The 69,519-nt window shown below is 43.7% G+C and overlaps 5 protein-coding genes and 2 long non-coding RNA genes across 15 annotated transcripts in view; 2 read left to right on the top strand and 5 right to left on the bottom strand.

The window, feature by feature from the left end:
* Window positions 1-1,145: 1,145 nt before the first annotated feature.
* Window positions 1,146-3,249, bottom strand: helt (helt bHLH transcription factor). The gene is made up of 4 exons (XM_030352244.1): window positions 2,982-3,249; window positions 2,364-2,468; window positions 2,160-2,256; window positions 1,146-1,765 (listed from the first exon to the last, which is right to left on the bottom strand). The coding sequence occupies exons 1-4, from the start codon at window positions 3,006-3,008 to the stop codon at window positions 1,254-1,256; spliced, it is 741 nt and encodes a 246-aa protein (XP_030208104.1). The 5' UTR covers window positions 3,009-3,249; the 3' UTR covers window positions 1,146-1,253.
* A 5,577-nt stretch (window positions 3,250-8,826) lies between these two features.
* Window positions 8,827-20,856, bottom strand: LOC115540409 (macrophage mannose receptor 1). Of its 3 annotated transcripts, none has more exons than XM_030351656.1 (11): window positions 20,700-20,856; window positions 20,299-20,382; window positions 19,550-19,600; window positions 18,634-18,776; window positions 18,360-18,454; window positions 18,089-18,237; window positions 10,378-10,517; window positions 9,991-10,088; window positions 9,732-9,904; window positions 9,453-9,535; window positions 8,827-9,354 (listed from the first exon to the last, which is right to left on the bottom strand). In XM_030351656.1, the coding sequence occupies exons 1-10, from the start codon at window positions 20,788-20,790 to the stop codon at window positions 9,456-9,458; spliced, it is 1,104 nt and encodes a 367-aa protein (XP_030207516.1). In that variant the 5' UTR covers window positions 20,791-20,856; the 3' UTR covers window positions 8,827-9,354; window positions 9,453-9,455. The 3 variants fall into 3 exon arrangements, with proteins under 3 accessions (XP_030207516.1, XP_030207519.1, XP_030207518.1); XM_030351659.1 differs by having other exon boundaries at window positions 9,768-9,904; XM_030351658.1 differs by having other exon boundaries at window positions 18,089-18,231.
* A 2,580-nt stretch (window positions 20,857-23,436) lies between these two features.
* LOC115540410 (CD209 antigen-like protein C) lies at window positions 23,437-32,158 on the bottom strand. 3 transcript variants are annotated; one of them, XM_030351660.1, is made up of 10 exons: window positions 31,947-32,144; window positions 30,421-30,504; window positions 30,051-30,101; window positions 28,048-28,190; window positions 27,768-27,868; window positions 27,493-27,641; window positions 24,376-24,515; window positions 24,165-24,262; window positions 23,906-24,078; window positions 23,437-23,698 (listed from the first exon to the last, which is right to left on the bottom strand). In XM_030351660.1, the coding sequence occupies exons 1-10, from the start codon at window positions 32,035-32,037 to the stop codon at window positions 23,691-23,693; spliced, it is 1,038 nt and encodes a 345-aa protein (XP_030207520.1). In that variant the 5' UTR covers window positions 32,038-32,144; the 3' UTR covers window positions 23,437-23,690. The 3 variants fall into 3 exon arrangements, with proteins under 3 accessions (XP_030207520.1, XP_030207521.1, XP_030207522.1); XM_030351661.1 differs by lacking the exons at window positions 24,165-24,262; window positions 24,376-24,515 and having other exon boundaries at window positions 31,947-32,158; XM_030351662.1 differs by lacking the exons at window positions 23,437-23,698; window positions 24,165-24,262 and having other exon boundaries at window positions 23,913-24,078; window positions 31,947-32,158.
* An 11,841-nt stretch (window positions 32,159-43,999) lies between these two features.
* LOC115541049 (uncharacterized) lies at window positions 44,000-48,443 on the bottom strand. 5 transcript variants are annotated; one of them, XR_003976262.1, is made up of 7 exons: window positions 48,311-48,443; window positions 46,552-46,624; window positions 45,991-46,133; window positions 45,345-45,499; window positions 44,593-44,665; window positions 44,360-44,491; window positions 44,000-44,140 (listed from the first exon to the last, which is right to left on the bottom strand). It is a non-coding gene; the product is annotated as an uncharacterized LOC115541049 (long non-coding RNA). The 5 variants fall into 5 exon arrangements; XR_003976264.1 differs by having other exon boundaries at window positions 45,345-45,558; window positions 45,991-46,098; XR_003976263.1 differs by having other exon boundaries at window positions 45,991-46,098.
* LOC115541050 (uncharacterized) lies at window positions 44,404-44,848 on the top strand. Its single transcript, XR_003976265.1, has 3 exons — window positions 44,404-44,529; window positions 44,613-44,703; window positions 44,792-44,848. It is a non-coding gene; the product is annotated as an uncharacterized LOC115541050 (long non-coding RNA).
* Window positions 45,346-48,493, top strand: LOC115541048 (uncharacterized). The gene is made up of 4 exons (XM_030352781.1): window positions 45,346-45,588; window positions 45,997-46,159; window positions 46,387-46,506; window positions 48,357-48,493. Exons 1-4 carry the CDS (start codon window positions 45,352-45,354, stop codon window positions 48,458-48,460), a joined length of 624 nt encoding a protein of 207 aa, XP_030208641.1. The 5' UTR covers window positions 45,346-45,351; the 3' UTR covers window positions 48,461-48,493.
* Window positions 48,494-57,576: 9,083 nt separating this feature from the next.
* Window positions 57,577-69,519, bottom strand: part of LOC115540459 (complement C3) — a 32,896-nt gene continuing 20,953 nt past the window's right edge. Inside the window, exons 23-43 of the mRNA XM_030351758.1 lie at window positions 68,037-68,246; window positions 67,853-67,913; window positions 67,498-67,581; window positions 67,180-67,383; window positions 67,019-67,094; window positions 66,639-66,798; window positions 66,082-66,186; window positions 65,391-65,544; window positions 64,772-64,935; window positions 64,306-64,461; window positions 63,550-63,609; window positions 63,324-63,414; window positions 62,736-62,787; window positions 62,430-62,517; window positions 60,466-60,555; window positions 60,201-60,306; window positions 59,328-59,417; window positions 59,081-59,164; window positions 58,890-58,970; window positions 58,475-58,613; window positions 57,577-57,992 (exon numbers count right to left, since the gene is read on the bottom strand). Of these exons, the coding sequence (XP_030207618.1) occupies window positions 57,848-57,992; window positions 58,475-58,613; window positions 58,890-58,970; window positions 59,081-59,164; window positions 59,328-59,417; window positions 60,201-60,306; window positions 60,466-60,555; window positions 62,430-62,517; window positions 62,736-62,787; window positions 63,324-63,414; window positions 63,550-63,609; window positions 64,306-64,461; window positions 64,772-64,935; window positions 65,391-65,544; window positions 66,082-66,186; window positions 66,639-66,798; window positions 67,019-67,094; window positions 67,180-67,383; window positions 67,498-67,581; window positions 67,853-67,913; window positions 68,037-68,246 (2,400 nt within the window). The 3' untranslated portion in view covers window positions 57,577-57,847. The remainder of the gene's footprint in view (window positions 57,993-58,474; window positions 58,614-58,889; window positions 58,971-59,080; window positions 59,165-59,327; window positions 59,418-60,200; window positions 60,307-60,465; window positions 60,556-62,429; window positions 62,518-62,735; window positions 62,788-63,323; window positions 63,415-63,549; window positions 63,610-64,305; window positions 64,462-64,771; window positions 64,936-65,390; window positions 65,545-66,081; window positions 66,187-66,638; window positions 66,799-67,018; window positions 67,095-67,179; window positions 67,384-67,497; window positions 67,582-67,852; window positions 67,914-68,036; window positions 68,247-69,519) is intronic.

Genomic DNA, 69,519 nt, shown 5'->3' with positions numbered 1-69,519 from the left:
GAGAGAGAGACAGAGAGAGAGAGAGAGAAAGAGAGAGAGAGAGAGAGAGAGAGAGAGAGAGAGAGAGAGAGAGAGAGAGAGAGAGAGAGAGAGAGAGAGAGAGAGAGAGAGAGAGAGAGAGAGAGAGAGAGAGAGACATGCAGAGAGAGAGACAGAGAGAGAGAGAGAGAAAGAGAGAGAGAGAGAGAGAGAGAGAGAGAGAGAGAGAGAGAGAGAGAGAGAGAGAGAGAGAGAGAGAGAGAGAGAGAGAGAGAGAGAGAGAGAGAGAGAGAGAGAGAGGGAGAGAGAGAGAGAGAGAGAGAGAGAGGGGATTCTTAGTGTTTAGAGTTTTTTTTAACTTTGATTCATCATATTTGAGTCCGTGACTGACAGGTAAGATTAAACGTCGTCCCCCGCCGCTGGACCCACGGAGGGTTAAGAAGGAGCAGATCTTTACCAGGCGTCTCCCGTCCGGCTCAAATCTCTAGAATCCCCCAACTCCTCAAACATAGCTCGATCATCACTAGAGTTGGAGGAACGTTTGGAGTATTGCATAGTTATTATAGTAATAGTTTATCAATAGTTAATATAATAGTTGATCATGCCTATATATATATATATATATATATATATATATATATATATATATATATATATATATATATATATATATATATATATATATATATATATATATATATATATATATATATATGTATATACACTGTATATATAGATATATTCATGTATAGATATATATGATCAACTATTACATTTACTTTGTATAGATATTTACTACCATACTAACAGATGAAATCGGAGTTTGAATGGTGTTAAGCCGTCTGAGAGGAGATGGAGAGCTAAGGGCTTTTTAGAGCTAAAGCGGTAAAGCTCCGGAGGCCTTGAGTCTCAGTAGGTCTGCTCCTTCAGAGATGCACCTTGCACAAACATCATTGTTCTTTGCTTATTATTATATTCTATGTATATAGAGGACGTAAGATTCTTACTGTGCGTTTCAGAAGTTGAGGTTACATTTGAAGGCCCCTCTAACTATCAGGGAATTACAGAAAAGTCTTCAATATCAAGTTCAACATGACGTATAATATCACATATCACATTTCATGACACGTTGTTTAAGATCCAGTCGAGCAAAGTTTCACTAAGAAATATTTATTATATTCACATATTATTCACACTCATTTTTGTATAATGAAAAAATATATACATTTCTTTTTAAATAAAGACACAAAGACGGATAGGAGGCGAGCCGGTATCTACATGGCGTGCTGCGCGGAACCGTGCAGCGTAAACGCGCCGGCGTGCGTGTGGCTGAGGAAGTTGAAGTAGTGGTGATGATGGTCCAGTCCCGGGACCGGCTGCAGGAACCCGCCGTGCGGCTGCGCGGGCGCCGAGAGGGCCACGGGCGGGTAAGAGACGGTCGGACTGCGCGCCGAGGGTGCCCACGAGAAGTGTCCCGGAGGAGGACTCTGTTGGTAGAGCGAGTCTGTCTGCGGGCTGTGTCCCTGGTGCTCCGGGGACGAGTGCAGTGCGCCGAGGTACTCCACGGGACGCTCGGCGCACGTCGTCGTCGGTGAGCCGGCGGGACACGAGCCGAACAGGGGGTCGGTGACCGCACGGGACTTGGACTGCAGGAAGGCGAGGATGCGCGCGTACTTGATGTCTTTGGTCTCGGCGCGGTCCTCGGTGGTAAGGTAGTGCACGAGGTTCTTCATGCACTCGTGGTAGCCGTAGTGGAAGTAGTTGGCGAACTCTGCCAGCAGCTCGCCTGGGAGGGGACGGCACCAAAATAAGAGTCAGATGCACGTTTCATATCTGAAGGAAAACTCATGCTAATAATAATCAGCATCATAATAATCATAATCAAATGTAATAATAAGAAGAAGAAGAAGAAGAAGAAGAAGAAGAAGAAGAAGAAGAAGAAGAAGAAGAAGAAGAAGAAGAAGAAGAAGAACGCTAGAATAACAATAGGTATCCACAGACAGTTTGTGAATACTTAATAATATTACTAATAATAGGCTACGCAGGGCTACTGAAGGCCTTATTGGTGGATGTATTACAAACATCGACCAAAATAATGAAATAAAGAAAGGCTACTGTTTTTCTTTGTGGGATTAGGTTTATAAATTTGACAAAATACTAAATAATGTTATTTCGTATACCTTTTTCCCTCCCGCGGGGGAAGTCTGCGGAGTGGAGCGCACGGAGGTACTGGACTGTCATCTCCAGGATCTCCGCCTTCTCCAGCTTCCCGGAGCTCTGAGGTCAAAGAAATCACTCAGAAATTAGCTTTCAGAATCGTGGCCACGTTTATATAAACTGCTCAACATGAACGTATTGCGATGTTGTATGGCAGAAAACAGTACCTGCTTGGCGAGGGCCATCGGGACGGTTTTCCCGAGCTCGTTCAGGCAGCGGTTGATGCGGTCCCTCCGCCGCTTCTCGATCACCTTGTGAGAGATAGGGGTTCTCTGCGGATTCAAAAACAGGTCGTTAATACAATCCAGTGAAATTCAAAATACATATAACACCGGTGTACCTTAAACATAAGGAAATGGGAATAAACTAAGCCGTGCCAGAGACGGCGTCGGATATCTGGTGTAAGCTGTGGCGCAGACGTCCGGGGCGCAACGGTCAACCGCGATTTGTTTTACGCGCCAGTTGAGCACCAAGCTGCGATTTCTAACCGTGGTTACTGTATAATGTAGCATTCAAGATCATATTTACATTGTGCCTGGCAATCTAAAAAGCAAAATAATAGTTTCGGAGACGACTTGATTTCTACAAAAAGTCTGAGAGGCAAAACAAACTACTTATGGGGTTTTTGACGCGCGGTATAGTGCAGGCTTATCAACGGCCGTTTTTTGTGTCAAATATTTGTTTAAATATAAACGCAGCAAGTTTAAAAAGATCCCAAAATTTCACAAACACAGTATAATTGTTGACCAAACGGATGCTGGCTGTGCAGGGCGCACTGTGCGTACCTTTCGCTCTTTGAGTTTGGACGCCATGGAGGTAGGAGCGCAGGGTCCCGGGATCACAGGGAACGGAGACAGAGAAGTTTCTACCGAAGAAGAGGATGCAGACTGAGAGAGAAATACGAAGAAGCCGTTATATAGGCGTCATCCAGGCACTCAGGCATTCAGCAGGCAAATTATTCCGCGGGATTAGCGCCAAGCTTTTGGTAAATGTGTGCATTTAGGATCAGTCCAAGAAATAGTAAAAAAAGAAAGAAATTCGAATGCCATGGGCTAGCAGGGGGCAAACCTGCTTTGTTAATCCACGTGGCTGTTCAAAGGACACGTGATTACTTTTGGAATATTATTTGCATAGTAACAACCCAGGCGGGAAATAAGAAGTGATCCGACGGGGCGCGCTGTGCGCGCTGAAAACAAAGCCGGCGGGAAAAGAGCCCTCTTTCTTCCATCTCGCGTTTCTCACACGATCGCCTGTTTACAAATGCAACCCAGCTATCTTAACTCTCCTCCGAGCCCGGTCCGAGGTGTAAGGCCTGTCCAGTATCATTAGAGTAATTAAGTAAGCCTTTAATAGGCTGTTCCGCCATGTTCAGGGGAGATCTTTTGGAGACGGAGTCCCCCGTTTGTTCTCGGCGTTTCTCACACGACTTGGTGACACGTCCATCTTTTATGAGAGATGGCAAGCTTTTTGTTTACATTCTTTATTTGCTCAGAGTCCTCGGCAGGTGTGTGATTAGCCCTGGCACACGAGCGTCGTCTGCGTCATGCCGGGCGTCTCCAGCCGGCCCCGGCACACGAGGGTTACCCACCACTGGAGAGTCTTCGGAGGGGCTCAATTTGTATCCTATTATCCTATAGGAAAATGTCTATTCAGGCCCATGAATAGTTTCATTGGCCTAAATTTTAATAATGCTGTGAAAGAAAGGGAGAAATAAAGAAGAATGCAGCTGGTGTGCACGAGCATTATTCCGTCACCTGCGAGATGGGTAGCCCGGAGACCCCTATTCATTTGCCTAATTTCGGTCAACTTAACAAACTTTGGGAGAAATTATACTGCTATTGTTATGAAGGGTGAAGCTTTCTGATCGAATTAACAGCATGTTTTGATCCGGTAAATGTCATTAGAAAGAAAGAAACAATCGCGTTTTAAAGGGGCCTGGGTAATGCGCCAAGTGGAGACGCCAAAGCGCAAACTTCACAAAGGGCGCTGGTAAATGCCACAGGGGACTTTTGTACCCGCACATTGCTCAAGTTTTTCCCCCAACAAAGGGCATTATTTTATACTTGAATACGTTTCATGCAACAATCGGCTGTTTTCTTCAAACATATTTTCACAGCAAGGTTAACAACAGCGTTATTGTGTGCGCTCCGTCTCACCATTTGGAGCTGGTTCCATGCGCCAAAAGACTTCTCTTCGATTATTCTCCTCCTAAGAAGGTTTTAATCCTCAAAGTTTCGTCTTTATACAGGGCATGTATAGATTTATATATATAATATATATTAAAAAAAACATAAAAAGCAGTTGAAGTTGCGGAAAGAGAAGTTGATAAAATAGTGGCGGGTTTTGGACTCTTGCCAAGTGCAGGAGATAAGCGCGATCTTGCTGTTTTGGGGGAGACACAATGCAATTCATAAAATGGTTCGTTAAACACTTTTAATGCATTTCCCTTTGAAAGACGAACTTTGAAGTACAATCTCTTGTGGATTTGAAGAATAGGCCTACAGATCAGTTATTTGGTCAGACTTTAGTGCGTTGTTGAATGATGATGAAAGACACATGTTGCGTCAGGGTGAGCCTTCATGGGACAAAGAAAGAGGCCGACAAAACAAAATAACATGTGGTTCATAAACACCCCTGTTATTTTTAAACCTTTGAGTTTTGATATGCCTTTTTCGTGATACAATTCTGCAGTTACTCAAATAAAATCGTTCAGCCCAATTTATTTTTGCAGGCTATATTAAATAATATGTAGGCTATGTGTCCTGTGATGTCCAATATTCCACAATGGGAATATTGGAATATTCTCTGAAGCGTTCGGTTTTCTGAATTCAAATTCATGTATTTATTTATAGCTTTTTCTACTTTTTTCCTTGATTGTTCAATATATTATTATTATTATGCAAGTGTATTTTCAGGCTTTCCTGTATTTAGTTGCTGGGCCTCGGTGTTATATCTGCACTAAAATCTGCTCCCGTTATGGCGCATGATGCTCTCAACATGAACACTAGTTCATAGAATGTAAGAATGCTCGATCCGCAATGAAACACATTTACACTTTTACACGAGCAACAAAGCAAAGGCACTGATGCAAAAATAACAAATAAACAATATGTCAGCCACAAATCTTACTCTTGTTTTTACAATGTTGCCTACAACTTATTTCCAAATTTGTTATTTTTGCTGAGAGGTTTCCAAAATAAGTGTTTCATCTTCGAGGTTTGTACTTAAAAAAAATAAATATCTTAAATGTATTAAGAGTCGGCTATAATAAAGACAAATATCCACGAAAACAATAGTTCCTTAAATAGCAGTAACTTTATTTTACACATTTTTCGTAACATGCTTTATTCATTGTTATTTCAGTTTGTGTCAAATTATATAATGGATCAGCCTATCACAATCATTTACAAAAAAAATCAGATCAAAATCTCAGCAAAATATATATATCTTACATTCGCTATTGATTCAAGTTAACAGATTCATTCAACGTAGGCCTGTTTGCTTGATAAGCTATACCGTGTAGCCTGTTTGTTTTCCAGTGAAAACCAACCATGCCACAACAGTGGATTAAAAGGGAGCCGTGTGTTAATGCGTCATGTTTGGGACCCACACAACAAGCCCTATCTGTCACAGTGTCGACACCGCGAAGCCGCACTGTGAGGCGGCTGGTCTGTGACCCGTGGTGACCCAGGCAGCGCCCCCACACAATCCTTTAGCTTGGCGCGCCACCCTCCGCCCGGCAGCCACCAGTTCACACGCTCTCTATTCAATCAGAAAAAAAACTTCGGAAATTCACTACGCTCACGCGAAACAACAAATTAGTTTGAACAATGCTCAATCAAAACTCAAACAAAGAACAACACAAACAAATAATGTGTGTAGCCTCTGTTGTGTGCCACAAGTGGATTTTTGTAAGGGTTGTTTTGTGTTTCAGATGTAGGCCTATAATTCATGTTTTGATACCGTTTTTGGGGGGTGGGGGGGGGGGGGAATACTGATATATTGCATTATATTCCATACTCTTCTATTCTATATTTGATGCTATTTAAACCTGTTCAATAGCCTTTTGAATCTGTTGTAATATGTTATTATAGGGAGTGTCCTGATTAATACTAAGAAATAAAGTTTATAAGTACAACCAAAAAACGAACTAAAGTGGCATGCTATAGGAAAATCTTTTTGAGTTCCACAAGAACCTTCTACTCGGTTCATTAAAGAACCATGCATTATAATGTTTTAAGTATCACCAAGTAGCTTTCTTAGGATAACCTTTTGAGTCCACAAATAACTATCTACTCAATAGTTCTTCAAATAGTCCAGAAGGTGCATGTGTTATATCCCTCTCCATGACGAGCCCCCCTCTTCCCTGGTCCATCGCCCATCACCAAAGTAATCAACTCCTCTGTGGTCTGGCTCCAGCCTCCATGCTCCCTCCGTATCCATCCAACCATCAGCCTCAGTTCCCCGGTCCCTCCCCCTATACCCCCACCTGGTGAACGGCCCTCCGGCTGGTATGAGGGCCCACCCGGCTGGTACAGGGCCCCCCACCTGGTACAGGGCCCAGGCCTGGTGGAGGGCCAACAGACCCTCACTGTCAAGTGGCTCCTCAAGGTTTGTTGTTGTGGCAGGGTTAGGGTTAGACTGCCTGGACTGGGAAGGCCTGAGGAGAGGAACGACGTGTCCAGCAAACCACATATCCAAAGCACTTTGCAAAGTGGAAAATACACTCATTAAATCCCCCTTCTGAGAGCTTTATGCACTTGAATGCGTTTAATGTTTGGTAGAATATCTCCGTAACGAGACAGGAAGCAAGGCGTAACTCCAGCATCTGCAGTTCATGGTTACCAGCCCAGGCACTAAGTCACCCCTCAGAGAGGTTCGCTACAACATAGCAGGCCCGCTGGATTATAATTAGCATCAGAGAGAACACCGACACCACACTGTTACTGTTATCTCACCTACTACAGCCATGACCTCATGAATGTAGTGACCTCCTCTTATAGTTGAATGAAGCCAACAGTAAAGACTCAACTTCAATACCATGTTGGAGCGTGAGTTTTGACAACGTTGTACAGCTATGAGGTTTCCCGTGTCTGGGCACTGTCTCTAAAAATAAGAAAGAGAAGATATAACCTAGATCATCTAGCAGTTCTCATATGTTTTGTGTGTGTTTGATTACATGTCTCAACTGCTCAAAATAACCCCAATCAAAGCTCTACATCTATTGGTGGAACCTAAGAAAATGTGGTTGTGGTGGTAGTCAATTATCAAACAATCAGTACTGGTACTTAATTTCAGATAATAATAATAATAATAATAGCTTTCAGTAAACACATGCAGTATAGAGCTGGAGGGTCAGAGGCCTCGATGAGCCCCTGTGCCCTGACCCAGTGTGCTGACCTGTGTGGTTGGCTGCTATAGGTATGAGGCGAACACCCTGCTGTGAATAAAACACATCAGAGACATTTTCCTATCAACTTTTGGACAAACAGTTAGGCAAGGCAAGGCAAGGCAACTTTATTTATGTAGCACTTTTCATACACAAGGCAGACTCAAAGTGCTTCACATATAAACGTTGTCATACAATAAAATAAAATAATAGATAAGTAAAAGAAAACATATGCAAAGAAATGGGTCAAATAGAAAGTTAAAAAGGCATTTTAGTATTAAAATAGAAAATAAATGCAAAGTCAAAAAAGCTTTTTAGAAAGTGCAATGTATTTAAGATTTAGCAGAAAGCTATAGCAAACATAAAAGTCTTCAGTCTTGTTTTGTTTAGTTAGCAGGCTAATGTAATGCTCTACTTTTTTTGCCACACAAATATCATACCATTCTTAATTATAGATGATATACATAGTACAGGGACTTGTGTCAATAAATTACGTTGAGGCAAGAGTTGAAGTAAAGGAAGACAATTTAATTCTACTTGCAAATGTTTTCACCCGTAGTTCTGTTTCCTGCTTTGAGTTTATCAGTTGTCATTTTATTGTGAAACAGGAATTCATTTTTTACCGCCCTATATTTCCCTATTTCTTAGTTTCTGTTAGTGTTTAACTGTGTTAGAAATGATATGCTGCTTGTCTTGGTGAATAAATGTTATTCTCAATGGGACCAACCCGGTTGAACAAAGGTGAACAGAAAATGGACTAAAGTTGATGAATCGGGGACAGACTGTTTTGCTTTATGATCCCCAAACAGGCTTTTGTTGGGATTTAATTTTCATTTAATTTTAGTTTATTTAACCTCGGAAAACACATTGAGGGGAAAAAAAACATCCTTTACAATAGTGCCGAGGGTACATTGAAGGTTAACACATTGTCTAAAAAAATGTAAATAAAGTAAATAGTACAATAAAGTAAAGTAAAATACAATACAATATAGCAGCATCAATTTGGATGCACCAAAATGCACAAAGTTTCAAAAAGGTGCAGGTGGTTAAAATTCTAGTTTAAAATTCTTAGAAATATTACTTTTATGACACGTTTGACTGCAAAACACCGGATATTTGCAATGTCCTGCTTTGCCGAATGTGCGCAACGGCTGGAGTATTCACACAGCATTCTGCGTCTTTTTGGAGCTTCTTTCGTTCTTTTGTTCAAAGAAAAGGAACAGTGAATACTACACCACCAATAGTTAGCAATATTTTAATGACTTTTGCAAATAATCTGTTTACCCTCCTATCAATGAGTGCTTCACGGTTTTTTTATCTATTACACTCAATGTTTGATTGTGAAGTATTAGGCGAGAGGGAGAGCACGAGGTAGAAACAGAGTCTGTATGTAATGTCATCTACCCTACTGTATCGTTAATAGCATCTCACTACCTCAGGCACACATACGTTGTACACAGATACCTGCCAAGAAGTAGGAAAAAAACACTGCGAATGCGTCTGGAGACATTAACATTAAAAGATTGTTTAATATCATTAAAATAACAGTAACAAAATGTTACAATCAAAACAACTTCTAGATACCAAACGCAATAAACAACAAGGTCAACAGACGAAGCCTGGGTGAAGGATGGTTGGAGAGTAAAAGCCAGCGTTGTGGACCTCGGGGGAGCAAGGCACGGGGACCCAACCAGAGAATGAGGGGATGGGGCCCATGGAGCCAGAGACCGGTCATGGATCGGTTCCAAGAGCCAGGTCTCTCTCTTCATCTGTCAAACATTGTCAGGATGTTCACTAAAAACTGCCGGAAGAAATACTATCAAATGATCAAAGAATCAAACCATCCATATCAGCTGTAACAACATACCTTTCAGATGATGAGCATGGCCACGACAGATAGGAAGACGGTCATAGGAACCAAGGATCCCCAAGAATGGCCATCATTTTTATCTACAGTAAAAAGCCAAAAAAAAAAAGCCAAAACATGAGCATAGTTTAGCATGATTGGTTGTGGATGGGTGTGGATCATCCATGGGAATGGTTCTCACTAGCGTGATTTCCTTTATATATACTCCGTCACTGGGCTCCATCATTGCACAACATTATCATGATCAGCTAATCAACATAAGCTACAAAGTCTACAAACCATCTGGGTACAGGTCCCCTTCCTGAGGCTCCATACCAGCGACCTTCTCACAGATCCAGAAGTTTGTTGTGCTACACAAGGCATCATTCCACAAGTTGGGCGGCGTCCTCCAACGTAGTTCTGCACACTCTTCCACTCCATCGACCCCGTTTGGTTCATCTGCTCCCCAGTTCCTGAAACCCAAAAAGACTAGAATGTTTACAACTACTTCATACCATGAGGCGATCAAGGTACTGCGCTCATAAGTCATGAGCCTTACCGAAAAGTTAAGCCTGACCCATCAACCCATTTCCATTCCCCCTCTTTTTCCCTGTCACTCAGTCCAATCCAGTGTTTTCCTATTGATGAAGTGAACTCCTGTTAAAAAAGAATAATATGTCAACAAGACAACACAGCTGGGTAGAAAGTGCATACAATCAATCCCACCCAGTCTGGCTGTCCCTGCCCCCCCCCCCCCCCCCCCATGCCTGTTATCTGTTGTATATGTGGGAAAATAGTTTATTTGTTATCTGTATGCCTCACAGTGTCGCTACACTGTGTTGTATCTTTCCAAATGTATGCTGCCCTGAAACCAAATTGACTTGACTGTGTAAAAACAATTATCCCCTTGGGGACAATAAAGAACCTAACTAACTAACACACCTACCTGTTCTTTGTCACTGTTGATGACCACCAGGTCGGCGCCTCTTTGCTTACAGTCCTTTCTACTGTCCTCCCAGTTCTTCTTGGTATCAGAAAAAAGGTAAAAACTGTTGCCGAAACGCCGCCAGCCAAGTGGCAAAGGATCTTGGGTAGAATATAAGAGGAACATCTCAAGAGTCATAGAAACTGGTTTATTGTTTTCATTGGTTGAGACACACTAATACACCCCATTAAATAAAGGCGCTGGTCTGTTTTATGGATCACAACTGAAACCTAACCCTGTATAATAGATCACAGTGGTATTCGGCACAATTAAAGGGATAAGGATTCCATTGACTGACCAAATGAGTCATGGCCAGGACTGGACTGACCATCTGGCATGCCGGGCATGGGCCGGCAGGCCTTTTGGGCCGAAGAGGTTTAAAAAAAAAAAAAAAAAAGAATTATTATAATAATTCGGGGCCCGGCCCGGCCCGGCCAGACCAAGTCACGCAGCCGAGGGCCAAGGGCTAGGGTGACTGGGGGGGGTCCCTTGTGACGTGATTACAGCCCTCACTGCTGTCTCCGCAGTCCGCACACAGCTATTTGATGAATGCTAGATTATAAAACACATTTCAAAAATCTAGTCTTGACTGTCAATAACAATGCGGGACAAAGTCTCAATTTGCGGGACGTGTATAAGGTAATGGTAATGCGGGACTGTCCCGCACAAAGCTGTACATCTTGTCACCCTACCGAGGGCCGAGGTCCTTTCCCTCTTGTGTGTGCGTGCTGCCTGTCAGTGTCAACTTAACCTGAAAGGCCCATTACTCATCATGATTGGTTCTGGGCTGGGCCTGGCCCAATCACACACACACCAGAGGGCCGAGGTCCCGCCCGTCAGGCCCCGGCTGTCAATCTGTCAATCAGTCACATGATATCACATCACTAAAAAACAATGGAGAAGAAACGTAAAGGAGGCGCGGAGAAACTCAGAGACAAAAAATGACAAGCCCTGGAGGCAAACGCTGAAAAATGTGGAAAAATATCAAACATGTTTGCTGCGACAGCTGGAGCTGGCCCTTCATCAGCACCGCCACCACCGACTGCGGTGGAAATTACAGCGGCAGAGGCCGAGCAGGATGCCAGCGGCGGGGCCGAAGAGGGGAATGAATGGCGGCCAAGGCCAAGATTAGCGACGGGTGGCGGCGGTTCCGGCCAGGGCTCAGGCGAGGAGATTGGGAGTCTCTTTCCGCTCAGCGGGACAGTTGCTGGACTATTGGTAAGAAGTTGTAAATTAAGTTATGTTGCTAAAATAAAAAAAAGTGTAGCCAGCTTGCTTAATTATAACACAGCATGTGTAGTTTGCTAACAGCTAGCTGCCTGGCCTGGATTATAACATCATGGTGTATAGAGCCACCTCAAAGTGGCTATGTTAGCTAACCCCACAATTAGCCCTACTAAACATTTGCTAGCTCTCTTGTGTTTTCTTTCAGGAGTTAAATTGCTCTGTTGTTGGTGGACTGAAAGAGTTTAATTATTTTGCATCATTAAAGTGAGGAAGCTGTCAATGTTTTAGTTCATTTATTAATTTATTAGGCTATGGCCATATGGGTAAACAGCTCTTTTGGGACATGAAAAAATAGATAAAACTTGTTTATGAGCCAGCTTTTGTGTAGCCTATGCTATAAGCTAAATAAATGAAATTTAGACAAACATGCATTCCCGGGGGTAAACAAATGATTTTTATGCATAATTTAAATGCAATTTAAAAACACAGACTGTAATTTGACCTGAACATTAAAAATATATGAATATATTTCAAAGTTAACAGTAATTGCAGAAAAGTATATTCACTCAAATATGCAACTTAAAGTACTCACTTTCTACTTTCACAATACTTTGAGTTTTTGAGGCCTTAGGCTTTGTCTTTTAGAAACATTCAGAAAATTAGACCACCACAGAATTTTAATTTTTACAAGCTGTTGAGTAATGTATCTTTTATTAGACCTGCTTTCTATACCATATTGTACTTTAGAATGATACACATTAAGTACACCATTACTTTTGTGAACTTTTTTTCACATTGGTTTGCTTAGTAAAACAACAATTTGTGCATTTTGCCTATATACGTAACTATATTTGAATGCATCTTTCAACCTCTTTAACTGACAAATACTTTTAACCTCAATCAGTTGTGTTCGTCTCCTCATTTATGTAACAGGTTGAGCCACCATCCACAGAGGCGAGAGAGAGAGCAATGAGCAGGACGTTGATTTCTTTGTCCGTCCTGAGCCTTCCATTTTAGAGGCATTCTTGGATCACCACCCACAAAAAAATACTAGCAATCTAGTTGTGCAGAAGGTATTCAGTTATAAAGATGGCACCAGCAGGAAGTGGCTCACATACTGCACGGAACGCCACAAATTGTTCTGTTTTGTCTGTCTGGCATTTGGGAAGAGGACTGATGCCAGCATATTCACTATTGGAATGTCAGATTGGAGACATGTACATCAGCGTACAGAGAAGCACGAAAAGAGCACTGCACACCGAACCTGTGCTGAAGCTTATTTTTTAAGGTGCTCAAAAAAGGATGTCAAGAGCATGTTTGCTGGCAGTCAGATGTCTGCTCATAGGGAACAGGTGAAAAAGGGATGCCAGGTTTTAGAGCACGTTGTGGAGGTTGTTAAATTGATGGGAAAAGGGGACTGAGCTATAGGCCTGTGGACAATGAGGCAGCATATACACTGGCTGACAACACCATAGACCATGGTCACTTTTTGGAGCTCATCCTGTTATTGGGGAAATATGATGTTTGCTTAACCAATCCAGTGGAACAAGAGGAAGAGGGTCTCTCATCACCCTACTCTCCAAAACAACGGCAAACTCTGTCATAGATACGGTTGGGCATCTCATTCAAGAGACCATTGCCGGTGATCTCCAGAAAGCTGGAATGTTTTCTGTTCAGCTAGACACAACACAGCACATAACAGGTCATGATCAGTGTTCTGTAATATTAAGGTATGTGACTGACAATTTGCATGAAAGGCTTGTTGCTGTGTTGAGGTGCCAAGCATCCACTGGGCAATACTTTGTGGACCTGCTCTCAGGACTCTTTGAGCATCTGAAAAGTGTGCATTGCAAATGCAACAGATGGGGCATCCAATATGCAGGGCCAGTACAAAGGTTTTTCAGCACTGATGACCTCCCAGTCTCCTAACCATGTACATGTGTGGTGCTATGCACATGTACTCAATCTTGTACTGGCTGAAACTATCCAAACCAACATTGAGAGCGGGTCACTGTTCCATCTCCTAAATGACACTAATGCCGCTTTTCCACTGCATGGTACCAGCTCGACACGACTCGACTCGACTCGACTCAGCTCGCCTTTTTTGCGTTTCCACCGCGAAAACATGGTATCTGGTACCTGAAGTGGCTGCTTTTTCTAGTACCGCCTCGCTCTAGGTTCCAAGCGGCTGAGCCGATGCTAAAAGGTGACGTCGGCAGACGGCCGGCCACTGATTGGCCAGAGAGTGTGACGAAGTCACGAGAGCGACATGGCCACCATGCTGGTAACAGCCATAGCAGCGCCGCAGCCAACATATTCCACTTCTTCAACATGCCAGCTAATAATACGAACACGAATACCATCGCATCGATGTTCTCCATTGTTGTTATGTGGGTTCTGTCCATGTGTGGGTTACGTAGGTGTTGTTTGCGTCGCGTACAAAAATACGTCACGGCCCTTTCGCGCAGCCGACCCCGCCCACGTCCCGGAGGTACTATTTGCGGTGGAAAAGGACCCGCGCTGCTACCGTGTCGAGTCGTGTCGAGTCGTGTCGTGTCGAGTCGAGCTACATGTGCGGTGGAAAAGCGGCATAAATGTCAATGCCGTGTTCCTCAAGGACTCCTACCAGAGGGTTATTCTATGGGAGAATAAAACTCAGGATAAAAGCCACAGACGCCTCTCTCCAATTGGTGAGACACGGTGGTGGGCCAAGCACAATGCTCTTGAAAAAGTATTTGGACATTTTGGAAAACCTGACAACTGCATCATTGAACACATTGACGCAGTGCTCACACTGGAAGTCATTGAATAGCAAGCAAAATAATAGCCCTCTGTACGTGCAAGAGCCCGAGGCTTTAAAGAGGGTCTCCTCAAATATGAAACAATTTTAACTGCACAAGTATTCCTCAGAGTCTTTGAGCACTCTCCACTTTCCAAGTACCTGCAGACAAAAGGTATGGACATCCTTTCTGCCCATCGTATGGTCACTGCCACACAAGTTAGGTCACTGCCACACAAGTTGCAACCGTGAAGGCAGCTGCAGACACATTTGTTAAATGGACAAATGGAAAACTTCAGGAGGGGGAAGAAGGAACCATCATTGAAGTGTAGGCTGCACTGCCTCAGAAAAGGATAAAGAAAAACAAAGGCATGGCTGGAGAGATGGCGCAGGATGAGGCACTAAGCAATACGGAGAGAGCATATGAGGTGAATGTGCACAACATTATTCTAGACACAGCTAGAGGCCATCCACAGGCGCTTTCTCACTCATGGCACTCTCCTTGCTGATTTGGCATGGCTGGACCTCAGGAACTTTGCTAAGATCAGGACAACACTTCCCATTAATGCACTTGAGAACCTCAGCAAATGTCTGCTCAAATTTGACTCTAGGGCTACAGTGAACAGTCTTCAGTCAGAACTTTTGCAGGACAGTGGGACATGCTTAAGGCATCACATGTGGATGAGTATTAGACAGAACAGTGGAAGATGGATCTGCAGCACAGGAAGAAGAAAGAAATATTGTGACCACAAGCTGTTCCTCCTGCAGGAACTGCCCACTCTGCTGCTATCAAGTCCTCAGACGATTCAACATGCTGGCAGATACTTATCATCTCCTTGGGCTTGCGTACAAGTACCTGCTGACCCTTTCCCTGATTCAGGTGGCCTGTGAAAGAACATTTTCAACCCTCAAATTCATAAAAAACAGACTTCGGAGCAGCCTGTCGGCAAACAAGCTGGATATGTTCATGATGATGGCGACCGAGAAAGACATCCTCATGGCATTGGACTCGGACATTGTCATTGACAGGGTAGCTACGAAGAGTGAGCTATTGAGCTGCTCTTGTAGCGTGCCGCAACTATCTCTCCACATTGTTTTCATTACAGATACACTACTACTAATATGATCATATAATTCCATTAAACTATCGTTTTAACCTTTCTATCCGTCTCAGCTCACTCTTTTAAAGGTTGCCTTGTTTGATGAAGTCTTTTGTCTGTTGTGGAGTTTAAAGTGAGTGACATTTTATGTGTGTGTGTGTGTGTGTGTGTGTGTGTGTGTGTGTGTGTGTGTGTGTGTGTGTGTGTGTGTGTGTGTGTGTGTGTGTGTGTGTGTGTGTGTGTGTGTGTGTGTGTGTGTGTTTTATGTTAATATTATTGTATTATACACTTGTTCAAAATAAACACATTTTAATTCAATTCAATAGAACAGTTATCTTTAAGGGACCACGATAAATGTGTACTGGTGGGTGGTCGATTAATTGTGGTGGGCCGGTCCGGGTCCAAAATGCCAGGGCCGATTTTTTGTCCCAGTCCAGCCCTGGTCATGGCTAAACATCTTTATCAGTGGTTTTCAAACTGTGGGGCGCGCCAGAGTTCTGTAGGGGGGGCGCGACGTGAGAAAAAAATAAACCCGAAGAAAAACCTGATAGTCGATGATTCAAATCATCAATCGTACTTCAACTGTAGAAGTAACCTAACTAAATCAATTTTCAACCGTTTATCTTCGTGCAAACCATTTAACAAATCTACACACTTGTATCTTCAATAATATCGAAACAGAATTTTGATATCATTTAAAATTTCTTCAGAACCACCGTTTTAGTTTCATACCGCTTCGTTTTCAGCTGTTTTCATTGAAGACGTCTGCCCATTCTGATACACCTACTTCTAGACATCGTAACTCATTCATTTTTCAACCGTTTACCATCGTTCAAACCATTGAACAAATCTAAACACTTGTAGCTTCAATACTATCCAACGGAATTTTGATAGCATTTATACTTTTTTCAGAATCACAGGTTTCAAACCGGCATCGTTTTCAGTTGCTTATAATAATTTAGGTCACCATAGCAACGCCGGTAAACAAACCCCGCCGAATAGTCGAATCTCTGGACTGAAAAAGCAGATCTGATTCGACTCTGAAAATTCAGAGTCGGGGACCCTGAATGAATCTGTGTAAACTGGCAGTTTACACAGATTAAGATGTTCAAATGTATTTAAAAAAGGTTAAGCTAAAACATGCTTAGATAAAGTTGTTAAATTGTGTTAAGAATTTTGTTTAAAAACGCACAAAGATGTTGTAATGTTTCAGAAATATGTTTAAAATGTTTAATAAATATGTTTCAAATGTTTAAAAAATATGTTTCAAATGTTTTAAAATTATGATCAGAGATGTTTAAAATGTGTAAAATAATTAAGATAGCTTTCAAAACACAGGTCTTTAGAAAAAAAAAATGGGGGGGGGGGCTCAGCTGAATTTTTTTCTCTGAGGGGGGGCTCACTCTCTCACACTTTGAAAACCCCTGATCTATATGGCTTCTTATGGTTACGATAAGTTATTGTTGCTCTTTTCTTAAAGATTTATGCATTTTTCATGAAGTAAGACATTTATCTGAAATAATATATGCATATTCATTCACGCACATAAAAGAAACACAAAAACAACCCAAAACAAAAACGATATGGCACCAAACCCTAAAGCACTAACCCGTAAGGCACCACCAAACCATAAGGAACCAAATCATAAAGGGGCCCACACACCGCCCAGACTCAAACCAACGTTCAACTACTTTCATCCAACCACGCTGCCTCCCGTCTGACACGTTCGGCAGAATAGTTGCATTCAAACACACCGCAAAGACTACTGCCAACTACACAGTAGCGTGTACATTCTGAGCTTGCGCGATATGCGATAAGTCTCCTTAACGTTCGGTGGTGCTAGTCTCGTGGCGCTAGTCTGCCCCTCCCAAACACCGTGCTGATTTGCTGGTTGTGTATCAGCAGTGTGCTAGCAGCAAACAACCAATCAGAGCATCCAATGGCTCCAATCCTCAGACCGCCAGTATTGTATGGCTCCAATCCTCAGACCGCCAGCAATCTCAGGCTTTTCAAGTTGAATGGCACAAAACCAGCAGACAGAGGGGCTGTTCCTCACAATTCTTACAGTAAAATATGTTTACGGTAAGGGATTGTTACTAAGTATTGTTATGTAGGGTGTTGTCAAGGTAAGGTATTGTAAGTAAGTATTGTTACGGTACAGTGTGGTTAAGATAAGGTATTGTAACTAAGTTTTGTTATGGTACAGACAGTTATTCCAAGCAGCTATCAACATGTAATGAGCGATATCATTACCTAGCTAAACACAACACAATAGTGTAATGTTCGGCCAATGACACTGGAACCCGGAGGGGTAGATGGAATGACCTGCCTGATCTCAGCACCAGCACTGACTTGTTGTTTAGCTTCTGTGCTCGTTCAGGCAGACCAGGCTAACCCTTATGCCTAAAGTATAATTTGTATTAGCAGCCAGGGCAACACATTGTTTTTTGGCAGCCATAACAAATCTGGCAGGGAGTGCAGTAATTAACTCACTGGAGAACGGACCTGCAGCAGCTTGATGTGAAGAACATTTTACATAAAGCCTTGCCATAAAGATCAAACATACCAAACGTAGTCAAAAGCTCTAGTGTCTTCGTCTCACAGATCCAGAGGTTTAAATCATAACACGGCACATCAATCCAATTGTTGTGCCAGGCTACGCAGTCTTCACCTGCAATAAGATGGTTGGGTTCACCGACTGCCCAGTAACTGAAACTCAGAGAGAAAAGCAAGTTTACGACCCTCATGTTTCTACCATGAGGTGATAATCCATGTATGGATAGCCCACTGTCTCTATCAGAGAAGAGCGGCTGCTTAACCAGAGTCATAAGCCTTACCTTAAAGTAATGTTTGTACCATCCACCCATTCCCAGTTTCCCTCTGTGCCTCTCAGTCCAATCCAGGGCGCATCAAGCCATCTTGAAATAAACTCCTGCGTAAAATAAATGATTTGACATGACAACACAGAGAAAGACAGACACACACACACAGACACACACACACACACACTAAAACACACACACACACACACACACACACACACACACACACGCGCGCACACACACACACACACACACACACACACACACACACACACACACGCACACACACCTGTTCTTCTCTGCTGTTGATAACCACCAGGTCCGCATTTCTTTGCAGGCAGTCATCTCTACTGTCCTTCCAGGATTTCATAGTAGAAGACATGAAGTAGAAAGTGTTGTTGAAATACAGCCAGCCCTGTTGTATGTATTCACCTGTTGAATGTAAGAGGGAAACCTTAATTATCAACAGAGACTTGTAGATCTTACTGAGAAGTTTTGACACACAAAAAACACATAAAAAAACAAACACGTGGAACTTGATAAGAAAGAAAGAACAATCGAAACCTGACCATGTGTAGTATAGATCATAATTTCACCTTGTGTTGGAGAGCACAATTAAAGCTTGACAGAAAACTCTAAATGGTCATGCATAGGAGTTTAAAGAGGATCATAGGGGGATGTAGCTTCAGCCAAGTCACAGAGCTACTGCTGGTACATTTATCAGTGTCAGTGGTTACCATAGAGAATAACTGACTTCCTGTCGCGATCAATGTTACAGTTTTGTACCCATTACTTATTTTCTTCTCTTACTAAAATGTAATTTTAATTTGTTGCAAAAATTTTATGAATACAAGACGTGTGTAACACCATTCAGCTTAATGAACTGAAGTAAAGTATGGCTCAATGAGAAAGCAAAGAGGAGGCTTGTTTGAGTGACTATATAGTCTATTTCAGTCTGTTTCATTTGTACCCATGACATCGTTTAAACAATTGGGATATTTCTTGATGTGCAAATTCTATTGAAATTACAAACCCTACCAGACATTTTATTTGGTTAATAGTTCAACACACGGATACTCTGTAAGCCTGATAACATAACGTGTGAAGTTTATAGAAATTAGAGAGATATTCTAAATTAAACCACAAAAGCAGCAGACATTTTGCAAGGAAAGTCAAAGATTTGAACTATAGATAGAAACACTCACCCATTAAATTCCTGAATTTCTCTCTTTCGTCTGTCTTAGGTGTCTGAGAGTCTAAGACAGGAAGAGTATCCTACCGTTAAAATCAGCTCCAACACAGTTAACCACAATTGTCAATCAAACAGAACATTATGGCTGGAAAAAAAAAGGTAAACCTACAAATTAATTAATATTTATGAATAAAGAGTATAAATTATGGCAAGGGTTTGGATGTTTACAAACATTGTTCTTGTTTCGAGAAAAGGTAAGACCTGTATCAAAACAACCCGACCTTCAAGTTTTCAAAACCAAATATTTTTTAGTGTTTTCAAAATCTCCCAAGCTTGCCTGCTTGACTTCCATTGTAGCCTAAAGAGATGCTATAGGAAGGAGGCGACAAACTCAACACTGTGAAATAATAAGAGAAATAGCCCCCCCCACCCCCTCGTTATTACACCCCCTCGGTGATACCGCACCATGATAACACTATGTGCACACATGTAAGTAACAGACATGACTCCCTGAACCAATCAGGGAAGAGCCTTGTCAGAGATTAGCCATAAACCATCTGAAGTCAAAATTGTCTCACAGATGCAGAATCAGAGTTAACCAGAACAGATATTCTCACAGAGCATTTAACTTAATAATAGTTGACAGATGGCTGACTGACTTAGTTACAGCTCCTTTAAATTAGATAATGGTTTCAAACATAATATAAACAAAATCTACTATTGTTAATATTAATAGATTAAGGAAGCATCATTTAGACTCACAGAGACGCAGTGAGATGTTGAGAGTGGCTTGTAGAATACACAGCAGTCCAAAGCCCACCACAACACACTTCAATAGCTTTCCTCCTGATCAGGGGTACAACACCCACACACACACACACACACACACACACACACACACACACACACACACACACACACACACACACACACACACACACGTACACACAAGAGTGAGAATACACACGACATATTGATCATACTGAAATATCACGCACATACAAACACAAATACAAAGTTAAATCTATACATTGGTGATAGGGATGTGTACTTGATTTTTTTTTTCTGAATGTATATATATTTATTTTGTTGTTATTATGAAACCATTAAATATTATTACAATCATCCTTATATATTTATAATTACTCTACAAAGGCTCTTACCAAATTCTCTCTTCACCACCACAGTCCTGAAGACAGGCATGTTCACATATTCCATAGTGACTCCAGAGTCCAGCTCATGAGCTGTGTCCATAGTTCCACACTATAGTTTGGGGACTTCTTTAAAAACTGCTTTATGCCACATTTAAGTGGAAGTGGAACTACTAATGTCACAAGTCATCTGATGTTCCTTTTCTCATAATAAACTTTCCCTTGTTGCAACTGGTGTTCAATATCTTGCAAAACATCTTCTCCTTCTTTGGTTGTAAGAAACCCGAGTCTTCAACAGCACAAGGCACTTGGCGTTCATGACACAGACACACTTTCAGAATGCAGTGAGGATCCAACATCTCACAAGATTTATTCCCTTGGTAGAAGAAACTGCTACAGCAAAGAAGGCTATCGAAAAGTCACTTGGAGAAATTTAAACTATGGCGGATTGATGCACTATGTCAAGAAAATCATGTATATTAGCAAAAGTATAAAAAATCGTATAACATGGAATTTGAAAACCGATGTTGCCATTTGTGGAGATACCTGCATTGCCAAAATTTATTAATATGCAAACAAAGAATACACTTTTGGCTCTATATATGCTCCTAATCAACATAGAATCGTAAGTAATCATGCAAATCCTATGTTTTATTCATTATGTTCTATTACCATCCAGGGGGTTGAAATTGAGACGGTGGATTTGTATAAGTTCCTTGGAGTACACATCAACAATAAACTGGACTGGTCTGACAACACAGAGGCCCTCTACCGGAAGAGTCAGAGCAGACTCTTCTCCTCAGGAGGCTCAGGTCGTTTGACGTGTGTGGTAGGCTGCTAAGGACATTTTATCTGTCTGTGGTAGCCAGCACGCTGTTTTTCGCTGGGGCGTGCTGGGGAGGAGGCATCATGGCTGGGGAGTCAAACAGACTCAACAAGCTGGTTAGGAAAGCCAACTCTGTTGGTGAAATTGAGCTAGACAGTCTGGAGGTGGTGGTGGAGAGGAGGATGAGGGACCAATTCAAGTCCATCCTGAGCAACCCCTCCCATCCCCTCCATGCTGAGCTGTGGCAGATGAGGAGCACCTTCAGCCACAGGTTCATGTTCCCCAGGTGCAAGACGGAGCACTTCAGGTGCTCCTTTGTGCCGGCAGCCATTAGGCTGTTCAACAGTGCCTGATGATGATTGTGTTTGTGTATGTATGTGTTTGCATATGCATGTGTGAGTGTTTAGGTATGCGTATATGTGTATTTGCATCACCCGTCTTGATGTTGGTTCTGTTTGTCTTGTTTTTGTCCCTATTTTAACTATAAGCGTCTACTTATGCATTAGCACTTTGTATTTATTGTATTTATTGCATTGTTATTTTATCCTGTGTCCTTCCACTGCTGCTGAGCTGTAACAAACAAATTTCTCCTACGGGGGATTAATAAAGTTGTATCTTATCTTATCTTTTATGGTGGATGGCACATATCAATTAGCCTCCTAACTATAACATGCAATCTAGTTTTCAGAAAATATGTTATAATGTAACAAAAAAGATAGCTATTTGATTACAACTCTAGTTCTATGATTGTAGGCATAGCCATCTAGGATCGCCTTATGGGCTTACGTGTGCACTGTAAGTTTCAGCAACGCTCCAATCAACGTGGGCTCCGCCCACCTTCCCCACGGCACACATCAGCGTCCCTCCTCCCTTTTCTTTCAGCAATTGCTCAAACCAGTCATCTACCAAGTTTATTACTTTGCCCATCTATGTTGAAGGAATGCAGCGGCATCAGATCGTCTGCCTCACTGGGAGTTGCAGCTGTTAACAACATATCCTGCCCGCCTCTGCCTGTCGGCCATGACACTTTTCCAACTGTCATGGCCGACAGGTGTAATGTGGGACAGACGACGTGTTGAAGATTCTCCGATGCCGTCGACAGCAGCATCGCCAGTTGGCGAAGGGGACCAGGCCGCAGAAGGACCGACCTGCTTCGTCATTCTTTCCATATATATATATCAATACATACTTTATGCATCATTTATAGAAAGATATAAAATCTGTTTGAATAAAAGCCAGTACATCTTTACACAACCATATGTGGAATTGTCACGCTTCGTCGCCCTCTCTTCAACCCAGTGGTTGGGGGGGCGGCGTTAAGATGGCGTAGCCAGGGTCCGTCCGCCTCCATGCGGCGTCCCCGTGTGCTTCATGAGCGGGCTGGGGACTCATCCAATATAATATTGCGGTTAAATATAATGGTTTTTTTTCATATACTCTATACTACCACAAAGAATATATTTATACCATTCGCTACTTTATTTTACATAATATAAGTGGTACACCCAAAATTTGTGATCAACTTTGTTTGTTTTTTGGAATTATTGGGTTTATTTATTACTATTATTAATTAAAGTATTGCTGACTACTTTATTTTTGCTGTTTGTAACAAGTAAAAGATTTTCATTTTGAGATGCCAGGAAATCCCAGGAAAACTGTGGTTTTCATAATCTGTCACCTATATGGACTTGCATATAATCTGTTTAGCCTGCCTGAACTACTTTGGATAATATAAAGCAACAAAAACAGTCATATCATTAGTCGTTCAAAAAATTTTGTTTGATGAATGGTGAAATATTAGACAGAGGAGGCAGAGCGCTACGGTGAAACAGAGTGTCTGCGTCCTATGTTTATAGAGTAATGTCAGGCCTGCCCTACTACGTTGTATGCAGCTACCTGCCAAGAATTAGGTCAGAAACAGAATACATTAACATGAAAGGATCATTTTATATTATTAGTATAACAAAAAGTTTCAATAAGAGCACCTTCTAGGTACCAAATGCAATAAAAAACAATGTCAATGAACGAAGCTTGGGTGAAGGATTGTTGAAGAGTAAAAGCCAGCGTTGTGGACCTCAGGGGAGCAAGGCACGGGGACCACACCAGAGAATGAGGGGATGGGGGCCATGGAGCCAGAGACCGGTCATGGATGGGCTCAAAGAGCCAGGTCTCTCTCTTCAGGGATCTGTTCATGACCAGAACATACGTCACATCCAAAGCATGAGCATGGTTTTAGGGATGTACTGTTAGTTGTGGATAGGTGTGGTTCATCATCTATGGTTAGGAGAATTATCACTTGCATGATTTGATTAACGATCAGCTTACAGTTATGTTGGCCGAGTACACAAAATGATCATTCAACAAAGGAACACACTCTGCAAAGTCTACAAACCGTCTGGATACAGGTCCCCTTCCAGAGGCTCCATACCAGCGGCCTTCTCACAGATCCAGAAGTTTGGTCTGTTACAAAAGTCATCATTCCAGATTTGGGGCAGCTCCCTCCCATGTTGTTCTGCACACTCTTCGATTTTATCGCCACCGTCTGGTTCATCTTTTCCCCAGTTCCTGAAACCCAGAAAGACTAGAACGTTTACCACCACTTAATACCATGAGGCGATCAAGGTACTGCCCTCATGAGTCATAAGCCTCACCTAAAAGTTAGGCCTGACCCATCGACCCATTTCCATTCCCCCTCTGTTTCCCTGTCACTCAGTCCAATCCAGTGTTTTCCTATCGATGAAGTGAACTCCTGTTTAAAAAAAGTTACATTTTCTCAGCTAAGTAGAAAATTAAACTTGCGTGCATGCAATCACTGTCACACTCAGTTTTGTTATCACTGCCCACGCCCATCCAAATACCCACCTTTTCTCTCCTGCTGTTGATTACCACCAGGTCTGCCTTTCTTTGAAGACATTCATTTCTACTGCCCTCCCAGTTCAGCTTTCTAACAGAAAAAAGGTAGAAACTGTGGCCGAAACGGCGCCAGCCCTGTTGTGAAAGACCTTCAATAGAATATAAGAGGGAAAATCTCAGGAGTCATATAAACGGATTGAGTGTTTTTATTTTCTTAAGACACACAAATACACTACCGTATTTTCCGCACTATAAGGCGCACCTGAGTATAAGCCGCAGCAGCTAAATTGAATGATGTGTACATAGATAAGCCGCACTGGACTATAAGCCGCGGGTGCAGTGATGTTGCTAGGTACGCGTCCTGCGTCCCTGACGCATTAAAATCTGAAAGGACGCACTAAACTCACTATCCATGCGTCCCGGGGACGCATCTCATTTTCCCCATGAAAAACGATACATTGTGAACATTAAACAACTCGTGTTTAATCACAGTAACTGGCCAAAGAAACCTTATTGTGAGCAGACCGGACAAGCGCTGTTTCAACCCTCTGCACGTCTACTCGGCGCAGACGTGATCCCCTGTACAAAGTATCGCGACATGCTAATTTAGCCGCTACCAAAACAACTAGCTCGTCACCGCTGATTTCATTTCAACAATTAAAAATACGAACTTCATAGTAAATAAACCCACGTTTCCACTGCTCGATGCTGTGCTCATTCGTGTCGATTATGTTGTAACGTTTAGGGGACGTGCTGTAATGAAATAAATTAAACATAATCCGGTGGTGGTGATGAAAACTACATTGAACGGCAGCCGCCATATTGTTATGCCCAAACGGCGCCTGCGCATACATCGGGCTTCCAACGAGATCCCGTTTTTCTCGAGAAACAGGCAGAGAAGAGAGAACGCAAAAATGCCACCAAAGAAAAAGATGAAACCTATTGCAGGTCAGCAAACTATTGCAGCTGCATTTTCTGTCCCCACTACTACTTCCAGCGTTTCCTGCTGGAGCCCGCCACTGGTGGCGGGGCGCGGACCGGTCATAGAGCCCATAGAGTTAAAGTCGGTGGACTCGTCTGTAACCTGTAAAATCCATAGATTAGCCGCACCGTTATATAAGCCGCAGACTCGAAAAATGGGGAAAAAGGCGCGGCTTATAGTCCGAAAATTACGGTACATGGAAAAAAGCAGCTGACCGTTTCTCATCGATCAAAACTGAAACCTGACCCTGTATAATAAATCACAGTTGTTTTATGCACAATACAAGGGATCAGGATTCCATTGAATAACCAAATAATAATGGTTACTTTATGTTCTGTCGGGCACTTTGTTTACAGTTTAGTCACTTTACACACTTTATCTACTGTCATTGCTCATTCTTTTTGCATTGTGGATTTATTCATCAAGTGCATCAACAATCTCCATATGTACAGGACCTTGTATCAAGCTGGGATGTATCAAGCTGGGATATATGATTTTATATACCTGTTAGTGGGCCCCTAATACAGTACTTGAAGACGTTCAAGAAATTCAGCCTTGGTGCAGAATTACAGCCACTACGAGCCAGTCCAACAATAAGCTTTCCACAAACGTGATGTTTTATAGAGGTGGGTGAGGGTGGTGGGTGGGGCTGTGGCCCTCAGCAGCTTGCAGCCATGGTACCATGCGCTTGTGTTTTCAATGGATGTATCGCAAACAGCTTTAAAAAAATGTTTTTTCAGGGGCGGCGATGCTAGGGAATAGGACAGTGGCGTGAAGGATAGCGGGGCGTCTAGCTGCCGCCGGTGTGGGGTTGTATGTTAGAAATAATGGGGGCAGTTGGTTTGACGCGCGCCGTTCAGCGCCGGTGTGATTTGGGCTTGAAGCCCAACACACACCAGAGCCGAAGTTGCGCGGCAAAAAGAACGGCTTCATTATTTCGGACGTACTAGCCCACCCCGGCGGCGGCTAGATGCTTGTTGATGCACTAGATTAATAATTCCACAATGCAAAAAGAATGAGCAATGAAAGTAAATAAAGTGTGTAAAGTGACTAAACCGTAAAAGTGCCCGACAGTACTTAAAGTAACTATGAATTATTGTGACTATCATTGTAACCACAAACAGAGGATCTTGGGCCTCAGGGCCAAATATATAGTCATAAAACAACTGGTATAACGTTATGGTAGCCTATACCGACAGTTTGTTGATCTGCTTCTTTCAAAGCATATCACTACGGTGCTGCAGCGCGCTGCTTCCTATTGGTGCTATAGGGGCGACAATTGACGCATGTGAAATGCGCACCGCGGCACTTCGGCGCCGGTGTGTGGCCGGCTTGACGTCTCTGGTATTTCCACAACGAAACTCGTAGTGGGGGTTATCTCAGCCACGATTGAGAAGTAATTGGGGGAAGGGACTTTGGCTTTGACTCCCTGAAGTACATGGACCACGTCTTGGAGGAGATAGGGATTTTTGCCTGCGATTGTGTCCCGCTGGAGCCCAGCTGCCCGCTGCCGAGGCGGTGGTGCCTCGGTAGCGGGCAGCGAGGCTCCGGCGGGAGACAATTGCAGGCAAAAATCCCTTTCTCCTCCATGTCACGGTTCAATCTACTTCAGATTGATGTGGAAGTGGAAGATCCAGAGACGTCGGAGAACCCGACGCAGTCGTTTGAGATTCATAATATCGACTGGAGGGGCACACAGCTTTTGGTCGTGATAATATGTATTATATGATATAGATATCTATGTATAATATGATATTATTTAGATATAGAGCTCCAGGACTGCCGCCAGAGCACCCGGAGTGTTCTAGAATATTTACAGAACTCGGCCAAAGGCTGTGTACGCCTCGCCATTGCGATACATCCATTGAAAACACAAGCGCATGGTACCATGGCTGCAAGCTGCTGAGGGCCACAGCCCCACCCACCACCCTCACCCACCTCTATAAAACATCACGTTTGTGGAAAGCTTATTGTTGGACTGGCTCGTAGTGGCTGTAATTCTGCACCAAGGCTGAATTTCTTGAACGTCTTCAAGTACTGTATTAGGGGCCCACTAACAGGTATATAAAATCATACATAAAGTAGCATGCCATGGGATCTTTAAGTATTAAAATGAACAAACATACCAAACCAAGTCCACCCACCTGCTTCGATTGGTGCTGTGGGAGATGCCTTCTTCTCACAGATCCAGAGGTTTAAATCATTACACGACACATCAGCCCAGTTGTTGTTTCCTACTTCAACACAGTCTTCCTCTTGTTTATAACGGTTCGGTTCACCGACTTCCCAGTAACTGAAACCCAGAGAGAATAACAAGTTTACGACTCACGTTTCTACCATGAGGTGATAATCCATGTATGGATAGCACACTGTCTCTATCAGAGAAGAGCGGCTGCTTAACCAGAGTCATAAGCCTTACCTTAAAGTAATGCTTGTACCATCCACCCATTCCCAGTTTCCCTCTGTGCCTCTGATACTCAGCCCAATCCAGGACTCAATATGCCATCTCATAATAAAGTCCTGTGTAAATTGTTGCATGTTTTATCATGTTAACATGGGTGATTGAGTGAAGAATGCAACTTGCATCCACTCTTTCACACGCTCCATACACACACACACACACACACACACACACACACACACACACACACACACACACACACACACACACACACACACACACACACACACACACACACCTGTTCTACTCTGCTGTTGATAACCACCAGGTCTGCGTTTCTTTGCAAGCAGTCCTCTCTACTGTCCTTCCAGGATTTCATAGTAGAAGACATTAAGTAGAAAGTGTTGTTGAAATACAGCCAGTCCTGTTTTGTGTTTTCACCTGTTGAATTTAAGAGGGAAACCTTAATTATCAACATAAACTGGTTATCTTCCTAGGAAGTTGTGACTCACAAAACATAATCAGAAAAACAAAATAGAACTTGATAAAAAACACCTTGTGTAGTATAGATCACAATGTGACCTTGTGTCAGAGATCAAAATAAAAGCTTTACTGAAATGTGGAAATGCTCGTGCAGAGGAGTTTAAAGAGGATAATGGGAGGCCGTAGCTTCAGATAAGTCACAGAGCTACTGCTGTTACATTTCTCACTGGTTACCATAGAGAATGATTGCCTTCCTGTAGTTGTGTTACACAGTATTGTGCTGAATATTTTTTGTCTTCCCAAAATATAGATTTCCCCATCCAGACATTTTTCATTGGTTGAAAAAATGTCATGACTGCAAGACGTGTGTAACATATTAGTGAACTGAAGAAAAGTGTGGCTAAAAGAGAAAGCACAGAGAAGCGCTTGGGTAAGCGACTCAGCATTGATAGGTCAAAGTCTGATTCCTTTCCTGTACACACACATTTGTGCCCATGACCTTTTTTAAAGTCTTTAGATGTTTATTGATGTGGAATATTATATTGAAATTACAAACACTGAAAAACCTTTTATTGGGTAAAGAGTTATCTTTACCCAATAGAATGAAACTAGAAAATGCAATTCCAGCAGAAAATGTGAGTGCTGTAGTGCAAAGGGAGGTTGAAAATATGTTTTAATAAAGCCAATAGTTTAAGAAGTAAAGAATTGTGGACTGACTTTAATCAAGTGAAATGATTCAAACAGAGTTTGAAAGTATAAGTGGAGTAAACAATGTAAACATGCACATCATTTCAACAAATAAACAAATTGTTAAAGTGAGTTGGAATACATTTTAGATAGAACTTTCAAATAAGTTTGAAATGATGGAATCGTGTGTGTCATCACCTGTAGTAAAAGTGTGTAATTTACATTATTCTTTCACGTCTAGTTAATCAAGATAAGCTAACAAAATGATATGGCTTATACCGTTGGACTCCCAGGGTTCACAACTTTCATATGATACATATTGTTTGTGTAGATAGCATGATGTGAAAGCGTTTTCAACTAAGCTAGCATTTAGCTTCTACTGGTAGTTCACCGGACATGTAGTAAGACCTTAGCCTCTAGCCATATAAATAGGGGTCCCCACGCGCAAACGCCAGATATATAAGGGGCGCAAGTGAAACAAGAACAAACGTTTAAGCTTAACATTGTGTTTCTAGGTTAAATATTGACGTTGTTAGGCTCCGCAACGTCCGAAATGGTTAGTTTTTGTGATAGCCACCTTGGGCTAGAGCGGGTGGAATTCACACGCTCAACGTAAATCAATGAGACTAAATTTAAATAAACTAAGCGGGTATGGAATTAAATTGTTGATTCTGAAGAAAGTATAAACGAAACCGAAAATCTGTTTATTAATATTTGAAGATCAAAGTGATTGAGTTGATTTGTTAAATGTTTGAACAAAGGTTAAAGGTTTAAAAATTGACCAAGTTGCAAAGTCTGAAGTAATTGAAATGTCATAGAATGGGTGGACGGCTTCGCCATCCGCCCATTGACTTCCAATATAACAAATTATATTTTAGAAGTAGGATATTTTAAAAGTGTAAAATATTTACAGAATTTGAATAGTACTTCATGATTGCAAGCTAATATTAATGTTTAAAAATGGAATGGAGTGTCCAGGTGAAACATTGTGGAAGGAGTAGGTTCCCAAAATTTGAAGAGAATAATAAAGAAAGAAGGAAAGAAGAATTAAGCCTAAGAACAAAAATAGTTGAGCGCTGCTTGCAGCACTCACCTTACTATTATATGACCTTAATTTTTAGAAACACTCACCCATTAAATTCATGGATTTATCACTCTCGTCTGTCTGATATGTCTGGGAGTCTAAGAAGGGACAGAGTGTCCTACAGTAAAAATCAGCTCCAACACAGTTAGTCAAAAGCTCTTCATCAATCAAACTGAACATATTGATTGAAAAACAAAGTAAACCTTCAAATAAATCTAAAATAGTTATGCATAAAGATTATAATGATGACAAGGGTTTAGAAGTTTACAAACGTTAGGAGGCTGTTCTTGTTTCATGACAAGGCGAAACCTGTATCAAAACACCCGGAACTTCTGCTTTTCAAAAACAAAGTTTTTGAAAAACACACATAAAGCCTCTTATTGTTAATATTAATAGATTATTATTATTTAGACTCACAGAGACGCAGAGAGACGTTGAGAATGGCTTGAAGAATACACAGCAGTCCAAAGCCCACCACAATACACTTCAATGGCTTCCCTCCTGATCAGTGGTACAAGGTACAGGTATAAATACATTATTGTTTTTTACACCAAGTAAAAGCCATTCATTGGTTATATGGATGTGTATTATTTTTTCAAAATGTATATATACTGTATGTCTTTTTCATATATATATATATATATATATATATATATATATATATATATATATATATATATATATATATATATATCAGTGGCGGCTGGTGGTTTTTAAAGTGAGGGAGGAAGGAATTGGCCTGCCATTGGCCTGCTTGCACTGTTGGTGTATGGTGGCATAAGAATGTGAGACTCAAGTTGTTTCAGGGTGTTTTGGTGAACTACAAAATAGCAGGGAGGGAGTTATGTGAACAAAATGTATACAAAGCCACCAGTGGCATCACTGTAATTTGAGAAGGAAAGGATGCAAAGCATATTAGTCAAATCAGGCCTACTATTGATTTGTAAAAGTAAATAAAATTACAAAAACAATAGGGATCCAACCTGTTGGCTTGGACCCCTAAAAATCTGGGCCTATTATTGGGCCTATTTTTGCCCTCACTGACTGAAGTTATTTAGCTATGTTTATTTTCAGTTACAATTGCTTGTAATGCTACCAGTAAGTCATGCGTACCTAGCAAACCATGTAGCACTCACAACACTGACGGTGCCATTACTTCTGATGACCTTGATTTTGGGAAGTGGTCTACCTCTTTCTGAATGAATGGAATGGTTTTTGTAATAAGACGTTAACAATGTCCTCCGTTTCCAATGTTTCCATTGTGCATTTAGGATCTCGCTATCGCAGATTTCACTTACTCTGCGTCTCTCAGACTGAGCACCGCGGCAATGCAGACCGGGTTTGTTATCGACAGCGTTGCCAGATTGGGCAGATTTCCCGCCCAATGATAATTTTTCCAGCCTAACATGGTTAAAAGTAGCCCAATTGGGTGGGAAATCGGACCAATCTGGCAACACTGCTCAACATCCAGGGATCCTGCTTATTGGTTCATAGCGCAGACGGATAGATTTTTGCGCGAATCAGACCCCTTAAGGTCCCACCCACTCAGAGGAGGATTTTCCTCCTCTCTTCCATTGAAACCCATGTTATCCACCGGCCGCCAGTACTTTCGGGAAAATGAATGGGAGTGGACGGCGGCGGAGGGAGGACGTTCCTCCCTGAAGTAATTGTCAATAGGCGATAGGGGGTGCTAATGTCCCTTTACCCAGGGAAACGAACATTATATATTCAAAGGCAATAAAGTAGTCATATTTAAGGGCATTAATTCATTACAATAGTCGGGGCAATCTAAATGTTTTATTCTCAACAATGTTAGGGAGGATCTTCCTCCCTCTCCTCAATGGAGAAGCCTCCACTGATATATATATATATATATCTTTTTTTTAATCATTAAATATTATTTCAATCATTCTTATAAATAATTCCTCTACAAACGCTCTCACCATATTCTCTCTTCATCATCACATTCCTGATGACAGGCATATTCACATATTCCTCATTGACTTCAGAGTCCTGTTCATAAGTTGTGTCCATAGTTCCACTCTAGACAGCGTCTCTTGTGTTTGTGCATAGCTCTTCTTTAAAACCTGAACATTTAAGAGGAAGTTGAACCACAAATAACATGCAGTATAGATATTTCACAGGTATAATCTTTCACACTGTGACAAAGATAAAAAAAAATGCATGTCATCTGTAGTTCCTCTTCTCCTCAATGCAACTGGTGTTTTACTGATATCTTGCAAAACATCTTCCTCTAAGAAAATAAGAAAATAGTCTTCCATAGAACAAGGAACTTGAAGTTCATAACACAGACACACAGTCAGAATGCAGGGAGGATCCAACATCTCACAGTATGTTCAAATACAAAGAAATTAAAAACATCTGCAAACGCTAAGCAAAGGAGAGGTCATTGTGCATCTGAAAGTATGGGAAACTGAAAACATTTACATTTAGGGCATTTAGCAGACACTTTTATCAAAAGCAACTTGCAATAAGTACATTTGTCAGAAGAAGGAGAAACAATATATCGCTGTCTGTATAGTAAGGATGTTCATAGAACCAAGTGCCAAGCACTTACAATCGCTAGGTTAACCAATTCCCCATATACAACAAAGACAGCTCGGATAAGATGCAACACAACTAAGTACTTTTTATTACAAAAAAAAATTGGAGGGCCAGAATAAGTGAGTGCAGTAAGTGCAATGACGTACAACATACAATAAGTGTGTACATTATGTGCCAGGACGTACAACATACAATAAGTGTGTACATTATGTGCCAGGACGTACAACATACAATAAGTGTGTAGGAGGGGTGGGAGGGGGTGGAGAGATGCAGAGTCTAGGTGAACTCTGAACAATATGTTCTGCCGAACAGAGACAAAACATTTCAGGCCCGACAGTCCCTCCATCCAAGAGAGTTACTTGCAGGGGCGGAGTGGGGCACTTATAGCCACCTCTTCGGGGTCGGAGCAAGGCTCGGGACTCGCCGGTCTCTCTCTTCGCTCCCACACACCAGCCCGTGTTTGCCTCGCGATGAAGTTGTTCCAGTTGAACAAAGAAGGCACTGAGTTGGACAAAAGGACCCGTAACCCTTTTCCAGTTGATGTGATCAACTTGTTGTCGAAATGCGGACTGCACACCTTAGTGTGGTTGGTGACTTCAAACCCCGTCCTCCTGATCTTCTGTATCCACTGCGCCCGAAGAATTGGGTTTTTTGGGAAGCGGTGGAAACTTAAACTGCCATTATACCGGCTGGAAGCTGAGCACAACGGTACACAGCAGTGTTGGTTTGATCCGCCTTCACTCCGTTGAAGCTTGTGAAGTCTTCTAACATTAAATTTCCGTTGTTTGGTTGGGTTTTCCATCTTTTTACTATTTATAGTTGCCGTGGTAACTGATACGGGAAGTAGACCGGAAACTAGTATGCCGACACCTGGCGACACCGGAAGTTCGCTTCTAGAGTTGTGCACAGAGCCTATTGGCGCACTTCCTTACAAGACCGGTAACCATAACAACGCCGGTAAACAAAAGCACTTCGATTCTGGCCGTAGTGCTCCACGCACTACAGCCATCCGGAGGCGCACAGAGCTTTTGGCCGCGATATTATCTATAAAATTATATTATACTATTATATATAGAACGTTATAAGACGTCATTAATTCGTCTGAAATATACCAGCCAGCACATACACATTTGACTAGCAGCTTGTGCTAGCGCCCGCCTAGCAATAACGTCAATGGTGGAGCTCTGGCAAACTGTCTTTCTGTAAATTCACCTGCACAACTCGTTAATGCCTGACTTCGGAATAAATCTGTTATTTTTGAGCACTTACATGCATCTCCCTCCAGCATCCGCCTCTTCTTTATTCTGGCCTTTTCAGCCCCTCCTTTCTCTTTTCTCTTCTTGCCTTCCATGAGTGCCAAAACAAGCAAAAGCTAGCAACCACGAACTTGCTCGCCTTCTCTGTCTGACGCGTCTTTAGGGTCATGCCATTAGATGTGGGGCCGCGCATATATTCCCCGACATTTCCGAAAATGGACTTGACCTGCAAGCTGTTTATTGGATAAACGCATTTCCCATTCCGAAGAGTCTTTGCTCCATTCTACGTCAATTCAAGAACAAACAAATTAAAGTCTTAGAGAGTAGGCAAGTGGTATAAATATTGGTTGGATGTTCACGAGACATATATTGTTTATCTCGGGGAATTTCACGGCGTCATGACGGGAATAAATTATGCTCAGGGCCGGCTTGCAGATGCCTCGCGGCCGCTCACAACTATGGGCCGGTCCAACTGACTTCGTGGGCCGGTCCACCTGACCTCGCTGGCCGGCCGGCCGACCGGGAAATCTCCCGATCGTCCCAACGGCCACTCCGCCTCTGGTTACTTGCCTGATGGCCCTCCACGTCAGTCTGAGCTCCACATGTAATGGTTATAAATGTGTTGTAGTAGTAAAATGTTTAAAATGCTTAATGCAGTAGATAAGTAAAGAAATGCTACAAAATGCAAAAACAGACTTTTCTCACTATTTTTATCTGTTACCCATTGCTCTGCCCTTTGAAGTTATAATGTGATGCTGGTCAAATATGTTTTTGTTTATTTCCATGTTTATCTAAAAAATGCATTATTCTTTATTTGCTACAACATTATTCTGAAGAGCTAAATTAGGAAACTTGTTGCAGTGTTTCTTTATTCGACCTCATTTTGAGTTCAATCTCTCGATTGCTTTTGTTTTGCCTCGTTCAGCCTGTATAGGAATAGGAATAGAATAGTGTTCTTGTCGTCTTCTCGGCCATTACAACTTGGGACTTTGACCACAACACTGCGTCCACGTTGTTCTTTCTATACCCCCCTTACAGGTAAGAATGGTGGTTGTGTAATTGTTCATGTATTTACGTTTTAATGCTAGGGAACATGCCGAGAGGATTGTAGCCATGCATGGATTGTTTGAAAAAGTAGTTGGGTTGAACACGGAGGAGTCGCTCTGCCGTAGCTTGCTTGTTAGCATCACACGGGCAGGCGCAGACGCAGATTCCTTATCAAGCACGTGATTCCTGGACTGGAACCCTCCCTTATAAAAAGTTGTTAGTCGGTCTTGTAAGCCATCAGTCACTGCACTATTCTACTTTTCGAGTTCAGAACTCATTATCAATCTATGTAAACCTTACAGCATTGCAAAAATGAAAATTCACCAGTATAACTTCTACTACCTGATTGCCTAAAAGTACATCAAAAAATTCTTCCAACACAAGCTCTGCATAAACACATTGATGTCAATGGTATCCGGCACGATTGCCCTATAATAGGAAGATGACTTAACAGAGGAGTGAAGGTTAGCATTTCAAGCTTTGTTTGCCTTGCATACTAAGGCAAAGCTATGACACAAGAACAGTTGCTCAGACTGCCGTATACCGGCAGTAGCAGAAATGTAAGCCCTAAGCGCCCGTAGCGGGAACAGGATCCCGGACTCATTCCCCTCAGATGGGGAGTTAAAACCTGCAAGCTGGATAGGCTGGTTAAAATAGGTGCGTGAAAGCACTGTGGGCAAGAAAGCCACATTGGGCCATAAAACCACACCTGAGCAATCAGGGTTCCACCGCAGGCATGTATCTGCCACGGATAGGGCATGCAACTCCCCGACCCGCTTCGCAGTGGTGATGGCGAGCAGAAAAGCCACCTTCATGGACAGCCACTTCAACCCTATCTGGGTCAGAGGCTCAATAGGAGGTGATGACCTGGCCTCCAGCACCAGGGGAAGGTCCCAAGCTGGAGTCCTCAGAGTCCTAGGGGGATGCAGCCTCAGGGCCCCCCTAAGGAAGAGGGACACCAACCTGTGGCACTCCACTGTAGCTCCGTCAACCATCCCATGCTGGGAAGAAATAGCAGCCACATAGACCCTCAAGGTGGAATGAGAGCGACCACCATCTACTACAGAAACTCCAGAACAGTGGCCATGGAGCAGCGTACTGGGTCTACTGCCAGTCAGAGAACAACTTCCATCTGTTGGCATACTTTGCTCTGGTAGATGGTGCCCTGACACTCAATAGTATTACTGACGGTCGCAGTGCAAACATTCAGCAGTGAGTCGGGTCCTGCAGCGGCCAAGCCCAGAGCTGGAGGCGACGGGGATCTGGGTGCCAAATCTGACCCCCCAGCTGCGAAAGGAGGTCCTTCCTGCAGGGGAGGCGCCATGGAGAGCTGCAGCGGAGCCTGCGCAGCAGTGGAAACCAGAGTCTCCCTGGCCAGTAGCAGAAACACCGTCAGGAGTATGGGAAGAATCAAGGGCAGTGGTGGGAAGGCATACAGAGGACTCTGTGGCCAGTCGTGAGCTAAGGCATCCTGTCCGAGGGGGCTGGTCACCTCCGTCCAGGAGAACCAGAGGGGCAATGTGCAGATTCCTCTGAAGCAAAGAGGTCCACTTCTGCCCTGCCAAAGAGACCCCATATCGTCCCCACCACCTCCGGATGAAGCCGCCAATCCCCCGGTGGGGGCTTCTGCCGAGATAGGAAATCTGCGACCTGATTCCGTTTCCCCGGTATGAAGACCGCCCGTACGCTGGCCAGTTGGGGATATGCCCAGGTCAACAGGTTCCGAGATACCCGAAGTAGCCGTGAAGACCGGGTTCCCCCTTGGTGGTTGATCTGGGTGCTAGCTATACCGCTCTGAGCTCTAGTACATTGATGTTTGTGTGGTTCTGGGCCGGCCACTGCTCCTGGGCAGTCCTGCCCTGCCAAACCGCGCCCCATCCCAAGAGGCAGGCGTCTGTTGTGACCAGCTCCCGGCGGGATGGAATGGTGCCCATGGGTACACCCACAGATATATACAACCTCTTTCTCCATGTGGACAGAGAGAAGAGGCATTGGCGAGACACCCTGACCTTTTGGTGCCTGTGCCACTGGGGTCCAAGTGGAGGCTGTTCCCACATCTGCATAGGGCGCAGAGACAGCAAGCAGAGAGGCACCACAGCTGAGGCAGCTGTCAGCTTGCCCAAGAGCTGAAGGAAAAAAATTAATGGCACCATCCTGCCATACCCGAAGAGGGGGAGGCAGAGGAGGATGTAGGTTAAATGCAGAGGTTACAGATGGGCCCTCATCGCATCTGAGTCCAGGACCAGCCCCAGGTATGGGACCTTTTTGGATGGGTCCAGGCGACTTTTCACAAAGTTTACCGTCAGGCCACCACTAGGGTTGGGTATCGTTTGGGTTTTATCCGATACCGGTGCCCACTCTGTACTTTTCAAACGGTTCCGTTGCTAAAACGGTTCTCGAACCGGTACTTAAAAAAACGAAACCGCACACACTTGCATACATGCACGACTTGTTATGAGTTTCACATTAAGCAGAAAGTCAGCGGACACTGAGTTGAATGGCAACGGTGTTTGCTAGCCTACTTGATATGCAAGATTAACGGTTGGCATTAAATTACTCGACTTACCCGAAGAGGCTGCTGTGAGTGCTGTGACTGATAAATATCTTTTTAAAAAATAATTACAAATAATATTAATTACTCGCTGCAAGCAGGCAGGCACGCATCATGGCGCAACATTACTGCCAAAGTCATATTAAGTGATATAGCCTAACTCAGGTGCGCAAGGCAGCCACAGGAGACGCCAACATTGTTTTCATCCACTCGGTACCGCGCTGTATTAATTCCCAAGTTTTGAAAATAAAAAGAATTTGAAGCGAATAACGACTCTGTTTTTGATTTGTTTATTTGGTTTTGAACAGAAAGTTTTGGATGCATGCATCGGCTTTGAGTTTGTTTGTCTGTTACTTCAGAATTACATTCGCTCGCAACACACACACACACACACACACACACACACACACACACACACACACACACACACACACACACACACACACACACACACACACACACACACACACACACACACACACACGGTATATAAAGAAATCATATCCTAACGAAAATACACACCGTTATTCAGCGTGAACCGGTATAGCACCCAGCACTAACGCAAGTTGACGCCGCAACACCATGGGGGCGGGGCAGGGGGCGTTAAAAAACGCCAGGCACCGTTATGAGGAACCGAAATGTGCGTTCTTATTCGATCTCGTTACAACCGTTTACGTCGGAACCGGTTCCCTACTGGAACCGAGTTTCGGTACTCAACCCTAGCCACCACCCTGGTGACTACCCTCTGGGAAAGGGAGAGACCAAAGGGAAGTACCCTGAATTGAAAATGACGGCCGCGAAAGGCGAACCAAAGGAAGTGCTGATGGTGCGGTGCAATTGGGACGTGGAAGTATGTGTCCTTCAGGTTCACAGTGGTGAACCACACTCCCCTTGTGACCACCCACACTCCTGGTTAGACCGGACAGCTTCTGCCTGGTCTGCCTAGCTCGGGCAGCCCCCTCCAGTGCTTCCAGGGCAGCTGACCCAAAAAGCTCCCCTGGTTCCACCGGCACCGCACGGAGGACCCTCCTACATGTCTCTGTCAGTGGAGACTGCGCAAGCCACACCTGGTGGCGAGTCTGTACGAGGATGGACATAGTGCGTCCTAACTCCCTTGACATGAGGGCAAAAGATGGAGTAGACTAGATGGCCACATTTTCCTAGCCCGAGGTGAATGTCCAGTAGCGCTAGGCATTCTCAAGTTTACAACGCAAACACATCTGAGGCCGTATTCACAAAGGATCTTAGGGCTAAAAGTCCTAACTGGTGGAATTTAGGAGTAACTCCTAAAAATAATGGGCGTGTCGCTCTTAAATTTAGGACTCCTAACTTTTTTCACTAAGAGCCATTCACAAAGTCATTTAGGCCTAAAAGTAGCACCTAAGTCTAGGAGAGCTTAAAAGTCCTCAAGAGGACTCCTAACTCAGTAAGACCTATTCACAAAGAATCGTAAAATGCCTGCGAGACAAAATGTTAGGGTATTAAACTTGTTGTGGAGTTAGTGCGCGATGCAATAACATCCCCGACTAACAGGAATAATCAGATTAGTCCCGAAATAAAATGTTTGGCCACACTACGTTATTTAGCAACAGGGGAAATGCAACTTTGCAATGGCGACGATTTAAAAATATCGCAACCATCAGTCAGCCGTGCCCAGTGGCGCAACTGCCTACTTTCTGGGGGGTATGCAGACACATAGCAGGCGCCCCCCCCCCCTTTGATCTGGGCACAAATTTGACCTAAAACACACTCTGATATCGAATCAAAAAATTCATTTTGAGTGCACCAGGACAGATATCCGGTCTTTTTTTAGAGGCAGCCTTTCGAAGATGCTCTGCCAGTGTAACATCATACCGTGCTATAAGAGATCAAGGATACCCAGAACATTTCCATTTCTAGGATGTCCTAACTGTGCATTTTGTCCCCCTCAGTGGCAGGTTTCTTTCTGCAAGGAAGAGTATGCAGTCGATCACTCTAGTCAACAGGCTCTCTGCAATTCGCTATTTTACCTAGGCATAAGCGGGATGCCAATTCTTTCCACATCAGATAAGCATTTATGTGGTAACCACTTGTTTCATGGTGCTCCAGTATCTTTGAAAGACACTGCCAGTTATTATACCCCACCACAAGGCGCGTGTCAGCAACTCTAGCTTCACCAAAAAGCTAACATGCAAAACAATAGACTCTGTTAGAACTGTTGGAGTACAGTAATCAATAGGGGTGGGAAAAATAATAGATTCTTTGATGCATCGCAATACTGTGTAGAACGATTCAGTCTCGATTCAGATACGATAATAATCTTTATTTATTTTTTTGGATTATTAATTTATTAACTTTTGGATTATTAACAGAGTTATAAAGCATCAACTTTATAACTCTGTTTTTACTGGTTATATTGACATAAAACAAAGACTTGCATAGAGATTGAAGTAAAACAAAATAGCCGGACGACGTGAGCGGAGTGAGACGGTTCCTCGGAATGGTGAATCACCTGGGGAAGTACTTACCTCATCTAGCAGAGAAGACACAGCCACTCCGGGACCTGTTGAAGAAGCAGAACATGTTTCAGTGGGGGCATGATCAACAAAGAGCATTCAATAACAAGAGGAGCTGAGCTCACCACCAGGGCTGGCGCTCTACAACGCAAAGGTGGAGACGGTCGTCTCAGCTGACGCGTCATCGTTTGGACTAGGAGCTGTGCTACTCCAGAGACAGGAGGAGGGCCACCTCAAGCCAGTCGCATATAGCTCCAGATAACTCACAGACACTGAGAAAAGGTACGCCCAGATTGAAAAAGAGGCCTTAGTGATCACATGGGCGTGCAAGCGTTTCTCAGACTTTCTGGTGGGCATCAGGTTCCATGTGGAAACGGACCACAAGCCTCTGGTTCCGTTACCAGGTTCAAAGAGCCTGGATGAGCTCCCCCCGCGCATTCAAAGACTCCGAATGAGACTGATGGCTTTCTGCTACTCCATCCCATGTGGCCGGCAAGAAGTTGGCCACGGCGGATGTGCTGTCAAGGGCACCGTTGAGGGACAGAGGGCAGCCGGAGCAGGAGAAGGAAGTCAACCTGTATGTCAACATGGTCATGTCAACCCTCCCGGCTACAGAAAAGAGGCTACAAGAAATAAGGGAACACCAAGAACGTGATGAAATACTGAGCCAAGTGAAAAGGTACTGTAGGCAGGGCTGGCCAGACAAATCCACAATAGACAGAGCTTACCTTCCATACACACAGGTCCAGGAGGAACTATCAGTGGAGAACGGCTTACTACTAAAAGGAAGTAGGCTTGTTATTCCCAAGCCACTACAGAGAGACATACTTCAGAAACTGCACGCAGGACACCAAGGCATAGTAAAGTGTCGTGAAAGAGCCAAACAATCTGTCTGGTGGCCGGGAATGTGTACACAGCTTCAGAAAGTGGTCGAGGGCTGCGACACATGTGCCAAGGAAAGAGTCAACCCCAGGGAGCCACTGCTTACTACAAAGTTCCCTGACAGACCATGGGAAAAGGTGGGTGCTGACTTGTTTCAGTGGAATGATAACCAGTACCTATTGGTGATAGATTAGCCAGGCATGGCATACCGTCTGAGGTCAGACAGACAATGGACCCCAGTTTGCGTCTGAATACTTCACTAGGTTCGCTACACTGTGGGGGTTCACACACACAACGTCCAGCCCAAGATACGCTCAGAGCAATGGGGAGGCGGAACGCGCTGTGCGTACAGTTAAAGACCTCCTCCAGAAGGAAAAAGACCCTAATTTAGCCCTCATGGCTTACAGAGCCACCCCACTCACCAATGGATACAGTCCAGCACAGCTGTCTATGGGCCAGCAGCTCAGAACAACAGTTCCGGTCACTCTGTCATCTCTGAACCCTGGCTGGACTGACATAACCGAACTCAAAAAGGAGGAGCAGACGAAGCGACAGGGATTGAGTTGGAACTTTAACAAAAGACTCAGAGCTCAACATCTCACAAGTCTGGCAACAGGGGACCATGTCTGGATAAAGGATACGAAGGAGAAAGGGACGGTGATAAGACAGGCGGAAGCACCAAGGTCATACGTCATTGACACTCCCAGAGGGGTCCTGCGCCGCAATTGAAATAACCTCGTTACTACTCCAGTGGCGCCAGCAGCGCAGACCATCCTACCAGAGCCGGAGCAACCCACTGGTCAGCCAGTGACTCCAGATCAAACAGGGTCCAGTTCAGCCAGGCAGTCCTGAGCATCCCGCACGCTACCCTGCAAGAGAGAGACAAACCCCAGGGTACCTGAAGGACTTTGTGGTTAAATAGCAGGTACCCCGGGTAAGACTGGGTGGTTTCTACGGGGCAGAATAAACCCCAACACTCAGTAGGAGGTTTGGGCAGTCTACCGCACCTTCTTAGTTCAGTTTTGCCAATAAATGTTCAGATCCTTATTGTTCATGAAACATAGTCTGTTTAATAACTTTACAGTAATATTCGAGACTGGGAACAGTTAACCTTTTCAATATAGTCTGTTACAGTTTAGTGTTGTTAGTCAGATATCAGTACAACTGATCCTAGAAAGGGGGATGTAGTGTTAATGGATTTATTGGACACAGGATGTGATGTCACCCCCTGGTGGTTAGGCAGGGGAGGTTGTAAACAAGGAGTGGAATAAAGTCATGCTTCAAGAGTACACGCTGGAAACCTCTCTCATCACTTATTTCCGAGTTACAACTACCTAACTCTACAATAACTAGTGTAAATTCAATAGGCTTACTATATAATCGCCTAGCTTCTAAAGATGGCTACTACATACTTATTTTTATTTCGTTTGCACTACTATGACACATATTTTCCAAGAGCACCTTACCATGCATACTGAATCACAGGGTCTGTCCCTGCAATCGTCTGATTCAAGCATCTGAACCCAACGCAGACTATTCATAATATTCTAATGAACACGGAAGAGGCAGTGAATGAAGTATTGATTAGACGGCGATTCAGACACTGTCACAGAGTGTGAGAGGAGAGTTGACGGAGAAGATGGCGGTTGACCTAGTTTCAAAGTTTATAGGCCTACCGTGTATACTCGGTTATACCGGTGTTGACGCGAGTGTATTACTCGGTGTGAAAATGTCCACACCGCGTCAACCCTATGGTCTTCTATATATATAGTGCCAGCAGATAGCGTCTAACTTATACGGGAAACTCAGACAATGACGTTGAAAAGTTCCTTAAAAAATAGAAAGTTTTTCTTTGACTAACCATTCAGAAGCATCCTGCTGAATTCTCGGAGTCTGAGGTTCTGCAGGAGCCTCCTCTCCTTCTTCAGGATCCAATTCAGGTTAGAACATCTATGGTTGAACCACTGAAGCTGCCATGTCCGCTAACTTCACATGGGGTCATCCCTATGTTCCCCGGGTTCTATGTTCCCCGTTTTTCCCAAAAGGGTCCTGTTCCCCTGTAGCCATACATACCGGGGAGCATAGGACCCTTTTTGGGAAAAGCGGGGAACATAGGACACTTTTCGGGGAAAAGGGTCCTATGTTCCCCGCAATCTATCAATCTTTAAAGATATTTAAACTTTGACGCGACATTCGCGTGATGACAGCCAATCGGCGTTCAACAGCCTGGCCACTGAGTGACATGTGTAACGTAACAGCCAATCAGCGTTCAACCGGCCAACTCAGTGCAGTGCAGTCCGGGGTGAACTGCAGCATGGAGGAGAAAGTGGTTGTTGCCATTTGCGACTCCCGGAGCTCTTTATATGATAGTATATAATATAATATAATTGTATAATAATATCACGGCCAAAAGCTCTATGCGCCTCCGGATGGCCGTAGTGCGGGAAGCTCTCGTAGGGATCGGGCTTCTCGGGGTTTGTTTACCGGTGTATGAATAGACTGCGTCAGGTTCTCCGACGTCTCTCCCTCTTCCACAAAAGGTAAAGACATGCAATGGTAGTTATCTCGGCCGGAATTTGGCAGTAATGGTGGAAAAAGTAACAGACCGGGGAACATAGAACCCTTTTTTTAAAAAAGGGTCCTATGTTCCCCGGTCACATATATATCGGGGAACATAGGACCCTTTTTGGGAAAAGCGGGAAACATATAGGACCCTTTTTTTAAAAAAGGGTCCTATGTTCCCCAGTCTCGTACAAAGAGGGGAACATAGGACCCGGGGGAACAGACACGCTCCCCTTCACATGCTAGAGAAGCCCCTGACTGCAGCCCGCAGACGGAGCCCACATGGAGGGCGGGCACTCAGTCCACATGGAGGGGGCGGCCACTCAGTTCACATTGAGGACTGGTCAAACAGCATTTCTGATCTCGTTTCTGACCTGAATGATGCCTAAAACATGCAAGTAAATGAGACTGTCAAAATGCTTAATATATTTAGTAATATTCATGCAATTGTGTATTATGTCTTGTTAACTACTTAATCGTCAAATCCCGCCGGCGAGAATTCTAAACGATTAACGGAAAAATCAAGCATCAACCCAGTCTGTCCATCTTCCCATAACCAAAGTTCACCCTCAACAACACAGTACGCCACTGATAGATTTACCCTGTCCACAAAGGATGGGAACAACACAGTTTCGTGTGGTGGTGCCACTTTTAAAATAGAGGCAATTAGCAGGACACTTGGTGGTACGTCTTTTGTGGCGAGGCAATATTTAGACCAACGTCCATTTTTCAACCACCCTGTTGATTCAACTGCACTGGGGACAGCTGTGGTTGGGAACCTGGCAGAAGAGACCACGTCAATTGCCGTTAAAGATATTGACTTTAAGATGGTCACGTTAGAATACAAGAACAAAGTTGTGGCAGTTCCACTCAACCACAACTAAATTAATTTAAAAATGATTCATATTTCAATCAATTAAATCGGTTATCTAAATTCAATGTGTTCAACTTTTTCAAAACGTATTTTCTGTTTAGATGTATGCGGTAGTTCATTTTACCGAGTCAAATGAGGTGGAGGTTGTGCCTTGCTCGTGGCTAAGTTTGGACGGCAAGGTGTCTTTTTGGCCACCGTATAAAGACACCAAGCGGACGAAAATTGCAGTCATCCAAAGCGCTATGCCAGATGAGACCTGGGGAGAGTTTTTTGTGGAGGTGGTGAAAACCTTTGGTGAGACAGACAAAAGTAGGATGTACCACTTTTCTCCCCTTAGGCTTTAAAAGCTTTACTCACTTCATTGTTGTCTTCAACAGCCAATTATGATGCAGCGCGTATGAACCTGAAAAAAGCCCAAACCAGGAGCACCCTGACATCAGATGATGAAGGGGGTAAAAGAAGGAGAATGTAAGCACTGTGCAGTAATCTATACAATGAAAACCATCAGCTACACAAAACAATGCATGCTTATTGAGTGATTTATCTTCTAATGCAGCCCTTCCTCAAAGCTGAAAGAAACTGTGCCTGCAGATGAGGGGGAGAAGCATACAAGGTCTGATTACAGATGGCCATGCATTATCACTCACATGAAGACATTTTGTGATTGGCAAGTTTGCAGTCTTACAAAACTGTTGTTGTTCATACTCTTGTACTGTTCCAATGTATAGGGCTAAGAAAAAAGAAAAAAAAGGAGTCCTCCACAAGCCCCTGCTTTCCCCACCTGCTTTTGGATCATCACAGCAGGACATGCATAAAGGTATAACACATCATTCCAAATCTGAATTCTGCTATTCTACTCTATCTTTTTTGAATGTCTCGAATCTGGGAAATTTGAATGTAATGAACTTCAATACACTGACTACTCTGATTATAAATATACATCTTCTTGCCTACAGTTGCTGCCCACACATCAGCTGCTCTTGAACAGGCCTCTGCCCAGATCTCTGGCAACATTCAAAGTCAATTCGGTACACAAACATCTGGCCTTACACAGCAATACTGAAAATCTGTTTAAACTTAAGTCTGTTAATTTTAGCAAAGGGTCTTACTCTTGACATGACAGTCATGATGTTTTTCTGTCCTGTAGAACGGGATCATGCACTCCTGCGTGCTGTGGAGGAGTTGAAGGCCTTGGTGAGGCAGAACAACCTCCTCCTCCAGGCCCTTACTAGGCAAAAAACGACAGCAGCAGCAGACACTCCATCTGAGGAATTTAAGTTCCCAATGAACAGCGAGGAAGACCTTCAAAGGGTGGAGGATCTTCTGAGGGAGAAATCCCAGGAAAAGGCCCTGGTATAGTCATGACTTCTATAATACTGATATATTTCAGTTCTTTGCTACAATGCATCAACAAAGATCAAAGTGCATGAAAGTCCTTGTGCACAACCCTTCAGCTTTCCAGGTGCAGGTGTTAGGCAGGAAAACGTGATCAAATATGAAAAGTTCATTAAACACCGCACACTGGATACTGTTCTTTTTTCTCTTTATTTTTAGGAGCGAACAACGCGTTTCGCCCAATGCGTTTTCAGGTTCGAACCTGAAGACGCATTGGGCGAAACGCCTTTGAGAAAAAAGAACAGTATCCAGTGTGCGGTGTTTAATGAACTTTTCGCATTACCAAAGATGTTAATTTTGAACGGTATGCTGACTATAAGCCATAATAAGTTATTCTAAAACATTACTTTCCATTCTTACCTGCAGGCAGCACACCTTAGTGCGCTTGGGGGCTGCAATCCTGGTGACGCGGTTCGAAGAATCCTTCGCCACATCCTCACCAACCACTTCGCGCTGAAATTCAACTGGCTTGGCAGAGGAGGGAAGAAGCTAGCTTTTGCCTCCTACAAGGTGTGCAATGTAGTAAGAGGTATGTAAACAAATCACTCATTGAGCTATGAATTATGAAATGGATTCATTTCTTTTGAATAACCATGGAGTGTACTGCATGCATCTTGTCATTAAACACTTGTAATGCACTTTGTACCATTGTATTATTGGCCAGGACATGAAAAACGGATTACTAATCTCAAAGGATCTTTCCTCCTCAATAAATCAATGTTAAATAAACTAAATAAATACACTTTCTCTGTTTAGGTGCATCGGCTAGCCAGAACATTTCGGCCAGCGACTGCGAGGCAGTTATTAAAAACTGGCTGAAGTGCAGCGGTGACCGGAGTGGAGGAAGAAAGAGGAGAGAAAGCAGAGTGCATGAAGGTATGCATGAACAGCAAACCATCAAATACTGGAAATGAGACTTACTTGCTCTTTCTCTTGAAGCGTTTGAGGGGCAAGAGGGATGTGCTGAACCTTTTACAGTTTCATGGAGCTTAACCTAACATGGAATTTAAAAGTTATTCTTCAAGGTGTTTGAGAAATTGAAAAAAGAACCTTGAAGTTATTCTTCAAGGTGTTTGAGAAATTGGCACAATATCCTATCCACCCGTTTTTTACATTTCCCACTTACAATTGGTAACTTTAATCGGAGTTCTTGAAGGGGTAGTTCGGAATTTTGGACATAGGGCCTGATTCCGAAGTGAGCATTGGTATTCTATATCACTGGAGACAGTTTTCAACACATTTCATTCAGTCCTTCTAGTTGCAGAGTTCGCTCGTGCTAGGCTAGCGCAAGTCAACGGGAAATGCTAGCCTGCTATTAAAAACAGTCTTACCCACACCACAGTACACCCGAGGTAAATCAATTATAACGACAGACTATACATCTAAATGTCTGTTTATAGAATAATGTTAGAAATAAAACCAACCTTGCATTGCATTGCATTTTGAGGGAATTGCGGGGTCCCAGCAGCAGTGTTTATATTCCTGTACGTAGGCTACGGCAGCGGCGCACTGATACCTAGGTTACCTGCCGCTGTCATTGCTACAAACGCAGAGTACAGTGAACGAAGGAATTCTACAAGAGTATTAAATTAACAAGATATGGCCACGTTTGGAGGAGTTAGCGATGCATCTGCTTTTGAAGACGATTATGAGGAATTTGTTGTATCCAACGAACCGTACATGTACGAGCCGGTGTTTTGATGTCAAAGCCAGCAGCAACAAGCCACAGTTGAGTCCTTTATGGATCTCGCACTGGAAATTGGTGGAAACTTTGTGGTGCCCATCTGTACCGTTTATTTCTACAATTTCTAAAAGCACACTGAACCATCATGTTGCCTAGTCGTTCAATTGCGCTTCTGTCCTACGCTTCTCTGTTTACGTTCTTCTGTCGTGATTCGGTTACAAACCTAACCAGCGCATAGTAGAATTCCGCTTCTGCTGAGAAAGTAGTCCCTCGATGATTCATGCGATGCATGGTTAGTTTTATTTCTAACATTATTCTATCAACAGACATTTAAATCTATAGTCTGGCGTTATAATTGATTTACCTCGGGTGTACTGTGGAGTGGGTAAGACTGTTTTTAATAGCAGGCTAGCATTGCCCGTTGACTTGCGCTAGCCTAGCACGAGCGAACTCTGCAACTAGAAGGACTGAATGAAATGTGTTGAAAACTGTCTCCAGTGATATAGAATACCAATGCTCACTTCGGAATCAGGCCCTATGTCCAAAATTCCGAACTACCCCTTTAAAATCGGTAAGTAATGTTTGGATTTCACCATAAAATGTAGAAAGCATGTTTTCCCGCTATCGCCAAAAGCATGGTTGCAAAATAGCATAACTAGGCTACTGTACGACGTCGGTCTCAGGGATGTTATTTTCCCCTCAAACTTGCCTTCTTTGCCCAACACTATTTCTTTAATTTTAGAACAATGATGATGAGCGAATTTGAACGAATTTTGTAAGGAAGTGGGAAAGTCTCCCACTAACTCTTGGCAAACAGCTAACTAGCACTAGAGATTAAAAAAGCTAGTTAGCACATCAATCAGTAGCCACGTGTTGAGAGAAAATGCTGCTAAAACTATCACAGGGCTTCATCATTGATATTGAACAGAATAATATTCAAGTCAATGGCATTAATACAAAAAGCTTGATTTAGAAAGCAAGAAAGCCAAACATTACCCATGTCACCAAATTGTACGCTTAACGATGATCTTCTACATTCCAGGTCCCCAGCAGTTCAGTCTTCCTCCTCCGAGTCCTTCCCCGGTCATCCTGGATCATGATACAACTAGCAGCGACAGTGACGACGACTGCAGCAGCCTGGAGTGACCCGCCTTCCGCCTGCACACCGACTCGGATTTTAATTCATTTTTAATTAATTTATTCTTCATCTTCTTCTTATTATTATTATCATTTTTAATTTATTTATTCTTCATCTTCTTCTTCTTATTATCATTATCATTACAAGTATTTAATAAGTATTTAATAAATGTTAACACTTTCCGGTTTAATTCCATGATGTTTGAATGGTTTTTGAACTCAAAACTCTTGTTGCTAGTTTTAATTAAAAGGAAATTCAAATTATTTGGTAAAGGCAAATTAATAAAATTTGGCTACCTTAATTATAAGTTGGCAATTGGCTATAAGCCAACGGTGGCCATCTGGGGATAATGCACGTTGGTCAAACGGTGGCCCTACGGCCGAAATGACGCGGTTACGTCGCTATGCCAACGGTGTGCCAACGGTAGGCCAGCGGCCAAAATGTCGTAGGGCCAGCGTTGGCTCACACCGTCAGGCCAACGATATGCGGCGTTGGCTCACAACGTTTTGCCAACGTAGGGCCAACGTATGCTTGCTATCTGGGAAAGTTTTAGTTACACCTAGCATGTTCCCCCCCAACATGCTAGGTCAATTTTCAGCATCATAAGGTTGAGTGATATAGTCATTTCATACACCGTTTGAAAGCTTAGAATCTCAGGAATGTCAACCAATGTCAACCATTCGGTGGAATAAATATGTTTAATGAATATAGATCAAATATATCCTAGTGTCTTAGGTCAAAATAGCCCCCCTCACCCTCCCCCACTCTTGGTGCATTCTTACTTTATCGTCGTTCTGGATATCCTTAGCAATGAGTTGATACTTCATGTTGGGTCTTGAAATGTTCATAAGAGTCCACAGAAATCGAATATCAATATTATTTTTATTCTAATTACATTGTGTATATGCACAAGCCACTGTTCTGTGTGGAGATGATGGACAGGAGAAACCTGAAGGTGTTTGCCTATTTTGAGTCAAACACCTCTCCCCCTCCCCGTCCCCCTCCCCGTGACGCCTGCGCCACACGACTCCAATGTAGTCTGATGATGCAGCATTCTTACTTTATCGTCGTTCTGGATATCCTTAGCAATGAGTTGATACTTCATGTTGGGTCTTGAAATGTTCATAAGAGTCCACAGAAATCGAATATCAATATTATTTTTATTCTAATTACATTGTGTATATGCACAAGCCATCTTATACAAGCAGCCGAAAAATAGGAAACCGAAACGCTGCAATGTTTTTTTGTAGAAAACTGCTTTTATGTTTATACTGGTTTTCTTTGACTTTTAGAGACACCATCAATATACAAGTTATAGCCTACTCCATGGCTGATGTATTGCACTACTAGGGCCCACTTTTATTATTCCATTGTATTAGTCTACTCAACATTACCGACAACAATCTGTTTTATTTCCAGACAAAACTGAAGGCCAGGAACTGGAACCTGGGAACCTGGTATGTAATATGTGTGTAATGCTGGAGGTTGTATGTATAGCCAGATGAAATAGTCTGATGACTAGTTGAATAGCGTTTTTTATCACTGAAAACTCATCAGTAGTAGTAGCCTTTGTTTGCATACCATTTTGTGGTTTTGGGAGAGTAGGGTGTCAAGTACAGACACAAATAATTTTTCTTTCTTCTTCAAGGAAGATGATGTTGTCCTGAAGGACACAATTCAGGCAGCAGCATGGTGCCAGTTACAGTCTTTCAAGGACAGCGTTTCTCTCCCAGAGGTCATTGGGATGTAAGGTTGAGAGCAGATGGCAGCATCAACACAGCGCAAATCCCATGACGGCGGGGATGAGGAAGAAACGTGGAAACCATTCCAATTCTCATTCAGATTACATACTGACTATGAACTGTTCTGTGTGGAGATGATGGACAGGAGAAACCTGAAGGTGTTTGCCTATTTTGAGTCAAACACCTCTCCCCCTCCCCGTCCCCCTCCCCGTGACGCCTGCACCACACGACTCCAATGTAGTCTGATGATGCAGCATAATGGCGGCGCTTGGCAGCTATGGCGGCGGTGACGCGATGTCGGGCGACAGAGCGTGAAGCGAGAGTGGCGTCCACCTCACTGAGGAAGGCGTCAGTGTGTTCCCCCCCCCCCCGTTGAGACTGTTTGTTCTACTCTTTATTGATTTATCTTTTATGTTAATAGTTAACAATCTATTTTTTGTAGTTGTTATTTTTTAATTGTTTTGTTGAATAAAAATACTGTTGTTAGTGCTCCTGTGATTGGTGTAACTTAATGTGCTTCACACATGTAGCTTTTCATTATGTCTATTGAGGTACATTTTTTGCCCTTAGATGTGGTCACTTCGTTATTCCTCACATTACATCTGCGGGCTGCAGTCAGGGGTACTTGACATGCTACGGTACACATCGCTCCGTAACCATGGTAACAGTTTGTTAGAAGGGCGTATCCAAATGCAATGGATGGTAGCTCATTTGCATTGAAGCTACACCCCCCTGAAACAGCGCATTCTGAAAGGGACTGAACCAGAGGGATTAGCGGAAGGCGAGATTTTTTTTCCTAAAAGTTATTTCAAGCAAACAGCTTCAAAAACATGTTTTTGGAAACTCAAATGCTATGTTTACTTGTTGTGAAAATAGCATAATATGTCACCTTTAAGAGGGCTAGACATGTGGGGGGGAAGTTGGAACTGGAGCTAGAGCTGGTGCTAGGGCTAGCACAGGACAGGCAGGATCTGTGTGATCGCCTGGAAGCACGGAACGGCCTAAGGGAAAGAGATAGGTGGAAGGTGTTGGACGGACGTTGGACGGACGTTGGACTGGAGCATAAAGGAGGTGGATGACCCTTTTCCCACCCTAGTTTTGTTTACAAGGTGAATAAACCATTCGGCATTTGAACTGCTCTCTGTGTGTTGTGTCGTTTTATCTGTTTGACTTGGTAGCGTGGAAACCCCACACCCACTGGCCCGCTACAATATATATATAAGCTAGCCACAGCCTCTGGAGGACTGGTAACCCCCGGCTCCGACCTTGGTCAAGAGGCTGTGTCACGTTAAAATTGTACCGGGGGCGAAAATTGTACCGGCCTACGTCATAGTTTGTTTACATCCTGACAACCTGACAACCTGCCCGGCAACAGACAACGCGATGCAGAAAACATGTTTCCAAACGACGAAATAACATAATAAAGATAGTGGATCGCTATCTGTATTATGATAGGTCGAAACAATAAAAAAATTTGCCCGCGTTTCGCGGGCAATTTTTTTTATTGTTTAGATTAAACAATTAAATACAATACAAATATAAAGTAAAAACAAGTGTTATCGCTATCTATCATAATACAGATAGCGATCCGCTATCTGTATTATGTTATTTCGTCGTTTGGAAACATGTTTTCTGCATTGCGTCGTCTGTTGCCGGGCAGGTTGTCAGGATGTAAACAAACGATGACGTAGGCCGGTACAATTTTCGCCCCCGGTACAATTTTAACGTGACAGCTGCACGTAGCCAGCTGTAAGCGAATTTCCTTCCTTTCTCTAAACAAAGGTTTAATACAGTACCTGCGCAGCGAGAAGATGTAAAGGAACAGATCCTCTGACAACATCGGAAGATATAGCCCATAGGCGTCGATTACGGGGGACGGGGGTCCCCCCCATTATTTGAAATACGAATTTTGTCCCCACCACTTTTAAAAATGTGCAAACCAATTGCGACTGAAAAAATCCCCACATACTCAACCGAAATCGTTGAGTCTAAAATCATGCGATAGGCGCGCACGAAGACATCATTTATTAGATAGACCTACCTAATAAACCGTTGGAACACACAAGCAACGCCGGTAAACAAACCCCGACTCCCGAGAAGCCCAATCCCTATGAGCTCCCCGTGGTACGACTATCCGGAGGCGCACTGAGCTTTTGGCGGTGATATTATGTATACAATTATATTATATTATATATAGAGCTCCGAGAGTCGCAAACGGCAACAATCACTTTCTCCTCCATGCTGCAGTTCACCCCGGACTGCACTGCACTGAGTTTGACGGTTGAACGCTGATTGGCTGTTACGTTACACATGTCACTCAGTGGCCACGCTGTTGAACGCTGATTGGCTGTCATCACGCGAAATTCGTGTCAAAGTTGAAATATTTCAACTCGAGCGAATTTGTCGCGCCACAAATCCTCGTGAACGCGCTCGCCTGTGCACGGCGAAAGTGTGGCGTGACAAATCAAAACAAATCAAAAAAATTCGCCCGATACACGTCTATACATTGACTTTGTATGGGATCTTGTTGCCTCGTCGCGTTTGGTGTGAACACACTAGAGAAGTTTCAAGATAGACAGCCAAAATTGACTTTTTTATTCAGAAAATAGCCTTTTGCTTCCTGTAAAAGGCATGTTTGTGACACGATATGGATACATCATCTAGCCTGCATGTGGAGGCAGGGGCGGACTGGGGGAAAAAAGTGGCCCGGGAGTTTCTGTCAGACCGGCCCACTCAATACACGGCGCGCGGCCCACTAAGTACGCCGCGTTGCCAGAGTCGGCTCCAGAGCAGATCTACTGGAGGGGCATGGGTCGCCAGCGGGGGGGCACTGCCGTTTGTGAAATATTTTAACGCAAAAAAAGGGGGAGGGCTGTCGTGAATGCTAAACGCAAATAAGTGCAGTTTAACCTCCTCTGCTATGTCATAAATAGTTTATTCACATCACACACACAACAGTTTATGAACCTCCAAAAAATCATCAAGTAGGCCTGGCACTGTTTATAAACCTTAGAGAACAGCCTCCACAATAATCAAAAACACCCCTGACAACATATAACAGAACAGGACCGCTGACAGAAGGCACGCATTGTTGCAGAAAGTAGCATATTGAACAAGCCACGCACCAGGCAGAAATGACACAATGCCATACGTATACAAGCCTATTAAACACCAATAGATAGACAAAGCAAAAATTAATCAACATTTTACCTGCTTAGTAGGCCTTATAATGAAAGCCAGGGCTGGCTTCAAGAAGTGAATAAATTAACAACCGGAAAACATCTCCCCTTACCATTGTAAAGAGTTACAGGATACTGTTTTAACACAGTTTGGACAGGCCTGTCCGTCCCGAGATCATCAACCGCTGTCCGCTGACTTGGGGGGCTTGTAGATCGTCGTTGCTCTATGGCTGCGCCGGCTAAATCCGTTTGCGGTTGCCCGGAGCTTGCGTTAGTAGAAGGGCCAGCTTGGCTTTCAGAGACCGTGGCTGTACTAGTGGTGGTGGCCGGAGTGTCACAGTCTGCTACTGGCTGAGGAGGAGCAGGAGGTATAAGCCATTTTCGTAAATCCATGTTTGGTGATAATTAGCTAGTTAGGCTAACTTTCGTCTATGATAGGAGGACCAACTGTAATTTTCGATTAATACCAGGATTCTGCGGCTGCGCACTGCAGCTCAACAACGTTATTTTGAAATCAAATGTAACAAGTTTACTCAGCAACCAATGAGCATGCAACTCAATGTGCTATAAATAAACAATAAAAGGAAAGGGCACAAAATAAATAAAATGTAATATAAGCTAGAGTGAGTGATATTTAATAACACCTAAAACAAGAGTTTGGAAGAGGCAACGAAGAGCTGGCCCTCATGGGTTGAGCGCATGCGTAGAACTGGGTGCCGCGTTGCGCGTCTGTATGCAAATCCAAATTCTCTACCTCAATCCGCACAGCTGAGAACACTTCGGCTCTTTAAGAACCAATTTAGAGGTGTTTATTAATAAGGTGGAGATCTTTTCTTACTTAGGACTTCCGAAGTCTGTAAAACACATATTAGAAGACACTTAAAAAAAATCGAAAAATAGTCACCATGAGTGTGAAGACCGATTGCGAGTAACAGTATAAAATTCAGTCATTCAGTCATTCAGTCATTCAGTCAGCCAGTCAGCCAGTGCGATTAGATAGGTATAGCTCTTGGAGAAAATGACGCTTGTGCTGCTGTGTTAACCATTGTAGGGCTGATGCGATGATGGGCCGGTGGGTTTATATTTTCGGCCATCGGCCCACCGGGGATGTCCCCGGTATTCCCGATGGCCAGTCCGCCCCTGTGTGGAGGGCCACATAAGGTAAGAAATTGGTTTACGTAAACGTTGCTGCTGGTTCTGTTTGCTCCTGATGACCTGGCCAAAGGTTATCCACGGTCCTAAGCGATTGTGATCTGATTCTGGTTGGTGCTCCAGCTAGTATGCATTGTATAGATTGCAGCTAGTAGCAGCTACAGACGGTGCGATTGCTATGCCAATGTGGTTATAGTTGTTTTGTCTGATTGAGATATGTGACGACTTGGAGCCTGGTAGGCCTATCCGGACATGAATATGTTCTCGCATAACCTGTGTGATTATCCTAAACTGTAGGGGATTTTATTTGCGGGCAATTTGCTTATGTTGTTGCAACGAGTGAAGTCTACATTGTTCCTTCGAAGTGTTTACTGGTGGTCAGGATTTGGCAAATCCAATTCTCCTCCGGGCGCTTTTTTTTTTTTTTTTTTTTTTTTTTTTTAATGCAGCATCACATATGCTACCAGCAGCCCTTGCTCGTCTTCAAAAGGCTGATGCTCAGTACCTCGTTTCATTTCGTACCCCCTTTACAGTCTGGCATTGTTTGTCTGGTAAACTTTTTTGATGTCAAGATAAGTGTTAATTTGCCCACACTGTTCTTTGTCCTGTGTGAATTAGTACTACATATCCCGAGCCAATACCCTGGTGTTTCCAACGCCGTTTTGCAAAACAAGCCAAACCACAAACTGTGTTTTCAACTTATTGTTCGAATAGGATTTTCAACACCTGACTATACACTGAGCATATTGTAATGCAGCGTTGAATGGATGAATAGCTTCCATAAGGGTACCCAGCACTTTTCAAACCACACTCAAGCTTATGGTTATTGTCCCCACCACTTCTAAAAACAAACTGACGCCCTTGATATAGCCTTCCCGGTGTCACGTGCAATTTTTAAAGCAAAATGCCACAGACGAAGTTTAACGACACTACGCGAAGACGCATGAGAGAGGCGGTAAAGCAGAAGAATAGAAGAGAAGAATATACAATTGATAATAATGGATACCAATTCCAGAAACATAATTATTTGAATATAAATGAATTCATTTACTACTGGTTAGTAAGCACATTAAATACACCATAAGAAAAGAAAATGCCAACTTCACATTTAAGAAAGACTACTGGGGGCAGTTAATTTCTACATCAACATCAGTTTAGCGTCTTATTTTTCACATGTGAATTGGAATTCAAGTGGCCTAAAATATTCCCGTTGGCCAAGTCCGACCTAACTGATTCTCACTGTTGGCGATAACCTGATTGAAATCAATACGACAAGAACGCATGGATCAAAGAGCGCTTGTTTTAGTCAATCTTCGGAAAATTGTAGTTTCACACTGGAGACGCTACGCTAGTCTTTTCCTATGTTTGAAAGGAAGCTTTTCATCTCTACTTGACCCGATGACGTTTTCCTCAAAGGTTAAGGAAAGGAGGCATAAAGGTTATGAGATTTGACTATTCGTAGAGGCCCCACTATCTCCTTTCCTTTCATAAAGGTTGCTCAGGAGTAACCTATGCTAAAGGAGGGTTACAGGATGCATCAATGCTCCTTTCCTACTTTCCTCCTCCTAATGCTACTTACTAAATGATGTAGGCCCTGGTCTGCCTGCCTGGAGCCAACTGTGTGTTTTTTGTTTGGCTTTGGGGCCAATATTAAAGAAATCAGGGAATCCTTTCTGAAGACATAGGCCTAGCTAATCCCCCATGTTGTTTTCTATGTGCTCTGCGTTATTCCATTAGATAAACAGAAAAATAACTAAATGTTCTAAAAGGTCATAAAAAATAAAATAAAATAGATTTCAACCATTTAACGAACAACCATGATGTTCAAAGTTGTATAACTTGTAACAACTGTAACTTGTTTTTTGTTGCCTTGCAGTTAAAGTGTCCCGCCACTAGGGGATGCTGTAGCCCCCTCAGCAACCCCACTACGAAAAGCGGGTGGATAACGTGTGTGATGTGCCAAACACTGGACAGAACCCGGCAGCATCTCAGGGTAGATTTACAGAACGAAACCCGGTGTCAACACTGTAGTCATTGTCTTTCGAAAATGAAATCAATTGGTCATGTTTGACGACTTGGACAAGAATGTGAACACAATCCAATATTGGCCTACTTTGTTGTAATTGTTCGATTTTTTTCCAGAGACAATATCATATCTTCCTGTCGTTTGAAGGTGATTTTTCCTGTTGCTTCTTTCTTTATCGGTCCTCTTCAACAAAGAAGGAAGCCCTCCAGACAAGCATCTGGACTGAAGGCCAGTAACCACGAAGGAGGCAAGACACAGAAAGCCACTTTGCTCACTCATCTTTAAGAAGGCACAGTAGAATTATCCTGAGGCGGATCCACCAAACCACACGAAGATAGGTAGCGCATAGAATGAGGAAAAGATACGGGCATTCTAGGTCATCCTGCAGATAAAACACACACACGCACGCACGCACGCACAATTGTAAAAAAAATAAAGGGCACCTGTTACAAGCCTGGGGAGATCTTTATTACTTTCATGACAAAAAACAAATCTACATATATATATAATATACACATGTAGTCTTATGTATTTATTAGGGCCCGACCGATATTGATTTTTGAGTGTCGATGCCGATGCCGATTATTTTCAGAGAAAAATTACGATTATGATTTAATCGGCCGATTTATAAAAAAAAAAAAAAAAAGCATAAAAAACATAGTTTTTGATACCTTAAATATACTTTAAACACTTTTGACGAATATGTGAATTGAATGCAGAACCTTTGAGTGTTTTAGAATACATTTACAGTCAAAAATGAGTGTAATGTAAAATGTAAAATAACCAACTAACTCTCTCAATGTGCTGCGCTCGTGAGCAGTGACTAACACGTGCGTGCTGAGCAGTATGGTCTCACCGTTAGAGTCTACAGTATAACAAATTAACATGGCCTGGGACCTAAAGAAAAACAGGCACAACATGCTCAAACAACGCGTCTTGTGTACATTGGTGAGGTGAGCGCGCTGCCTGAGCGAGCATGCTTTCATGTTGTACGGTAAAATTCGATCTCCTCTTTTTTACTCCAGCTAAAGTTGTTAGTTAGCAAGGCGAGTAGGAGCGCAATCTGCAGGATACTAAGCGCAATAACATTTATTAAAATTTTTTTTTCAAAAAGGCTATAATCGGCCGATTAAATGGGCAGGCCGATAAATCGGTCGGGCCCTAGTATTTATGAGTAACTAAAAAACCTTTTGACCAATGATAACCGATTCAAAACACATTGTTACAATCAATGTCAGCATGTAGCATGCACATGATTCAACATGGGTCTGCTGCCAGCCATGCGCAGGGTCTGCACTACTGCCGGCACCCATTGATGGACAGATCCCTGGCAGCCGCCTCCAGGACGGTACACTTGGCCTGCAAGGCTGCGTCGCTGGTGCACTCCGCCTCGGACGGCCAGCGTTCCACCCACGTCTTCTTGCCCAGCATGTAGACGAAGCTGCAGACAGAGGTCACACACACAGCGGCCTTATACCCCTATTCCACTAACACAGAACGGGAGCCGCTCTGCTTCGTGCACCTCATTTAGAACCGTTCAGGTCGTTTCGGGTCAACGTTTTTTTATTTTTATTGTGGTTTCGGATCTTGAGGAAGCTGGGTTTGGAACAGAAGAGCGTGCTACTACCGGTAGGCATTGTGCATCACACTGGCTTGATCACAATAGTTTCGCTCAGACGGGTGGGGACGCGGGCTGGTGCGCTAAAAAGCACCATGGTTACAAGAATCCTGAACTGAGCTAGTTGAAGAACCAGAGCATATTTGGTGGCAAAGGGCTATTTGTGATTTATTTTCCATCATCATCATCATCATCATCATCAACATCTTTTAATACTATTTACCCAATAGTAATTTATCCTCTTTAGTCCAAAGCCACTCAGTGATATCTTGATGGAGTGTAAAGTATAAACCAGAGGGACGCACCCGGTGTCAGTGTGCCACAGGTCCGCCTTGGGGCCCATGATGAAGTAGTGGGAGCCCTGCTGCAAGTGCAGGTGGTCTCTGCAGCCTCCATGCGACATAAACAGTCTGCTCACGCCATCTGCCACGTCAGGCTCCAGGCCTGCAGAGTAAGGTAGAGAAGGCTAATGTATTTATATAGCACCCTTAAACAGACAGCAGTTCATTCTTGTCTGCCTCACATGACTTGTGAGGACCCCGGTGTGAGAGGACCCCCGTCACAGTTTGTGTAAGGACCCCGGTCACAGTGTGACCCTGTATAACCTATATAGCATCCTTAAAGTCATTCTTGTCTGACTCAAATTACTTGTGAGGACACTGTCATGGTGCGTGAGGACCCCGGGTCATAACTAATGAGCTCCCAGTCATGGTTGCTTACCAAGTTTGATAACCTGTGTGATCTCCATCTCATATCTATCATAGTAGCTCTGGTTGACACTCAGTACCTTCACCTTATACACTGGAAGTAAGAGAACACAACAAAGCTTATGGTGCAACGTGATCATTTACAGATTATTGTGATTGAGATGAGGCGGTAATGTTCCAGAGAATGCTAATGTTATACTGTACCATAGTGCAAACTCTCGCAGGCCTGCGTCGTCCGATTGTTCACAGGAATGGTTTCACTGTCACTCTTTGAAACACAGCAGTCACCTAAGCATTGCAAACGTATTTTTTTGTAGTACACACAGATACTTGATATTAAATAGGATGTAATATAGTAGTAGTATTTACAAGTAATGCAGTACATAAGGTTACACGCAAAGAGTGCCAATGGTAGGTGGAAGAAAGGGGGGTGGGGGGGGTAAAGCCTCACCCTGTGTGCAACGGCAGACATCGTTCCTGCAGATCTGACTGAGGGCTTCCTTGTCCTCGGGGGGGCTGTACGTCCGGCTGCACCGGTGGTCTGCCAGCACAGGGTCAATCACGGTTGGCTTAGCAAAACTATGGCTTTGTTTCCACACTTCATCACACTGGTTAGCATACTACTTTGCAATACCTGTAATTCTAAGGTCAAGGCATACTTACCAAACGGGTTTATTTCTTTGAAATAATCGACTGTGACAGGATTAACTTTAATTTATATAATGTTTGAAACATCTTCTGTGGGCGTTTGAGGGCAATTCTCTCCAGTATACCTGATGTCAGTTATTATGTGACACGTCATAAATACTACCATGTATTCAGGTAGTTCAGAGCTGTGTTCCACTGCGTGTGCGCCACATAGCCAGGGCAATCATAACCCAAATAGGTTCTATGATAATAATACATCTCCTCTAAGAGATCTCTATATCATCTAGATCAGTGGTTCCCAATGTCCATTGATCTTAGTGGCACCACGTTCGCAAAATAAATGTGTTTCAACCAACTGAAAGTTGTGAGGTTAGAGATAGTTACCGAAATTGTTCAAATGTATTTATATATCCGAATTGTAGTTCTCATTTATTTATCTACCTGGGATGTAGTTCACATGTATTTATCTACCTGGGTTGTAGTTCACATGTTTTTATTAACTTGGCTGGTAGTTGACATGTATTTGTCTTCCTGGGTTGTAGTATTCCCCAATCTAGGTTGTATTTCATATGAATTTCCCCACGTGGGTTGTAGTACCAATCTTTTTCCTAACAGTTTTTTGGTTCACATGGATTCCCCCTACCTCAGTTGCAATTGCAGTTGTAAATTCCTTTACCTGGGTTGTAGTACTCGTAGACTGTCACAGAGGAGGGCTGGAGGAGGCCCACCTTGAAATTCTGCTGAAGCCTGAATATGAGGATCTCTGGCTCCCTGTGGGAGACCTGAGGAGAGCATCATTTAAATGCAATTCAGCGGAAGAAGAGCCCAGGTCATTCAGTATATACGAGTAATTGCATTGTATATCATGGACTAGTAACACATTGATCGTATAGTCAAGTGTAAGAACATTAAATCTAATGACAGCTATGTGGCGCTCTCACCTTGAAGAGGTGGATGATGAGAGAGCCTCTATCGCTCAGGTTGTCCACCACCTGGAAGTTATTGATGTAGCGGTCCACAGAGTTGCTGAGCTGGAAACACAAATACAAACATTAGGGATGGAATGGTCAGTTGGATATGCGTTGAGATACGCTGCCTGGATTTTTACTGTGTTTTGCGACCGTGTGTACTGAGTATATGATCTCTGCATTCACAAACGGACAAATTGTTGATGTGGTTCAGTCCTGGCTTTAGTGCATTTAAGTTTTATATTATTTTATGTTTGCTGAAATTTGTTCATGGCAGATATCTTTTTAGACATTTAAATGACCTATATTTAGGACTAGGGCTGTAACGATACGCGTATCAAACCGAAAATCGCGATACTCAAAGCCACGAACCTGTCTCGCGGTGTGAGAAGGCAGAAGCGCGATATGCCCTTTCTAACTCTTTGGTCAAATTGTCCGATTGAAATTTGCTAATAATTTGTCTAAATAATAGTCTGCCGACAGCGCCCCCTCCTATCGATGCCGTAAATATGTGACGAGATGCCCTCTCTGTGATCACAGCTCTCCGTGGCTACGGAGGATTGCATTTCTCCACAGCCGTCGAAGTCCTCATATGCGATATGTACGACATTTATCCAGAGTGGGCCAAGCGCGATCCTGTGTGATCCTGTCTCTATTGTTTTGTGTGATTTGACTGGCAGTTTGTCTGCTTATAGGTCGGAATGAAGCGGCCACCGCTTATTGACAGGATGGGTACTTTATTCTACCGGACTCGTTCGCTTCTTCACTAGACACACGCGCTACCGCTCGCTCTCCTCGCTCGTCCACTCACTCGCTGACGTCACTCACACACGCATACGCACACTGCCATTCTCGCGCATACACGTATGCTACTCGTAACACTATGCCTCGTTATTGCGACGTTCATGTTTTTCCTCATCTATTGAAAGTTAGGCTATTAAACATGTTGCATTACGGCCTGATTATGTCATTATTTAAGCTACATAGCCTAATAAGAAGCGCTAATAAGGATATTTGAATAAACCAACCAAACAGTTAAAGGGGCCCTATTATGCCTACCAGCAAAAAGCATCCTCCAACTGCAATCTTTGGTTATTTCTTTATTAATTTAGCTATACTTTAATAGTATTCTTTCGGTTCAAATCTGTTCAGTGTTCCAAATTATTTGTTATTAAATGTTACATTAAGATAATTGGTATTTAAGTGTTGTTTAAATAAAATGCTTTTTAAATTTAAAAGAATCGTGGGATGTATCGAACCGTGGGACAAAAATCGTGATACAAACCGAATCGTGAATTTGTGTATCGTTACAGCCCTATTTAGGACACTTAACCCTTGGGGTTAACCACATATTCCTTTAAGTGTCTGTAAGGGTATCAGTCTGCAGTTTACTCCAGGTGGAGGAAGGGACTCTGCTCACCCTGGTGTCCTGGCCAAGGCCCTAACCTGGCTCTTGTACCAACATGGCCCCCCAATCATCTCCTGCTCTTCTAATTGGATAGCTTCATTCTGCACTTCTGCAGTGTGAGAGCCAGTGTGCATGTTGAGTGTAGGTAGGAGATGCACGCAGGAGATGATGTGTGATGTCGTCCCCCCCCCCCCCCCCCACACACACACTATACACAAACACTATATGTGAAGCACTTTGATTGCCAATTTGGTGGTAATTACGTGTATTTTACCCTTCATTTTATCTCATGTTATTATTATCATTTGATCTGCATCTTACCAATTATTAACTTGAAGCATTTGCCATGAACAATACGATAGAACGATACGATAGAGGTAACAGGCAGGTAGAATCAGCATTCCAAGAAGTAAACAGTAGGTACAATTCACATAATTACCACCAAAAACAGGGCGTAAACTGTCAGGTTACCAATTCTTATTAGTATGGAGGTTCCCTAGGATCATCGCCCATCTTCCCTGTGCATTACCATCTCCAGGTCAGAGTTGTCTGGGGTGAAGCCTGTGGGAAGGCTGATGTCCAGAACCACCATTCTGACGTCTCTGGGTGCCAGGGCCCTGGGGACACGGGTTAGTGGATTGAAGCAGGGTCCTTTTTAAACGTTGAATACAAATAAGGTCAAGAAAGCGGCTCGACATTAAAGGGGAGTAGTCGTAGTAGAAGTTGCACAGCAGCAGTAGAAATAGTAGGAGTAGTAATAGTGGTGGTAGTAGTAGTTGTACTAGTAGTTGTGGATGTAGGTGTAGTAGTATTATGCTAACATCATTTGTGGTACCTTACGCGGATGGTGATCTGGTAAGACTTTATAACATCCGCTGGAGGCTTCTCTATAAAGGAAGAGGAGAACACATGTTATGTTCTTGCTTGACCTGTGACCTTCGACCTTGATTCCCATGACCCAGTACCCCCTGACACGGACAGCAGTCAGTAGTTTAGGTTCCAGTGATATGGCCAGCATGTTATTATGTATTAAATGACTTCACGAAATCCATAGTAAAACAGAGAATATAAATAGACGTATGTTTAATATTTGTCATTACATTCTATTTGTTAAACCTTACTCTATTTTGACTTTCTTTTCTAACCTTAACAGAGCAATTGTGAAAACTTCAGAACCCAGTTAACGTTTGTTCTGAAAATTTAACTGACCATAAAATCGTCTTAACATATAAACGTCACAGAAATCCCATTTTACACAAGACTAGGTTCAGTTCAACAAACCACCCCGTACAATGCTGGGATACTTTGATGGGCTTTTGATGTATCTGTCATAGGTCATAGATAGTGGTCATACCCGTATCGACGTATCGCGTCATAGCTGATTAGAGACATCTCTAGCATTCAGGGTGAAGAGCAGACCTACCGCTGGATTCTTCTGTAGCCACCTCCAGCTCAAAGTGCGGACACAGGCTCTTCTCCTCCACTTCATGGAGTTGGTTGTAGAACGTCACCAACTGGGGTCAAAGTGCACCGATTTAGGTGAGTCTTAACGAGCACAAGGTCAAATATAAAAAATGGTGACATCTAGGCTGTATCAACAATAACGTGATGAAGCAGAAATTGAAGTTTCCTTCCAAGAAGATGGTTACCTCCAGGATTCCCTGTCCATTCCCCTGCGCCTCCACCTCAAACTCCTGGTCCAGGGGTGCCTTGCAACACAGCAGAGATGAAGAACATGAGACTATACTATACCCTTACTATTACTTAACCATCACTATTACTGTAATTAACTATTCTATTACTATTACTGTCCATTACTATACACTTTTATTACTGTACCTTACTAACGCTATACTCCTAGTACTGTTGCTATACTTTTACAATTGCTATTGCTGAACTTTACTATTACTATACTCTTACTATTGCTGAAATGTACTATTAATATACACTTACTATTACTTTACTCTTACTTTTACTGCACTATTATTATAACTACACTATTACTGTGCTTCACTATTACTATAATCTTAATATTACTATGCTTACTATTACTGGACTATCTGGCCTCCAACTCAAACTCCCAGTCAAGTGGTGCCTAGCAACACCGCAGTGATGAGAATACTATAGAATACACAGTCTTAACCTCAACAACTTGTGTACGTGTTTTACAGGCGCTTCTGTTGAAGTCTGCGATAGTTTCCACCAATTGACACACATGGAAAGTCAACCATGTTAGGGTTAGTTCAAGTTCAGTACAGTTCAACCTGTACTGTCTACAGTCTATGTGTGTTACACGTGCAGTTCTTTACCTGCTTTACTATTATAGAGCTACACTAAAGAAAACACAATTTAAATCGATTCTGAACGTTTTGGAACGCCAGGACCGTCTCCAGCCAGAGCCTCACCCTGGAAGAGCGCGCCACATAGGAGGTTTGGGGTTCAAAGTGGTAGCGCAGGTCGGTCCGGCCAGGGACCTTGAGGTCCACCTGCAGGCTGACGTCCCGGTCAGCGGCCCGTTTGAGGAGGTACTCTGAGAGGGCCTGCAGAACCACCATGGTGGGCTGGTGGGGGGGGGGGGGGGGGGGGAGTAACAGAGAGCAGCAGAACACAGAACAGACCCGAGGGAGAGAGGACATGGGTAGGCAGTGAGTTTCGGCCGCGCTCTTGTTTTGTAGTGCTCTGGCGGTTCCCAAACTGGGAAAGCATTTTTTTCGTGGGGTAAAATAAGCGACACGTGCTCATGAAATTGTTAAACCAATGGGAATGGGAATTGACAAAGTGGAAAACCAGATTGGTTCGCTATGCGACCCAACAGGAAGTGGTCCTGAACATATATAGGGTAGAGGGCCCTAGGGTGGGGGCGGGGCTTACTTGTGTGGACCCGTAGCCCCCACCCCTCCGTCGCTTGCTGTTTAGCCAGTTGAAGGGCATGACGGCCTCATCCAAGTGGCCGCCCTCAAGCAGGGCAAGCAGGCCGTAGCCGGTGGCCTCCAGCGAGAAGAGAGGACTCTCACTGTCAGCCCAGTAGCTCCCCTCTGGAGGGGGGAGAGAGAGAGAGAGAGAGAGACATTAAAGCGAGAGACAGAGAGAGAGAGAGACATTGGAGCGAGAGAGAGAGAGACATAAGAGCGAGAGATTGAGAGAGAGAGAGACATTAGAGCGAGAGAGAGACATTAGAACACGAGAGAGAGAGATAAGAGTGCGAGAGAGAGACATTAGAGCAAGAGAGTGAGAAATTAGAGCGTGAGAGAGAGACATTAGAGCGAAAGCGAGAGAGAGACATTAGAGCACGAGAGAGAGAGACATTAAAATGAGAGTGTGCGCAAGAGAGAGAGAGAGCGAGAGTGAGAGAGAGAGAGAGAGACAGACATTAGAGCCAGAGAGAGAGAGAGAGAGAGAGAGACATTCGAGCAAGAGAGAGAGAGACATTAGAGCCAGAGTGAGAGAAAGAGAGAGAGAGATATTAGTGCCAGAGTGAGAGTAAGAGCACCTGAAACAGCGTTGAGGAGGGGAGTGATGGGGTTGTAGCTCGGGTCTTTCCCCAGCAGCGTCAGGGCGTAGGCGGAGATGGCCACTGTGTAGGGCCTCTTCAGTGGCCTGGACAGCTCCCTCTTCAGGTAGTTAGCTGCGTTGTGGTAGGCGGTCTGCAGACAGCAGACTGGTATTAGCACCTCAACCTAGTATCTCTACATCGTCTACTGACACATCTGCTACAATGAGATAGTCATGTATTATCCTGAAAGAGGAGAGACGCAGTACACAAGACCCAACACAACACACGGGGGTCAACACAACACAACACAAGCCTCCTGAAGACATAGACACATTAAAGAGAGTTCCTGGCTGATTGGTTAACTTGAGTGATTGTGTCCAAGGATGGGAGGGGCTGGGAGTATTAGTGGTAACCGTGTGTGTGTGTGTGTGTGGGTGTGGGTGTGGGTGTGGGTGTGTGTGTGTGTGTGTGTGTGTGTGTGCGTGTGTGTGTGTACTGTCATAGTGGTGCTATAGACAGTGTGTCTGCCAACCGGTACTAATTTTCGATAGCAGTATGTATTAGAGCTTGCACTAAAAATATATGTGGTAGATAAGAAAACGAAATTGTTCGTCACATGATGATAACGACCAAACAGCAGCCACGTCGTCCATGGACCAATGGGTTACCATGCCGACCGGGCCCTCACCTCAGAGATCCCGCCGCAGCTGATCTCGGCCTTCCTTGCCTGGGCGAGGGCGATGACCACGAAGGCTGTCAGTGTGGTCTTGGCCTCGCTGCCTAGGAGACCACCCTAGCAACGAATGATGGGGGAGGAAGAGGCTTAGACCGTGAATTCGATTTTACGAACACACACACACAAACTTTGTCTTGTAAGTGTCTTGTAAAAAGAGAAGTAGAAATACACAAGAAACAGAGACACAGCAAGACCATATCTACAAGCCCCAATATGTGTGTGTGTGTGTGTGTGTGTGTGTATGTGTGTACCATCATGGTGGCAATGTAGGCAGTGTGTGTTTGTGTGTGTGTGTGTGTGTGTGTGTGTGTGTGTGTGTGTGTGTGTGTGTGTGTACTGTCATGGTGGTGCTGTAGACAGTGTGTGTGTGTGTGTGTCTGTGTGTGTGTGTGTGTGTGTACCGTCATGGTGGTGCAGTAGACAGTGTGTGTGTTTGTGTGTGTGTGTACTGTCATAGCGGTGCTATAGACAGTGTGTGTGTTTGTGTGTGTGTGTGTGTGTGTGTGTACCGTCATGGTGGTGGTGTAAACCGGGTTATCCTCCCTGAAACCTCCGTCGTGCTCCTGCTTTTCATTGAGCAGGTAGAGCAGTGCTCCACACACCTGCTGCTGCTCCACCCTCACCAGGGAGTAGGCCATGGAGAACACCTTCACTACAAACGCTGTGATCCTGGGACATTCAGGGAGCAGGGATATAATGCAGTGTTCCCCAACATGTGGGTCGGGGGCCCCCTAGGGCTGGCCAGATGGGCAAATATGGTCGTGGGAGAGTGCTGATATACAAGTTGAGTCATTTAGCTCTTGAAAAGGAACTGAGCAGAGGGCTGTTGTTTAAAGCTGAAACTGGTTGCAGGATGAAGAGAGGAGTGAATGTATTGTTAATAACGCACCATGTACTAGTGCCTTCCTTCCTGTAGGGGGGGTAAGAGCCGTCACTTTTACGATAAGCCAGCTGTTTCTCATAGCCTGGAAAGACACAAAGTCATCCTTCATCAAAATAAGAGGGAAATACTTTCTATCTCTCAATCCATCCAGTGACCACCGACCCTACCTTTGGTAATGTAGCCGATTGCCTCCACCCTGCGCTGCACGCCCACGCTCTCCCAGCCGTGGGTGGAGTCCAGGTAGAGGGTGGCGATGAGGGGCAGGGTGATGCCGGCCAGGTTCTGCTCCACACAGCCCCCAGGCATGCGGATCAGGGAGGCCAGGGAGTCGTCGCTGATGGAGTTATCGATGCTGTCGGCAAGCACGCTGCCTGGGGGAGGAGGAAGAGTTAATTAGTGCAGAAGTTGAGATGAAAATGTTCATGAAAAAGGATGAAACAAAAGTCAATGTTATTAGGTGCTTGGGGATGTTTGGGGGGGCTGACCTCTGATGTTAATGAAGGTTAGAGGAGAGGAGTTGGGAACCACGGACTCCAGCTGCACCTTGCCCGGATGGATGTTCTGGGTTCCTGTTGAGAAGAAACAGCAGTGAAGCCAGCCAGGGCCTTTGATTTGTAGCTCACTTTGGAGAGTGTGTTTGGTTGATGGCTTGTTGAAGCAGCCTCACCTGGCCTGAGTCAGAATTATTAGACTCTGGGGCTAGGTGAGGCTGCATACCGGTGGTGCAACCAATACATTGCTTTATTATTATCTTTTGCTATATGGTGGTCAACATTCTCCTTTATATGCTAGTATTGCTGTTTGAGAGGCTAATGGAAAACAGTGTCTGAATTATCTTACCTCCATGAGCAGAAGGGTCCAACACAAAACTGCGGACAAGTGTCTTCTGCACTCCCTCCAGCTGTGGAAAGGAATGGCTTCGTTAGGAAGCAGTTAGGAAGCAGTAAACAGGACGCACTAGGTTTGACACTTGAAACAAACACAACTTGAACCGTGAAAAAGTCTGTAACAGGAAGTGACTGACCACCACCCGAAGTATCTTCTCAACGCGGTCTCCGCCCATCAAGTCCCGTCCCAACACCATCACCTGCACAGGAAGCTTTCCCACCACCAGGGGCACTAGCGTGTAGGGCACCACCACTGTCCCGCCTGCCGGCAGATCCACTTCCTGTGTGTGTTGCTCACTGAAGGCAACGCTGCATATGCCCTCTGTCACCATCAAGACCACCCTCACCTGTGACGGAGAGGTCGGGGGGCATAGGATTCTGAAGATGCACCTTTAAGCCCCATTCACGCATTGTTTCTGGTAAATGACTGGGATAACATTGCAGGCGCCACTAGTGATTTAAACACACAACTAGCAGATGGTGCTTATGCAACGTTGAGGATGCCAGCCGACATACAATTTGCGGGCTTTATTATCTGATATTAACATTAGATCACTCAGTAGCGTCTAATTAAAATAGACATCCAAAAAAAAAACATCAGGGTATCATTACTGTGTTCACATCAAAAGAGAGGCAAATATTAGCCCCGGGTTTGCTATTGCGAGCAAGTGTCTTGAAGACTATTGAAGGAGGAAGGGCTCTCTTGTGAACGTCAACGTTTCTTTCCGCCAATTCATTCTCAACCATGGCCAAGATAACCACTATTGCAAGTCTTTACTTGGTGGAAATAGAAGTAATGTCGTGTAACCAAACGCCGTTGTTTATGGGTTCATAATATCTCCCGGAATGCACACATCTTTTGGCCGTGATATTATACATTATATTATATTATAAAAATATTATAAAGCCCTGGGAGTCCGCCAATGCCTATAAACGTTCTCCTCCATGTTGGCACTCAATCTGGAATCCAGGGAGTGAACACCGATATGCTATCCCGATAAAGCAGAACTTTGTGTTTGCACGAGTAAAATCACACGAAATCCATATCAATGCGATGTTTGTGCCGCGCCATTCATCAAATTTCTCGGGCTTTTCTAGCTAAAAATTCGCCTCTATTTGCATCTTTGCATTAAAGGTTGGGTATGGAATTCTCTTTTTGGCCATTTTTGCAAAATTACTTGAAATCCTTATCATAACCCACTTACAGCCACTGAGTTAGAAGTACTGACATGAAAATTAAACAAGTCAATCATCTGTGGAACAGGCAGGGCTCGAAAAACTCCAGCCAATTATTTCCAGACCCACCGAGTGGCATTGGACAGTAAGTACGTCAATCAAACGGTCGTACTGCACTCCCGCTCCCCGTGCGACCCCTTCGTGCACGTACTCAAAGCTCGTGACCCAAAGCAAGCTTCTGTTTGATTTTATCCTGCGGTAGCTACTGGAGCTAGCTAACTAGCTAATGGCTCGCTCTCGCGCATCAGTGTTCGCTCGTGCATTGCGCTCGTGCATTGCGCTTCCATGTACTTGGAATGGGTGGAGTCAGAGTCAGCGTTGAAGGAGAGGGGGTAGGACCAATTGAGTTGTGTATTTTCAAAATCTGTTGGCGTTCGCAAATCC

The sequence above is a fragment of the Gadus morhua genome, chromosome 3, assembly GCF_902167405.1.
Source record: "Gadus morhua chromosome 3, gadMor3.0, whole genome shotgun sequence".
In the NCBI taxonomy this organism is placed as follows: Eukaryota; Metazoa; Chordata; class Actinopteri; order Gadiformes; family Gadidae; genus Gadus; species Gadus morhua.
This window is presented reverse-complemented; position numbering and strand designations above follow the sequence as displayed.

Coding starts and splice junctions, on each gene's coding strand:
- LOC115541048 (XM_030352781.1), top strand. CDS start 45,352: ATGACAGTCATGATGTTTTTCTGTCCTGTAGAACGGGATCATGCACTC. Junction 45,589..45,996: donor AATCCCAGGAAAAGGCCCTG/GTATAGTCATGA, acceptor TCTTACCTGCAG/GCAGCACACCTTAGTGCGCT. Junction 46,507..48,356: donor AGAAAGCAGAGTGCATGAAG/GTATGCATGAAC, acceptor TCTACATTCCAG/GTCCCCAGCAGTTCAGTCTT.
- helt (XM_030352244.1), bottom strand. CDS start 3,008: ATGGCGTCCAAACTCAAAGAGCGAAAG. Junction 2,469..2,981: donor CCAAACTCAAAGAGCGAAAG/GTACGCACAGTG, acceptor TTGAATCCGCAG/AGAACCCCTATCTCTCACAA. Junction 1,766..2,159: donor CCCCCGCGGGAGGGAAAAAG/GTATACGAAATA, acceptor GTCCCCTCCCAG/GCGAGCTGCTGGCAGAGTTC.
- LOC115540410 (XM_030351660.1), bottom strand. CDS start 32,037: ATGGACACAACTTATGAACAGGACTCTGAAGTCAATGAGGAATATGTG. Junction 27,869..28,047: donor TCAACAGCAGAGTAGAACAG/GTGTGTGTGTGT, acceptor CAATTTACACAG/GACTTTATTATGAGATGGCA. Junction 24,263..24,375: donor TCAACAGCAGGAGAGAAAAG/GTGGGTATTTGG, acceptor TTTTTTAAACAG/GAGTTCACTTCATCGATAGG.
- LOC115540409 (XM_030351656.1), bottom strand. CDS start 20,790: ATGGACACAGCTCATGAGCTGGACTCTGGAGTCACTATGGAATATGTG. Junction 18,238..18,359: donor GGTACAAACATTACTTTAAG/GTAAGGCTTATG, acceptor TTTCTCTCTGAG/TTTCAGTTACTGGGCAGTCG. Junction 10,089..10,377: donor TCAACAGTGACAAAGAACAG/GTAGGTGTGTTA, acceptor CTTTTTTAACAG/GAGTTCACTTCATCAATAGG.